Source organism: Mobula birostris, chromosome 12 (assembly GCF_030028105.1).
Source record: "Mobula birostris isolate sMobBir1 chromosome 12, sMobBir1.hap1, whole genome shotgun sequence".
NCBI lineage: Eukaryota > Metazoa > Chordata > Chondrichthyes > Myliobatiformes > Myliobatidae > Mobula > Mobula birostris.
The window spans coordinates 24170074-24242162 of NC_092381.1; the positions used below are offsets into that span (position 1 = coordinate 24170074).

A 72089-nucleotide genomic window follows, 5' to 3' on the forward strand; every position below is an offset into this window, starting at 1 on the left:
ACTGAGATTTCATGGCTCTGGAGACAAGGGGATTGGAGGTCGGTGCCTCTGCAAGAGCTCAGAGTGTCGTTGGAGACAGAAGATCTCTGGCTGAGGTCTTTGGGCACAGAGCTCAGGAAGAGCGACACAACGAACTTTTAACATCATAAACCAGTGAGTTGTTTGTTCTGTCTCCCCTCTCGCTGTGAAATGGAGACATCTCTTTCTCCCTTATAGGGAAAGAGAGAGCCTGTGGTATGTCGAGTACCGGGTGAACAAGAAATCTTTGGGGTACTGCAAGTCTGTGTCTTTGCTCACGCTTGAGTGCTCGGTGGTGGGTGCCGATGAGTTTTTTTGCTGGTGGGGCGAGGGGGATGTTGCTTGCTGCAGCTTATGAGCAGGAGGGAGCGTATCGGGGGGGGGACTTTGGGGTTCTAACATTTAATTCTTTGGGGGCACTCTGTTTTTCATGGATGTTTGTGAAGAAAAAGCATTTCAGGATGTACTTATGTATACATTTCTCTGACATTAAATGTACCTTTGAAACCTCTGAGATAACGGGTGCTTTGGTATGTAAGCCATCCAATCAGGGGAGTGGGTTTTTTTGTGTGCCTGCCACCGGTGTGACCTGGGGCCATTTCTGTGGGGAGAGGGATGAAAAGAGAAGACCGCTAGAGAGAACCAGTCATAGGATTTGACCCCGTGGGGGACCGTGATTTGATGGAGCAAGGTGCGGAGGTCTACTGAGGATCGGTGAATATGACTTTTAGAAGAGTTAAGCTCCAACTTGTGCACATTTGACTGTTTAATTATAACGGGCCCTTTTTGATTTGTGTTCTTTCTTTTCTTTACTAACCCTTCAGTTAAAATTCATAAATATAATTCCTTCAATCGTATGCAGTGTGCTGTCTGCTATTTCTTGGCACTGAGTTGTAACAGGGTAGCAAATTACGCAGCATCCACAGAAACCGCAGTTTGAGGTGGGAGAGCCAACCCAACCTCACGGATTTGGCGGGACTGAAGTGTGTATTCCCTAGAATTATGCAGCCCAAGGACACCGGGGTTTCATGTACCACTGATTAACCTGGTATATTTGTGAATTGTACAGTTAGTGGGGTGACTGTGGTGACACGGTAAACACTGGTAAATTATAATTAGCTGTGAACATAGCCCACGATGTCATGCAAACCTACCTTCCCGGGGGAAAAAAGTCTTCGACTGTCCACACGATCAATGCCTCTCATCATCTTATACACTTCTATCAGGTCACCTCTTGTCCTCCGTTGCTCCAAAGAAAAAAGGCCAAGTTCACTCAACCTATTCTCATAACGTATGCTCCCCAATCCAGGCAACATCCTTGTTCCTCTGCACCTTTTCTATGGTTTCCATGTCCTTCCAATAGTGAGGCAACCAGAACTGAGCACAGTACTCCAGGTGGGGTCTGACCAGGGTCCTATATAGCTGCAACATTACCTCTCGGCTCCGAAACTCAATCCCACAATTGATGAAGGCCAATGCACCGTATTAACCACAGAGTCAATCTGCACAGCAGCTTTGAGTGTCCTATGGACTCGGACCCCAAGATCCCTCTGATCTTCCACAGTGGCAAGAGACTTACCATTAATAATATATTCTGTCATCATATTTGACCCACCAAAATAAACCACCTCACACTTATGTGGATTGAACTCCATCTGCCACTTCTCAGCCCAGTTTTGCATCCTATCAATGTCCTGCGGTAACCTCTGACAGCCCTCCACACTATCCACAACACCTCCAACCTTTGTGCCATCAGCAAATTTACTAACCCATCCCTCCACTTCCTCATCCAGGTCATTTATGAAAACTATGAAGAGTAGGGGTCCCAGAACAGATCCCTGAGGCACCACTGGTAACCGACCTCCATGCAGAAGATGACCCATCTACAACACTCTTTGTCTTCTGTGGGCAAGCCAGTTCTGGATCCAGAAAGCAATGTCCCCTTGGATCCCATGCCTCCTTACTTTCTCAATAAGCCTTGCATGTGATATTGTCAAATGTCTTGCTGAAATCCATATACACTACATCTACTGCTCTACCTTCATCAATGTGTTTAGTCACATCCTCAAAAAATTCAATCATTTTACTTGGATTTTCAGAAGGCATTTGATAAGGTGCCAGACACGAGGTTGCTTAACAAGATAAAATTCAATGACGTTACAGGAAGGATACTGGCATGGATAGAGGAACGACTGACAGGCAGGAGGGTACTGAGTGGGAATAAAAGGGGCCTTTTCTGGCTGGCTGCCAGTGACTAGTGGTGTTCCTCAGGGGTCAGTATTGGGACCGCTACTTTTCACATTGCTTGTCAGTGACTTGTATAATGGAATTGATGGCTTTGTGGCAAAGTTTGTGGATGATATGAAGATAGATGGAGGGGTAGGTAGTGCTGAAGAAGCAATGTGATTGCAGCAGGACTTAGACAAATTGGAAAAATGAGCAAAAAAAGTAGCAGATGGAATAGAGTGCTGGGAAATGTACAATAATGTATTTTGCTAAAAGGAACAATAGTGCAGACTATTAAGTAAATAGAGAGAAAGTTCAAACATCAGAGGTGCAGAGGGACTTAGGAGTCTCGTGCAAGACTCCCAGAAGGTTAATTTATAGATTGAGTCTACAATGTAATGTTGGCATTTATTTCAAAGGGAATAGAATATAAAAGCAAGGAGATAATGCTGACCCTTTATAAGATACTAGTCAGCTGCACCTGGAGTATTGTCAGTTGTTTTGTGCCCCATATCTCAGAAAAGATGAGCTGTCATTCGAGAGAATCCAGAAGAGGTTCATGAGGATGATTCCAGGAATGAAGGGGTTAACATATGAGGAGCATTTGGCAGCTTTGGGCCTGTACTCCCTGGCAGTTAGAAGAATGTGAGGGGATCTCACTGAAACCTGACAAATGTTGAAAGGACTAGATGGGGTGGATGTGGAGAAGATGCTTCCTATGGTGGGGGCATCAGAAATAGTGGGCACAGCCTCAAAATTGAGGGGCGACCCTTTAGAACAGAAGTGAGGAGGAACCTTTTTAGCCAGTGAGTAGTGAATCTGTGGAATGCTCTGCCACAGACAGCGGTGGAGGCCAAGTCCGTGGGTGTATTTATAGTGGAAGTTCCCTAAAGATTAACTTGCAGATTCAATCAATGGTAAGGAAGGCAAATGAAATGTTAGAATTCACTTCAAGAGGACTAGAATACAAAAGCAGGAATGTAATGTTGAGGCTTTATAAGGTATTGGTCAGACCGCGCATGGAATATTGTGAGGAGTTTTGGGCCCCTTATCTAAGAAAAGAAATGTTGGCGATGGTGAGGGTCCAGAGGAGGTTCTTGGGAATGATCCCAGGAATGAAGGGTTAACCAATGAGGAGTGTTTGATGGCTCTGAGCCTTTACTCGCTGGAGTTTAGAAGAATGAGGGGGGAACTCATTGAAACCTATCAAATACTGGAAGGCTTAAATAGAGTCAGTATGGAGATGATGTTTCCTATAGTGGCAGAGTCTTGCACCAGAAACCACACCTTTAGAATTGGGGGACATCCAGTAAGAACAGAGATGAAGAAAAAAATTCTTCAGCCATGGAGTGGTGAATCTGTGGAATTCATTGCCACAGGCAGCCGTGCAAGCCAAGTCATTTTTTATATCTAAGGCAGAGGTTGATAGGTTTGTGATCAGTAATGGTGTCAAAGCTTCTAGGGAGAAGGCAGGAGAATTGGCCTGACAGGAATAATACGTCATCCATGACTGAATGGTGGAGCGGACTCGATGAGCCAAATGGCCTAACTCTGCTCCTATGTCTTAAGAACATCAACCACACAGAACTTACACTTTTAATCACGTCAAGAATGCTACACAGAATTTTCAAAATGACCACACCTACAACTGATTAACCCGGTATGTTTGTGAGTTGTACAGTTAGTGGGGTGACTGCGGTGACACGGGAAACACTGGTAAATTATAATTAGCTGTGAACATAGCCCACGATGTCATGCAAACCTACCTTCCTTCCATTGACTCCATCTGCCTCTGGAAAGCAGCCAACATAATCAAGGGCCCCTTCTACCCCGGTCACTCTCACTCCTCACCCTCCTCTTTCCATCCAGGAAAAGTTAGGAAAGTCTGAAAGCATGTACCACCAGATTCAAGGATGGTTTGTACCCCACTGTTAACAGATCATTGAATGAGCCTCTCGTATGCCAAGGATAAATTCCTGATCTTCCAGTTGACCTCAGCACAGCCTTATGCTCTTTATTTGTTTAGTTGTGTTCTACTTTCCCCATAGCTGTTGTGCTATATTCTGCATTCTGATTTCTGTTACTACCTCGATGTACTTATGCGTGGAATGACTGTACTTTGTACGCATGACAGCAATAATAATAAACCAAACTATCTTTGAACACTGATCTTTACAGATCTCAATTCAGTTGCGCTTGACAGTAACCACACTCCTTTTACCCATAAATGGAAAAAGATTTTCTCAAACACTTAACCGTAATAAAAAAGAAACTATTTTCCATAAAGTGGAACCAAAAAATAAGAGTTCTAGCCATTCTAATGAGTGAAGTTTTGCATTTTATTTTGTTGGGCATACACAGTATTTGGGTTTATTCTGAGCTTTGAAAGATTTTTCAAACATACCCACATGAATTAGAAGATCGCAAATCTACCCCAATTCCTGACACCCTCACTCCTGTCACACACCTGACCCACGCTCCAGATCTCTGCTCTGACCGCACACACAACTGACCCACGTTTACCAAATCCCACCAACACTGGTTATAGACCCAGCCCATTTTCCTGACCCTCAGTTCCAGCCACATACCTGACCAAATATCCTTCAGATTCACGGGCAGGAAAATTGAAGCAACGTCAGTGTCCTCTCTTGTTTCAACAACCCCAGAAGCAGTGCCCTAATTATTCTTTGTCCACTACGTCTGACTACTCCCTTGTTCCCAGACTCAATACAGACACTGCAGTCTGAACATTGTTGTGAAAGGAGATTACCAAACAGACAGAGAAAAGATGTGGTCAGAACCCCCTTGGAGAAGAGTAAATTCAGATTTATTTATAACATGTGCATTGAAACATACAGTGAAATGTGTCATTTGTGCTACAACCAACACACTCAATGATGTGCTGAGGGCTGCCCACAGGTGTCACCATACACCAACATGGAGTTCCCACAATAACAACATAAACAGCAACAACAACAAAATAAGACAACAGCATAACCGACCCCTTTTCCCACAAACTCACCCCTTCACATACAGATAGATCGCCAACCCCAGGACAGTCCACCTCTGGGCCTCCAGTCCTTGGCTCCGGACTCTGAGACTTGCAGACGTCAGGCCTCCAACTTCAGACTTCGCACTGGGACTTACCAATCACGGGTTTGTCCTTTGAGACTGGTAACTACAGGCCTGCTACATCAGTAGTAGGAATTTATTGGAAAATATTCTGAGAGATAGGACAGAAGGAGTGAATGGAGAATAGAAAAAAGAGAGAAGGAGACAGAGAGGGGAAGAAATTGATGTTCAATGGCCTTCACTGGTCACTGTAATGAACACAAGAAAAGGGAGGCTATGTTCCAATTTGTGAAACATTGTTCAGACACAATAGGAGTTTGATTGCAGTTCTAGTCTCTGCATTAGAGGGAAGATGTGATCAATACACTTTGTTACCTCTTCAAAAAAAATTCATTCAGATTGGTCAGACAAGATGGAAGCGAGAACATTTTTTCCCAGGAATGGAGATCAAGCAGGGATGTGACAGATAAAATGATGAAGGGTACAGATAAGGGATACTTCAGGAAACTATCCAACATATAATCGGTAGATAAAACTGGAAACGGCAAGAGATTTCGAGGGGATTCACCAACAGTGATAGTGGCATCAGCACCAGACTTCAAGGCGAATGGTCCTGAGTCCATATCCAGCTGGCTCCTTGCATGCTTTCCATCCATGTTGTCCTGAGCTAGCAAATGCTCCAGAAATGGCAAAAGTGAATTGCTTATGCATAGAAAGCTACCGGCCAAGTGCTGGAAGATGGATTAATATGGATGAGTCCCCACTGGACGTCATGGATGTGCTGGTCAAATAGTCTGTTCCATGCAGTGTGACACTATGGCACAAGGCCAAAACCAATCTACAATTATCCCCTCCCTATACGTAGAACTAAACAATAAATCCAGAACAGAGAGAAGCCAGAGATGTTTCAAGTTTTAGATTATGAAGACACATAGTCCCCTTTTATTGTCATTTAGTAATGCATGCATTAAGAAATGATACAATATTTCCTCCGGTGTGATATCACAAAACACAGGACAAACCAAGACTGAAAAAATTGACAAAACCACATAATTATACATATAGATACAACAGTGCACAATACCATAACTTGATGAAGAAAGTCCGTGAGCACAGTAAAGTTCAAAGCCTCTCAAATGTCCCACGTCTCACACAGACGGGAGAAGGAAGAAAAGCTCTCTCTGCCATGCTGACCACAATCCGACTCCGGGTCATCCGAAAACTTCGAGCTCTGATCAGCTCTCCGACACTGAGTGCCGAGCGGCATCTCTGCCAAAAGATTCGACCTCCTTCTCGGTCGCCAAAAGCAGGCAAGGCCGGGGATTTTGAGGCCTACCCTCCGAAAGATTCCCGACCACACAGTAACAACAACAGCGAACAGGCATTTCAGAAATTTCTCTAGATTTTCCTTTGTGATTTCATGTCCATTCTCCATCAGATCAGAATTGTCCTCGGCCCCTATTTAACAGATATGACATCATTTTTCACCGGAGAGCTGCGCATGCACGGTGCGCTGCCATCTTCTCCTCCCGCCGAATATTTTCTACATTGGGAAAAATCCAAAACCTGTGATGCAAAAGTTTGGGACTTATTTTGTAAACCCTTTAAGAAAACAAAACATAACCTTCACATATTGTGATTTCAGAAGATTCAGGCACCCCGCCCCCCCCAGATCATGCAACAAAGCTATGGTGCTCCGCAAACTCTCTGATTCACCTTGTGAAGATTGCATCTCCACACAGCCCACGTCATTAGTGATTAGATTGACTTTCTATAATATCCCGAGATTTCAACATGACGTTCTTCTGGGTTTACTTATGAGGCTCAGTTTCAGCAATCATCATGGTTTCATGTTGCCTTAAGAGCAAGTTAATCAGCACATAGAAAACATAGAAAATAGGTGCAGGAGTAGGCCATTCGGCCCTTCAAGCCTGCACCGCCATTCAGTATGATCATGGCTGATCATCCAACTCAGAACCCTGTATCAGCCTTCCCCCCATACCCCCTGATCCCTTTAGCAACAAGGGCCATATCTAACTCCCTCTTAAATATAGCCAATGAACTGGCCTCAACTGTTTCCTGTGGCAGAGAATTCCACAGATTCAATACTCTCTGTGTGAAGAAATTTTTCCTAATCTCGGTCCTAAAAGGCTTCCCCTTTATCCTCAAACTGTGACCCCTCATTCTGGACTTCCCCAACATCGGGAACAATCTTCCTGCATCTAGCTTGTCCAATCCCTTTAGGATTTTATACGTTTCAATCAGATCCCCCCTCATTCTTCTAAATTCCAATGAGTACAAGCCTAGCTCATCCAGTCTTTCATCATATGAAAGTCCTGCCATCCCAGGAATCAACCTGGTGAACCTTCTTTGTACTTCCTCTATGGCAAGAATGTCTTTCCTCAGATTAGGGGACCGAAACTGCACACAATACTCCAAGTGTGGTCTCACCAAGGCCTTGTACAACTGCAGTAGTACCTCCCTGCTCCTGTACTCGAATCCTCTTGCTATAAATACCAGCATACCATTCCCCTTTTTCACCGCCTGCTGTACCTGCATGCCCACTTTCAATGACTGGTGTATAATGACACCCAAGTCTCGTTGCACCTCCCCTTTTCCTAATCGGCCACCATTCAGATAATAATCTGTTTTCCTGTTTTTGCCTCCAAAGTGGATAAATTCACATTTATCCACATTAAATTGCATCTGCCATGAATTTGCCCGCTCACCTAACCTATCCAAGTCACCCTGCATCCTCTTAGCATTCTCCTCACAGCTAACACTGCTGCCCAGCTTCGTGTCATCTGCAAACTTGGAGATGCTGCATTTAATTCCCTCATCCAAGTCATTAATAAATATTGTAAACAACTGGGGTCCCAGCACTGAGCCTTGTGGTACCCACTAGTCACTGCCTGCCATTGTGAAAAGGTCCCATTTATTCCCACTCTTTGCTTCCTGTCTGCCAACCAATTCTCTATCCACATCAATACCTTACCCCCAATACAGTGTGCTTTAAGTTTGCACACTAATCTCCTGTGTGGGACCTTGTCAAAAGCCTTTTGAAAATCCAAATATACCACATCCACTGGTTCTCCCCTATCCACTCTACTAGTTACATACTCAAAAAATTCTATGTGATTCGTCAGACATGATTTTCCTTTCACAAATCCATGCTGACTTTGTCCGATGATTTCACCGCTTTCCAAATGTGCTGTTATCACATCTTTGATAACTGACTCTAGCAGTTTCCCCACCACCGATGTTAGGCTAACCGATCTATAATTCCCTGGTTTCTCTCTCCCTCCTTTTTTAGAAAGTGGGGTTACATTAGCCACCCTCCAATCCTCAGGAACTAGTCCAGAATCTAAAGAGTTTTGAAAAATTATCGCTAATGCATCCATTATGTCTTGGGCTACTTCCTTAAGCACTCTGGGATGCAGACCATCTGGCCCTGGGGATTTATTGCCTTTAATCCCTTCAATCTACCTAACACCACTTCCATGCTAACATGTATTTTCCTCAGTTCCTCCATCTCACTGGACCCTCTGTCCCGTACTATTTCCGGAACATTATTTATGTCCTCCTTAGTGAAGACAGAACCAAAGTAATTATTCAATTGGTCTGCCATGTCCTTGCTCCCCATAATTAATTCACCTGTTTCTGTCTGTAGGGGACCTACATTTGTCTTAACCAATCTTTTTCTTTTCACATATCTATAAAAGCTTTTACAGTTGTTTTTATGTTCCCTGCCAGTTTTCTCTCATAATCTTTTTTCCCCTTCCTAATTAAGCCCTTTGTCCTCCTCTGCTGAACTCTGAATTTCTCCCAGGCCTCAGGTGAGCCACTTTTTCTGGCTAATTTGTATGCTTCTTCTTTGGAGTTGATACTATCCCTAATTTCCCTTGTCAGCCACGGGTGCACTACCTTCCTTGATTTATTCTTTTACCAAACTGGGATGAACAATTGTTGTAGTTCATCCATGCGATCTTTAAATGCTTGCCATTGCATATCCACCGTCAACCCTTTAGGTGTCATTTGCCAGTCTATCTTAGCTAATTCACGTCTCATACCTTCAACGTTACCCTTCTTTAAGTTCAGAATCTTTGTTTCTGAATTAACTATGTCACTCTCCATCTTAGTGAAGAATTCCACAATATTATGGTCACTCTTACCCAAGGGGCCTCTCACGACAAGATTGCTAATTAACTCTTCCTCATTGCTCAATACCCAGTCCAGAATAGCCTGCTCTCTAGTTGGTTCCTCGACATGTTGGTTCAAAAAACCATCCCGCATACATTCCAAGCAATCCTCTTCCTCAGCACCCTTACCAATTTGGTTCACCCAATCTACATGTAGATTGAAGTCACCCATTATAACTGCTGTTCCTTTATTGCGCACATTTCTAATTTCCTGTTTAATACCATCCCCAACCTCACTACTACTGTTAGGTGGCCTGTACACAACTCCCACCAGCGTTTTCTGCCCCTTAGTTTTATGCAGCTCTACCCATATCGATTCCACATCCTCCCGGCTTATGTCCTTCCTTTCTATTGCGTTAATCTCCTCTCTAACCAGCAACGCCACCCCACCTCCTTTTCTTTCATGTCTATCCCTCCTGAGTATTGAATATCCCTGAATGTTGAGCTCCCATCCTTGGTCACCCTGGAGCCATGTCTCTGTGATCCCAACTATATCATATTCATTAATAACAATCTGCACTTTTAATTCACCCACCTTGTTACGAATGCTCCTTGCATTGACACACAAAGCCTTCAGGCGCACTTTTACAACTCTCTTAGCCCTTATACAATGGAATAATTATAAAAGGCGAAGAAACCTAAACAATTTAAAGCTCCGTATTGTTGACAGAAAACATCCTGTTGAATCTCCTCTGTGGCCTTTCTAACACTCTCACATTTCTCCTGCAGTGTGGTGAACAGATTCATACAAGTTACTCAGAACCATTCCCATTCCATACCACATCTTGTTGATTACATGCAGGAAATTGTGACCTTGAATTTACTGGAGTCACCTTGTGTGTACCATTGGAGGTTTTGGATCATCGTATAAGCTAAACAATAATTATTTTATTACGAATTATCTGTAACACACGAAGCACAATGTTCTAGCACAAGCACTCATGTTTTATCATCTGGGATAGAATAAGAACAAATTACTAATTCCTGAATCATACTCAAGCATTCAGTTTTATGGGTTTAACTCATTATTCAAGAGCAGTTTAGTCATTCTGGGGTGATTGCAAGATTGTGCTAAAGAGCAACACCACAAAACACTGGAGGAACTCAGCAGGCCACTCAGCATCTATGGAAATGAATAAACAGTCAATGTTTCGGGCCAAGGCGCATCATCAGGACCGGAAAGAAAGGGGGAAGATGCCAGAAGAAGAAGGAACAGGGTGGGGAAGAAGTACGAGCTAGAAGGTAACAAGTGAAGCTAGGTGGGTAGGAGTGAGGGGATGGAGTAAGAAACTGGGAGGTGCCAGGTGGAAAGGAAAAAGAGGCTGGAGAAGAAGGCATCTAATAGGAGAGGAGAGTGGACCATAGGACAAAGGGAAGGTGGAGGGGTACCAAGGGGAGGTGATAGGCAGGTGAGAAGGGGGGGCCAGAATGAGGAAATGAAGAACAGGAAATGGGGAAATAGGAAATACTGCCAACATTTTGAGAAATCAATGTCTATGCCATCAGTTGGACTCTTCTCAGAGAAAATATGAAGTGTTGCTCCTCCAACTTGAGAGTGGCCTCATCGTGAACCGAAATGTTGGGATGGGAATGGGGATTGGAACCAAAATTGGAACTTCGTTTGAAACAGTTGGCCACCAGGAAATGCTGCTTCTCGCAGATGGTCAAAGGTGCTCGATAAAGCGGTGCCCCTGTCTATGTTGGGTCTCACCAATGTAGAGGAGGCTGCACAGAGAGCACCAGATACTCCAGGATATTCAGAGATGAAGTATTGCCTCACCTGGAAGGACAGATTGGGACCCTGAATGGAGGTGAGGGAGGAGGTGTAGCACTTCTGCTGCTTGCAGGAATAAGTGCCAGGAGGGAGATCATTGGGAAGGGAAGAATGGACACAGGAATCATGGATGGAATAATCCCTGCAGAAAGCAAAGAGTCAGGGGAAAAGGTTAAGATGTGTTTGGCAGTAGGGTCCTGTTGAAGATGGCGGAAGTTGTGTTGGATAAAGCGCCTCATGGGTTTGTAGTTGAGGACAAGAGGAACTCTATCCCTGTCAAGGTGGCAGGAAGATGGGGAGAGCGCGGATATCTGGGAAATGGAGGAGATGCAGGTAAAGGCAGAAAAACCGATGGAGGAAGGAAAAGCCTATTCTTTGAAGAAGGAGGACTAAAGAGGTGCTTGTACCAAGATGAGGCCACCCACAGGATGAAGGAGGAGCACCTTATATTCCATCTGGTTAGCCTCCAACCTGGTGGCATGAATATTGATTTCTCTTTCCAGTGAATTTCCCCATGCCCTCCACCCTTCTTCCTAGATTCCCTCCTCTTTTCCTTTCTCCTATGGTCTACTCTCCTCTCCTATCAGATTCCTTCCTCTCCAGCCCTTGATCTTTCCCACCCAACTGGCTTCACCTGTCACCTCTTTCCCCCATTGCCCCCACACCTTTTCATTCTGGTACATTCCCCCTGCCTTCTCAGTCCTGAAGAAGCATCTTGGCCCAAAACGTTGATTCTGCCTGACCTGCTGAGTTCCTCCAGCATTTTGTGTGTGTCATTTTGGATTTCCAGCATCTGCAGACTTTCTCATGTTAATAAAAAGGCTTTGTTTGTGTTTGGGATGGAATAATAATGAAGAACGATTCCTTTTTCAAAATTATTGTTTACGATTGTGTTTGTTGACACAAGAGCCTGAAGATGCTGGAATCTGAAGAAGCAAGCAATCTGCTGGAGGAGCTCAGTGGGTTGAGCAGCACTTCTGGGAAGGAAAGGAATTGGATCAACACCCTGCATCAGGAGTGGGAGGTGTCACACTAAATCGCTGAACCATCCTGCAGCAGACAATTCCTTTCCTCCCACAGACGAGACACTGCTTAACTTACTGAGTTCCTCCAGAAGATTTTTTGAAACTCCTGCCTTTGTTCAAGAGTTTATGTTCAATTTGATCCTCTGTATTAACAACACTAAAACTGGAGACCTCAGGAATGTGCCTACCTGTTGTGAGGTGCCCCACTCGAATGAAATGTGGGCATTGTGGCAAAGCCTGCCCAGGGCTCAGAAAAATGAAAAAAAAATCCTTTTTTCCCCATCTGTAATGGTACAACAGTAAGTCAGTAAAGATGAAGTGAAAGAATGCATTACCTCTAAGATCAGGCACTCTCTGCCACACATTGCCCTCACTTCATTGTATCCCACAACGGGCACTCCTCCTCATTCTTCACTTCCACATCATTTTGACTTTGAAGTTGCTAACAGCATGTCCTGACTCCTTAGTGAGTGATGTACCAGCAGTGTCAACTTCCCAAACTATGATAGGCAAGTCAAAGCTGATGATGGCCAATGCTACCAAAGTGGAGAGTCAAACTATCTGCTGGATCACACCAGTCCTGATGCAAGGTTTTGACCAAAAGCATTGATAAAACATCCTTTCCCCCATAGATGGTGCTTGACCTGCTGAGTTCCTCCAGTAGATCGTGTGTTGCTCCAGATCCCAGCCACTGCAGTCCCTTGTGTCACCACAAAAGTGAAAACAGGCATCCTACAAACATACAGGTAAGGCACGGGGAAGGAGCAAGGCATTCTGGTCCTAGGGTCCGATCTGTTGTTCAATGAGATCATGGTTGATCTTCGGTCCTGACATCACTTCCTGCCAAATCCCTGTATCTCCCAGATCCTTTGATATGTGGAATATCAGAGAGAAGGTACAGGGCCTGAAGACTGAAGACCCACACAGAAGGTTTCAGGAGCTGCTTCTGTCCAATTGCCATCGGATTTCTGAATAGTCCATGAACTCATTGACACTACCTCACTATTCGTCTTTGGTACTACTTATTTCTTCTTCACTGTAACTTGTAGTATTGTTTATGTCTTGCACAGTACTGCTGCCACAAAACAACAAATTTCATATCTCAATGGTAATATACAGTGGTTCTGATTCTATCGACCTTGGTTCTGAACAACTCAATGATGGTGCCTCCACACCCCTCAGGGCAGAGGTTCATCACTTCTGAGTGAGCACACCTCTCTTCATCTCAGTTCCAAATTGTCTACTCCCTGTCTGAGTTCTGCAACCCCTCAGTTAAGGGAAGCTTTCTCTTGGTGTCTACTCTGTTGAGCCATCTGAGAACTTTGATTGTTTCAGAGATCAGCTCTTATCCAAACACTTAAGAAAGAGGCCTGAAATATTGTATACCATCCCAATAACCAGCCTGGTGAATCACCAGTGAGTATAGCTATTTTTTTAGGTAAGAAGACTAAGCATGCACAAAATACTCTCAATTGCTCTCACCAGATCCCTATTTTAGTAGAGTAGGATGTTGTTGCTGCCACACCCAAGTCACTTTTCAATAAACATACCTGCCTACTAATCTTACTAATGTTATCTTTTAATACTGTGTACAATTCCCATTGAACACAGTTCAAAGCACATTTATTGTTGAAGTACCTATACTATATGCAACACAGAGGTCTCCGTACAGACAGCCACAGAACAAAGAAATCCAAAAGAACCTATTAAGAAAGAAGACCATCAACCACCCAATATGCAGAAAAACAAACAAATCATGCAAACAATAAAAGCAAGCAATTAACATTCAGAACTGAAGTTCACAAAAGTGATTCCACAGCCAACAATCTCGTCATCACTGCAACTGCTCCAATGGGTCGTAGTTGCTGGCCACAGCCTCAATTTAGCACAGAGACGAGTAAACCTTGTGGGACAGTGGACTGAATTGGCCCATTCCTTGCCTCTGGCCCTGACATTCTGACCTTTTTAAGCTGGCCTGGTGCTTAAATTGGCCAAACCTCTGCTTTTCCCAGTTTTCACCCATTTAAAACTTATGTTTTTTTAAACAAAGAGAATAACCTCCCATTTTCCCACACTGTACTCTGTTATGTGTCGTAACTTCAAAGCATTAAATTAATTCAAAGGAAGATACGGAGTCTGAAGTGTGCGTGTAACTTTTTAACTTTAAGCAAGGAGCACATGTATCATGTGTGATGACGTATGCAATTAACATAGTTTTACATATAATCTGTCATTAATTATTTAAACAAACTAGAATGCTTAATCAAACAACATATAGACAAGATTACTCAAATGTTACTGAAATATTAAATACACAGCTCTCCTTCCTGCTTAGCTATAAACTCTAACTCAATACAGAATATATCTGAACTATATGCATAGTATATTATATAACACAATGACAAAATACAGATGACTACAAAGTAAATTTTAAACTGTCCCATTCAGGCTGAAAGATTTAATCACTGTGGAAGCTTTCTTTCCCTTGTGGGATAATCTCTTTCCTGATGGAGGGGATCACACTGCCTGCCAGGTGAGACTTGTGGCTGTGAAACAATCTCTGGTTCTGGGGCCTCCTCAGTGGTGGCTGTAGGAGTTGATTCTGAGGCTGTAGAAAGTGTATAGTTCTAACATTTCTGCAAACCTTTCCTCTCCTTTTCTCCCCCTCTGAATCTACTTCGATCCCTTTCTTTTTTTCCTTCCAAGATTCCATAAGACCATAAGACCATAAATATAGGAACAGAAATAGGCCATTCAGCCCATTGAGTCTGCTCCGCTATTTAATGGTGAGCTGATCCAATTCTTCCAGTCATCCCTACTCCCCTGCCTTCTCCCCACACCCTTTGATGCCCTATCTATCTCTGTCTTAAATACACCCAGTGACTTGTCCTCCACAGCCGCTCGTGGCAACAAATCCTACAGACTTACCACCCACTGACTAAAGTAATTTCACCACATCCTTGTTCTAAATGGACGTCCTGAAGTCACGCCCTCTTGTCCTAGAATCCCCTACCATGGGAAATAACTTTGTCATATCTAATCTGCTCAGGCCTTTTAACATTCGGAATGTTTCCATGAGATCCCCCCTCATTTGCCTGAACTCCAGAGAATACAGCCCAAGAGTTACCTGGTGTTCCTCATACCGTAACCCTTTCATTCCTGGAACCATTCTTGTGAATCTTCTCTGAACCCTCTCCAATGTCAGCATATCCTTTCTAAAATAAGAGCCTGCAGAGAAACTTGGATAGTTTAGGGGAATGGGCAAAGTGGCAAATAAAATACAGTGTTGGAACGTATATTGTCATGCACTTTGGTAGAAGAAATAAACGGGCAATATATTATTTAGATGGGAAGAGAATTCAAAGGGACTTGGGAGTCCTCATGCTGGCTTTAGCCTATCTTGTCATGTGCCTCCAAGTACTCCGTAATCTTATCCCTAACAATCGATTCCAACAACTTCCCAACCATTGATGTCAGGTTAACAGGTCTATAGTTTCCTTTCTGCTGCCTCCCACCCTTTTTAAATAGCAGAGTAACATTTGCAATTTTCCGGTCATCCAGTACAATGTCAGAACCTGTTGATTCTTGAAAGATCATTGTTAATGCCTCTGCAATCTCTCCAGCTACTTCCTTCGAATGTTAAAAGGCATGGACAGAGTGGATGTGGCAAAGTTGTTTCCCATGATGGGGGAGTCTAGTACGAGAGGGCATGACTTAAGGATTGAAGGGCACCCTTTCAGAACAGAAATGCGAAGAAATTTTTTTAGTCAGAGGGTGGTGAATCTATGGAATTTGTTGCCACAGGCAGCAGTGGAGGCCAAGTCATTGGGTGTATTTAAGGCAGAGATTGATAAGTATCTGAGTAGCCAGGGCATCAAAGGTTATGGTGAGAAGGCAGGGGAGTGGGAGTAAATAGGAGAAAATGGATCAGCTCATGATAAAATGGTGGAGCAGACTCAATGGGCCGAATGGCCTACTTCTGCTCCTTTGTCTTATGGTCTTATGGAACCTGAGGGTGTATTCCATCAGGTCCAGGAGATTTATCCACCCTCAGACCATTAAGCTTCCTGAGCACCTTCTCAGTCGTAATTTTCACTTTCCTGACACTCTTGAATATTCGGTATACAGCACATGTCTTTCAGTGTGAAGACTGATGTAAAATGCGCATTCAGTTCATCTGCCATCTCTGTGTCTCTCATTACAATATCTCCAGTGTCATTTTCTATTGGTTCTATATCTACCCTCAACTCTCTTTTACCCTTTATATACTTGAAAAAGCTTTTAGTATCTTCTTTGATATTAGTAGCCAGCTTCCTTTCATAATTCATCTTTTCCTTCTGAATGACCTTCTTAGTTTCCTTCTGCAAGTTTTTAAAAGCTTCCCAATCTTCTATCTTCCCACTAGCTTTGGCTTCCTTGTATGCCCTGTCTTTTGCTTTTACTTTGGCTCTGACTTCACTTGTCAGTCATGATAGTGTCCTTCTTCTATTTGAAAACTTCTTATTTGGAATATATCTGTCTTGCACGTCTGTCATTTTTTGCAGAAACTCCAGCCATTGCTGCTCTGCTGTCCTTCCCGCTAGTGTGTCTTTCCAGTCAACCTTGGCCAGTTACCCTCTCATGCCATTGTAATTTCCTTTATTCCACTGAAATACCGACACATTGGAATTTAGTTTCCCCTTCTCAAATTTCAAAGTGAACTCGATCATATTGCGCTCACTGTTCCCTAAGGGTTCCTTAACCTTAAACTCTCTTATCACCACCAGATAATTGCACAACACCCAATCCAGCACAGCCGATCCCCTAGTGGGCTCAACAACAAGCTGTTCTAAAAAGCCATCCCTTAGATAAATTCTCTCTCTTGAGGTCCAGTACTGGCCTGGTTTTCCCAATCCATTTTCATGTTTAAAATCTCCAATGATTATCATGATATTGCCCTTCTGACACGCCTTTTCTATATCTTGTCGCAGTTTGTAATCCCCATCCCAGCTGCTATTCGGAACCTGTATACAACTGCCATTAGGGTCCTTTTACCCTTGCCATTTCTTAACTCAACCCACAGAGACTCTACACCTTCCAATCCTATGTCATCCCTTTCTAATGATTTAATATTATTTCTTATACACAGGGTCACACCACCCCGTCTGCCTACTAACCTATTTTTCTGATACACCATATATCCTTGGACATTCAGCTCCCAATGGCAGCCATCCTTTAGCCAAGTTTCAGAGATGGCCACAATGTTATACTTGCCAATCTGTAGCTGAATTTCAAGATCATCCATTTTATTTCTTATGCAGCGTGCATTCAAATACAACACTTTCAGTCCAGTATTTGTTGCTTCCTGTTTCAACTGCACCATGCCATTATTGGCCTGTAAATCATCCCATTGGCTGTGATTATGCCTCATCTCCCGCCTGTCCTTTCTATCATCCCTGTTGCATGCTATCTTTGATTTATTTCTGTTTTCTCCTTCCTCAGCCCTATCATCCAGTTCCCATCCCCCTGCCAAATTAATTCCTTCTCTCTTTCACACCATTCTTTTTCACATTCACATTCTTTTTCTCCATCTCTTCCTTCCCTTTTTTTCTTCTAGTTCGTGCATCTTGATCTTTGGAAGGTCCATTTAGTTCACTGGAGTATTCTCTTATTAATCCTTCTATTGTTCCCCTTACGATCTGATCGGTCCTCTTGGTTTCCATATCTACAACACCATCTGACGAATCCTCTGTTTTCGTATCTCCATTGACTCCTTTCTTTTTGGCCTTCCATTCGTCCAGCTGCACTTTGGCCTTTGCATCTACTTTTACAAGCTTTACCCAGTTGAAGTTCATGCCTTAATACACACTGAGTAGATACTGGTTCCATATACTCACAAAAGCCGAATGCTTGCATCTTTCCTGAAGCTCCTTGAACTGAGCCATATTTCACAAGTGACTGCCTAATTAACATATCAGAAGCTTCCTCAGATATGTTGCCTACAAAAACAGTTGTAGTCACACCACTGCATTTATCATAGTCACGCCTTCTCTGAGCAGCATGGTCATTCTTTGGTCTAATATACTTTCCAACCAGAAGTAAAAAGGTTGTCACCAATGCCTGTTTGACCTCTGTTGAGCAATGGTTCATGGTGTTTGGCATGGAGACAATTGTGGCATCATCCAGTACCTTTCTTAATTCACTTTCAGTTTGCTCATTGCAAAGAATGTGGCATGCACGTGGAGGATGGATCACCAATCAAGTTGTAGTTGTCTCAGCCAGTCACGCTTCCACAATGCTGCTCCACCTGCTTTTATCACATAGAAGCTCAATGTGGCTTTTTGGTTTTTTATGAATGTCATTCCCACAGGAGTTATCCTTTCTCCAGTATAAGTTCTTAATGGGACATTTGCAGGCTTCAGTTTGGTATGTTTGAAATGCTGCTCAAACTCATTTTGTGGAATGAAAGAAACAGCTGAACCAGTATCCAATTCCATTTTAATGAATTTGCCATTCACTTCTGGCGTTAGCCAAATTTCTTACTTATAGTTAATTTTCACATTTTAAGTTTCAAGACTACTCTCCTCATTATCAAATTTTTCAAAAAACAGCACATACAGATTAGTGCTCTTTTTGAAACTGCAACTTGAACATTTATCTTTTTCTCTTCTCTGTGCATTCCATTTATTCTTGTCTGCTTGATGTGCTTTTTGAATGTGTCCTACTTTGTTGCATTTTCTGCAAGTTTTGCCCTTAAATCTGCATTTATTTTGTTTATGTGAGCCCCATCCTCAATGGTAACACAATTTGTTTGGCCAGGCCAGTTTCTTTTTGATCATGCAATTTTGTTCATGCTCACTTCCATTCCTGACTGCAACTCAATTGCATCTTTGTCTGCAGTTTCCATTGAAACAGCAATTGAACTGCTCTCTTAAATGTGAGCTGGGCTTCCATCAAGAGCTGTTTTGAATAGCTTCTTTTAAGATTATACAAACTAAATGATCTCTGATTGTATTATTTAACCCATTACCAATCTGATAATGCTCATACAACTTCTTCAATTGAGCCACATATGCTGAATGGACTCTCCTTCTTTTTGATTCTGCCAATGAAACCTAAAGTGTTCTGCAATCAAGAATGGCTTCAGTTCTAAGTGTTCCTGCATTACTTCAGCAGAGCTCATTTCTATAATTTGGTTGGACTTCAAAATCAAACTTTAAAGCAAATTGTATGACTTTATACCCAATACATTTAGCAAAATTAGCACTCACTTCTCATGGACTATTTCATTTGCTTCAAAATACTGTTCCAATAGCTCAGTATACATGAGCCAATTACCCATTGTGTAATCAAACTTGTCAATCTTTCAGATGCAGCCAACCATTTCTGATTTTTTTAATGATTATTATCACCCAGTATTCACTCTTTATGTTCCCTGAATTCTTCTGTTCGCACCCTTTTACTCGATGTCTCTCCACATGCTGGGCTGTTTCTTTAAGATTTCAATTGTTCCTCGCCAAGTTTTTTTTTAGTTCAAATGTCTTGCTCTCCTTAACAGGATGATAGCCATCTCAGGTCCGTTTTAAAAAGACCGCATTGCCAATGTTATATTTTGTACTTCAAAACATTTATTAGTTCAAAGGAAGGATTGAGGAGTCCAAAAGACGAGTGTAACTTTGTTTACTTTTAGCGAGGTGTGAACGTATCACATGGTAGTGGGATGATGTATGCAATTAACATATTTTTACATATAACCCATAATTAATTATTTAAATGAACAAGAATGCTTAATCAACAAGCGGAAACACACACACATATATATAAACAAGATTACTCAAATATTAGAGAAATAGTAAATACATAACAATAGTGTTGGGACCATTCAAGCAAATAAGAGTTTGCTGTAGAGTTATAGAAATGTATGTGGCAGAGAGAGGCCTGTTAGTACCACTAAGTCCATGCCAACCACCTTGCTTGCATTAGGCCTGTGTTTATTGGAGTACTGCACAGACACAACAGCGCATTCCCACGCAGGTCTGACAAAGAACTTTTAAAAACCCAGTCTCTATAAAAGAGAGCTAACACCTAGCGGAGCAGTCATTGTCAAAGTAGTCTTGAGTCAGAGTAGTAAGGCTTTGCCTCAACAGGGCTTCAGCGGGAATAGGTGGAAGCAAGTTAAGATCATTCCTTATATCTTATTTAACTCTATAGAGAATAGAGAGTGTGTCTACAGAGCCGGTGTTCTGTTCTGGGTGTCCGATGTTGGATTTCCAGGAAATTTCCAGCTTCCCCGATGGCCACATCTGCACCAGGTGCATCAAGATGCAGCTCCTTAGGGACCGTGTTAGTGAACTGGAGCTGCAGCTCGATGACCTTTGGCCTGTTGGGGAAAGTGAAGCAGTGATAGACAGGAGCGACAGGGAGGTAGTCACCCCAAGGCTATGGGAGACAGATAAACGGGTGACTGTCAGGAGAGGGAAGGGAGAACATCAAATAGTGGAGAGCAGTGGTGTGGTTCTGTTGGTAAGAGATGGAGTTACATCTTTAGAAAGAGGTGACAGAGGGTCAGAGAATGCTGAATCTTTGTGGGTGGAGTTAAGAAACTGCAAAGGTAAAAAAAAACATTATGGGAATCATTAGGGTTGAGATTGGAAAGGGAGCTGGAAAAGGCATGTAATAAGGGTAATGACACAATTGTAATGGGAGGCTTCGATATGTAAGGGGACTGGGAAAACCAGGTTGGTGTCATATCGAAAGAGATGCCTCGGAGATGGTTTTATAGAGCAGCTTGTGCTTGAGCCTACTCGGGGAAAGGCTATCTTAGATTGGGTGTTGTATAATAACCCAGATCTTATTACAGAGCTTAATATAAATGAATCCTTACGAGGTAGTGATCATTATATGACTGAATGTAATTTGAGGGGAACAAGTACAAGTCACATGTATCAGTATCGCGATGGAATAAAGCAAATTACAGAGGCATGAGAGAGGAGCTTGCCCAGGTAGATTGGAGGATACTGGCGGGGGATGATGGCAGAGCAGAGATGGCTGAAGTTTCTGGGAATAGATCACAAGGTGCAGGATAGATATTCCCCACAGAAGAAGTTGTTTTCAATTGGCAGCGGTAGGCAACCATGGCTAACAAGGGAAGTTAAGGACTGGATAAAAGCCAGAAAAAGGGCATATGATGTAGCAAAAGTGAGTGGGAAGTTGGATGATTGGGAACCTTTTAAAATGCAACAAAAGACAACTGAAAAAGCTATAAGAAAGGACAAGATGAAATATGAGGGCAGACTAGCCAATAATATAAAGCAGGATTCTAAAAGTTTTTTCAGTTATATAAAGAATAAAAGGGAGGTGAGAGTTGATATTGGACCACTTGAAAATGATGCTGGTGACGTAGTAAGGTGGGGACAAAGAAATGGCAGATGAACTTTGCATCTGTCTTCACTGTGGAAGGTATTAGCAGTGTGCCAGAGGTCTGTGAGTGTCAGAGAGCAGGAGTGAGTGCCATTGCTATTACAAAGGAAAGTGTGCTGGGGAAACTCAAAGGTCTTAAGGTGGATAAATCACTTGGACCAGATGGACTTCATCCCAGAGTCCCGAGAGAGGTTGCTGAAGAGATGACAGATGCATTAGCCATGATCTTTCAAGAATCACTTGATTCTGGCATGGTCCCAGAGGAATGGAAAATTGCAAATGTCACTTTAAGAAGGGAAGAGGCAAAAGAAAGGAAATTATAGACCAGTTAGCCTAATCTCAGTGGCTGGGGAAGTGTTGGAGACTATTATTAAGGATGAGGTTTCGAGGTACTTGGAGACTAATGATAAAATAAGTCAAGGTCAGCATGGTTTCTGTCAAGGGAAATCTTGTCTGACAAATCTGTTAGAGTTCTTCAAGGAATTAACAAGCAGGGTGGACAAAGGAGAGGCAGTAGATAGCATTCACTTGGATTCTCAGAAGACATTTTGATAAGGTGCCACACATGAGGCTGCTTAACAAGATAAAGTCTCATGACATTACAGGAAAGATACAGGCATGGACAGAGGAATGGCTGACAGGCAGGAGGCAATGAGTGGGAATAAAAGGGGTCTTTTCGTGTTGGCTGCCGGTGACTAGTGGTGTTCCTCAGGGGTCAGTATTGGGACCGCTACTTTTCACGATGTTTGTCAATGATTTGGATAATGGAATTGATAGTTTTGCGGCAAAGTTTGCGGATGATACGAGGATATGTGGAAGGGAAGGTAGTGCTGAAGAAGTAATGCGATTGCAGCAGGACTTAGACAAATTGGAAGAATGGGCAAAAAAGTGGCAGATGGAATACAGTGTTGGGAAATGTATGATAAAGCATTTTGGTAAAAGGAACAATAGTGCGGACTATTATCTAAATTGGGAGAAGGTTGAAACATCAGAGGTGCAGAGGGACTTAGGAGACCTCGTGCAAGACTCCCAGAAGGTTAATTTACAGTTTGAGTCTGTGGTAAAGACAGAAAATGTAATGTTGGCATTTATTTCAAGGGGAATAGAATATAAAAGCAAGGAGATAATTCTGAGCCTTTATAAAACACCAGTCAGGCTGTACTTGGAGTACAGTATTGTCAACAGTTTTGGTCCCCATGTCTCAGAAAGGATGTGTTGTCATTGGAGAGAGTTCAGAGAAGGTTCGCGAGGATGATTCTGGGAATGAACGGGTTAACATATGAGGAGCGCTTGGCAGCTTTGGGCCTGTACTCACTGGAACTTAGAAGAATGTGGGGGGGATCTCATTGAAAGATGTGGTATATGCTGCCTTTTGCTAACTCCCCACTAATTGGAGAAGAGATTCACAACCCTTCTCATGCTGAGCCAGGTGGAAATGGGGGGACTATCTGTGGACAGGCAGGTTAGCAGCTGGGCCACAAAGTGGGGGGCTGGGCCCCACGGAAACTAGGAATGAAGCTGAGCTCAGCCAATTGGCAGAGGGACCGTAATTGCTGGAAGGCACGAGTAATAGACAGGGGGAGTAATACACGAGTAATAGACAGGGGGAGTAATACACGAGTAATAGACAGGGGGAGTAATACACGAGTAATAGACGGGGGAGTAATACACGAGTAATAGACAGGGGGAGTAATACATGAGTAATAGATAGGGGGAGGCCTCACCATGTAGACCAGAAGTATCCCAAGGAATGCCTGAAACTGGAGAAATAGATGATAGGATAAGGAGGTCTCAAAGGGTCAGGAGGCCCCCAGATAGGCTGCCTATGTAGCTCCAGGGGAAGAGAGTGCTACGACTGTCCCTCGGTGAGATATGTCACTATCCTTTACAAATGGATTGGAGTTGCAGACATCACGAAATTCCTTTGAAAGCGGTGCTATTACAAATTATTTCAAAGTCATGAGGACATGACTATTTTGGTAGGGGAAGAGTGTAATGCCCTGGTTCATATTTTTACTGTTATGCTGTATGTATTTCATTTTGGCAGTTCTATAAGAGAAGTCTGTTCTGTTTTCATGCTTGTTTGGGTTATTGTTTAATATAAGAGATGACGAGAAATGTGTGCCATCCAATTGGGATGGTCGAATTAAGGGGAGGTTTCTCTGGTGAGGGACACTAAGGTTGGGCTTGGGGATTTTGTTCGAGAGTAGGTGAAGAGAGAAGATGCTGTGGAGAACCTGTCATAGCATACGATCCGGTGGGAGACCCGTTTGTTCGAGGTGGATTGAGAGTGACGTTTGGAAGGTGGTGTGTGTTTTCACGCTGACCGAGGGCCCAGCGCGTGAGTGACTGAGAAGTTCAAGATGAGCCCCAACTTGTGCACATTTGACTGTTTAATTAGAATGCCTGGTCATTCTGCATATTTAAAGCGGAGGTTGGTAGGTTCTTGATTGGTAAGGACGTCAAAGATTACTGGGAGAAGGTTAGAGAAAGTTCAAAGTTCAAAGTAAATTTATTATCAAAGTACATATACTGTATGTCACTATATAAAAAGCTGAGAATCATTTTCTAGTGAGTAATAAATCTATAAAATAATAACCACAACAGAATGAAGGAAGGACCGCCCAAGTTGGGAACTTAACCAGAGTGCAGAAGACAACAAAATGTGCACATCCAAAAAGTCAGAAATAATCATAATAAATAAATAAGCAATAACTATTGAGAATGTGCGATGAAGAATCCTTGAAAGTAATTTCATTGTGTGTGGGAACATTTCAGTGATGGGACTAGTGAAATTGAGTGAGGTTATCTCATTTGTTTCAAGATCTTGATGATTCAGGGGTAGTAACTGTTCCTGAACCTGGTGAACTTATCTACAGCTGTTCTCATAAAGTCTGTTACAACCAAGGTGTATTCATTCAGAATGACAGAACATGGTTCAGTCTACTGACTCAAAGCAATCCCATAGCTGCTCCATTGCCTCCTGCGACCACCTCTGCTTTGCCCTTTGGTCTCTGCCTGTCTGCTGGTAGCGGAAGGACAGCCAAGTGATCTGATTTACTGAAATGCAGATTGGCATGGGACGGTAGGCATTCTTTATCTTAGTTTAACAGTGGTCTAGTGTGTTGGGACTTCTGGTGCTATAGGCTATATGCTGATGGAGAACTGGGCAGGGTTTATTTCAAACATGCCTGGTTGAAGTCTCCGACTATGATTTGAAATGTGTCGGGATGGACTAATTCATGTTTGAAGATGGCATCAGGTAGTATCACAAGCGCTTGATTATAGTTGGCTGCTGCTGGTATATAAACTGTGGTCAGGATTATGGAGGAGAACTCCTTAGGTAAACTGAAAGGATGGCACTTGATTGTTAGGTGCTCAAGACTGGAGGAACAAGAGTTTGGCAAAAACGCCAATTTGGAGCACCACTGAGAGCTTTTCATGAAACACACACCTCCACCTTTTGCCTTTTCCAAATCAGCAGATCGCTTCCTATAGAAAATCGAGAAGCCTTCCTGTTTGACTGTTATATCTGCCATGCTGGGACAAAGCCAAATTTCACTCAGGCATAAGTGTACAACAGTTCTTCATTTCCCTCCGATATGGCAATTTTGTCCTCAGGTCCACAATTTTGTTTTCTGGCGACTGCACATTTGCCAACAGGATGCTGGGTAGAGTGGATCCCATTCCTCTGTGTTTCAGCTTGGCTTGGAGACACCCTTCCCGCCTCTCTTCCAGCCATGGCAATGAACCTTCATCCATTTAAAGGCGCCTGGTCCACCAAGAGCTTCAGACAATCGTGAAATCTGTAGGTGTCACCTCGATTGGTGACGAAACATTTGGAAGCTATTTGCCAAGCGCAGTGAACACTGCAACATCAAATACCTCAGTCCTACCAACATTCACCACCATCCTAATCTCTAGATCATTAAGTTGATTTAAAAGTACGAGGGGTGATTGATATGCTCGTGGCCTAAGGTAGAAGGAGTCAATTTTAGAAAACCTAGCACAGTTATTTTCAACATAGTCCCCTCCTACAGTTACACACTTAGTCCAGCGGTCGTAGAGCATACAATCCCTTCTTTGTAGAAGTTGGCATCTTGGAGCTCCAGAAGTGGTCGACAGCAGGGTTGATTGATAAGTTCGTGGCCTAAGGTAGAAGGAGATGAGTTATACAGCTCTTATTACGTGCACGTGCAGTTCAACTCTTTGAGTGATTATGCAGAAAGTTTGAAGTTAATAACTCATCTCACTTCTTTCTTTTCACTCCTTTCCTCCCTGCATCTTGAAAGTTCTTTTACTTCTAACTTCACGTGGGTCCGATGAAGGGTCACCAGCCTGAAACTTTGGCTCCCTCCACAGAAGCTGGGTGACCTGCTGAGTAATTCCAACACTTTCTTTTAGTCAGCCTTCCAGCTGGATAAATTAGAACATTCACAACTATGAAAATGAAGATTTGGAGGATGCAGTGCTCCAAAGCACTGTATGAAGGTTGTCCATTATCAGGACTAGGTGTCTGCATTGATTTTGCTCTTTTATAGTCAGTCAGAAAAAAAACATGGCAGTGTTCAACGGTTCAATGGTTCAATTAAATGTCAGAGAATGTATACAGTATATAACCTGAAATCCTTACTCTTTGCAGACATCCACGAACCAAAGAGAAAAAATCCCTGAAGTATGAATGACAGAAAAACATTAGAACTCCAAAGCCTCTCTCCTACCTCCCATGCACAAAGCATTAACCCTCCCACACCTGCTTCAGCATTAATCCCCACCATCCACCATGCAACAGCAAGTCCCCGGAAAACATGATCTAAACTCCTGTCATGGCGAGAGGGGAGGCCAACAGCTCACTGTTTCAATGTTACGGTCTGCAGAGTCGTTTATTCAATCTCCCCCGACTCGAGAATCAGCAAATTCTCTCTCACCGTCCAGAGAGGGAGATATCACTTCAGAGCAGAGGCCTCTGACAGCAGTCTTGATGTTTCAATCTCCTGCGATGCTTCAGTTGGTAACATGCACAAGGAATTGGGTTGTCCTCAGAACCGCACCCTGAAGATACACATCTTCCAAGCCGCTCCTGGAGATCCTGAAAATGCAGTCAGCTCAGTGAGCTCCAAAGAGCGAACTACGCTGGGTGCATTTCTCTATTGGTAACTATTAGGAGATAAGCAACACACACATAATGCTGGAGGAACTCAGCATCTACAGAAGAGAGTAAACAGTTAAAGCTTTGGGCTGAGACCATCCCCCACCTTTGTACTCGAACCCCTCATCTTTTTGTTTCTCCAGTCCTGATGAAGGGTCTGGGACCGCAACGTTGACTGTGTTCTTTCCTATCGATGCTGCCTGGCCTGCTGAGTTCCTCCAGCATTTTGTGTGTGTTGTTTGGAGTTCCAGCATCTGTAGGTTTTCTCTTGTTTGTATAATAGTCATAGTCATACTTTATTGATCCCAGGGGAAATTGGTTTTCATTACAGTTGCACCATAAGTAATAAATAGTAATAAAACCATAAATAGTTAAATAGTAATATGTAATTTATGCCAGTAAATTATGAAATAAGTCCAGGACCAGCCTATTGGCTCAGGGTGTCTGACCCTCCAAGGGAGGAGTTGCAAAGTTTGATGGCCACAGGCAGGAATGACTTCCTATGACGCTCTGTGCTGCATCTCAGTAGAATGAGTCTCTGGCTGAGTGTACTCCTGTGCCCAACCAGTACATTATGTAGTGGATGGGAGACATTGACCAAGATGGCATGCAACTTAGACAGCATCCTCTTTTCAGACACCACTGTGAGAGAGTCCAGTTCCATTCCCACAACATCACTGGCCTTACAAATGAGTTTGTTGATTCTTTTGGTGTCTGCTACCCTCAGCCTGCTGCCCCAGCACACAACAGCAAACATAAGGAACTAATTCCAGTTTTATAGTACTATAGTAGCATTGGTAGTGTTCTAATTTGTTCTGTATTTCATTTACCTACATAATTTGTTCTTTCATCTAAAAGATAGTTTGTCTTTTTTTTTATACCTTTTTAACTATTTCCATGAAACTTTGGTTAATTGGGCCAAAATGCACTGGTCCCGATGTGTCTCAATTAACCAGAGCCACTGTGTTTACCATTGTAATTTATAGTTTTTTATGTATTGCCACAAACAACAAACTTCACAACATTCACTTATTTAGAGATGGAGCACTGAACAGGCCCTTCTGACTCAATGAGTTACTCCGCCCAGCAACCCACCTGTTTAACACTAACTAACTTACACCGACCAATTAATTAATCTGCTAACCGGTTTGTCTTTAGACTATGGGGGGGGTGGGTGTGGAGCATCTACAGAAAACCTACATGGTCACAGGGAGAATGTACAGACAGCATCGGAATTGATCTGCGAAGTCTGATGCCTTGAGCTGAATTGGCATTCCTCCAGTAGTGACATTACTGTGGTGCCCTACGTCAGTGATATTAAAAGTGATTCTGATTCTGATCTCCCTACCAGAGATGTGGCAACCTGATTCTTGGCGGATCGTAATGGTTTTTGTAGAGTCAATCAAGTGATGCAAGAGACAAAGTGAAGCAAAGCTGTCCGTCCATTCATAAATTTTGGATCCTGCTGCGTCATGCTGTACAAAAGTACATGATAAAATCTTCTCTTTAGACAAAACATATAAAATGTTTGTACTGAGGTGAGTGATTCTTACTTTGATCACAGGATCTTCCTGTACAGTGTTTTGTTTCCATCCGCAGGTATGTCCCACTCCTCATCTTTCCCCACGCCCCATCTTCAGGTGCAGACTATACTCCTTCAGTAGACAGGAAAAAACTAAAGTGGGGGTGGTATGTGGTGTATTAATTGTATGAAGCCTTGTCAATTCCTAGAAATATTCCGACTTCAATTTTCAGATACTGAAGAATTTACTTTTAACATCTGGATGTCATTGTGTCTGGCTATTCTTTCCCCTGCCAGTCCCAAATTGAGCAATGACTGAGAAACCTTGCATTAAGGAACAAAGTTCACAGACCAGTTTGTTGTTTCAAGGTGTGGAATGCAAGAAATATAATCTCATGAACATTGATCTCTTTCTGTTTGTTGAAATCATTTCCATATTAAACACACATCAAATATTGTCTTAATGCTTAAGACCAAGGCACACCTTACACAATTTCAGTTTCATATTTGTCTCCATTTTTCTGACTTTTCAAAGGACATTTTCATCTCTCATGTCACCTAACTTATCCACTACCTCAGTTCATCTGTTACTGAAATACTTAACTAGGACTTTGTTACACTTGACCTTGACAAGAACATAGAACATAGAAACCTACAGGACGTTACAGTCACTTCGGTCCTCAGTGTTGTGCCAACCATGTAACCTACTCTAGAAAATGCCTAGAATTAGCCTACCTCATAACCTTTTATTTCTCTAAGCTCCATGTACCTATCTAAGAGTCTCTTAAAATACCCTATTATATCCATGTCTACCACCCTCGGTGGTAGTGAATTCCACGCACCCACCACTCTCTGACATCCCCTCTGTTCCTGCTTCCAAACACCTTAAAACTATGCCCCCTCATGCTAGCCATTTCAGCCCTGGGAAAAAACCTTTGGCTATCCACACAATCGATGCCTCTCATCATCTTATACACCTCTATCAGGTCACCTCTCATCCTCCATCACTCCAAGGAGAAAAGTCAAGTTCACTGAACCTATTCTCATAAGGTACGCTCTCCAATCTGGGCAACATTCTTGTAAATCTTCTCTGCACTCTCTCTATAATATCTACATCCTTACTGTAGTGAGGTGACCAGAACTGAACACAGTACTCCAAGTGGGGTCTGACCAAGGTCTTATATTGTTGTAACATCACCTCATGACTCTTGAACTCAATCCCACGGTTGGTGAACGAAACACACCATATGCCTTCTCAACAACATTGCCAACCTGCACAGCAGCTTTTGAGTGTCCTATGGACATGGACTCCAAGATCTTGGTGATCCTCCACACTGCCAAAAGTCTTACCATTTATACTATATTCTGTCTTCAAATTGGACCTACCAAAATGAACCACTTCACACTAATCTGGGTTGAAGTCTACCTGCCACTTCTCAGCCCAGTTTTGCAACCTATCAATGTCCGGCTGTAACCTCTGACGACCTTCCAGACTATCCACAACACCTTCAACCTTTGTGTCATCATCAAACTTACTAACCTATCCTTCTACTTCTTCATCCAGCTCATTTATAAAAAACACAAAGAAGAGTAAGGGTCCCAGAACAGATCCCTGCGGAACACCACTGCTCACTGACCTCCATGCAGAATACAAACCATCTACAACCACCCTTTGCCTTCTGTGTGCAAGCCAATTCTGGATCCACAAAGCTAGGTCTCCTTGGATCCCATGCCTCATTACTTTCTGAAGGAGCCTGGCATGGGGAACCTTATCAAATGCCTTACTGAAATCTATATACACTACATCCACTGCTCTACTTTCATCAATGTGTTTTGTTACATCCTCAAAGAATTCAATCAGGCCCATAATGCATGACATGTCCTTGACAAACACATGCTGACAATCTTTAATTAGATTATGGCTCTCCAAATGTTCATAAATCCTGCCTCTCAGGATCTTCACCAAAAACTTGCCCACCACTGAAGTAAGACTCATTGGTCTATAATTTCCTAGGTTATCTCTACTCCCTTTCTTGAACAAAGAGACTTTCAAACCTCTGATACTTCTTGCAGACGCAAAGATTATCACTAGAGGTTCAGTAATCTCCTCCCTCGCCTCTCACAGTAGCCTGGGGTATACCTCGTCCGGTCCTGGTGACTTATTTAACTTAATGCTTTTCAGAAGCTCCAGCACATCCTCTTTCTTAATGTCTATATACTCAAGCATTTCAGTCCCCTGTAAGTCATCTCCACAATGGCCAAGGTCCTTTTCCCTGGTGAATACTGAAGCAAAGTGTTCATTAAGTACCTCCTCTGACTCCATGCACACGTTTCCACTATTGCACCTGATTGTTCCTATTCTCACTCGGGTCATCCTCTTGCTCTTCACATATTTGTAGAATGCCTTGGGGTTTTCTATAACTCTGCTTACTAAGGCCTTCTCATGGCTCCTTCTAGCTCTCCTAATTTCATTCTTAAGCTCCTTCCTGGCAACCTTGTAATTTCCTAGAGCTCTAACAGTATCTAGTTTCTTAAAGCTTTTTGTAGGCTTTCTTTTCTTAACTAAATTTTCTACATCCTTTTTACACCATGGTTCTTTTACCCTACCATCCTTTCCCTGACTCAGTGGAACACGCCTATGCAGAACGCTATGCAAGGCGGAGCTTAGGAGGGTTAATGGCAACTAATGACTAATGACTAATAGTTATGGCCCCCTTCTTACTTCCACCCACATTGACTCAGTAGCCCATCCCTCGATGGCTTCCTCCTTTTCTGCAGCCAGGACACTATCTCTGATCAGCAGTGCCACGCTCCCACCTCTTTTGCCTCCCTCCCTGTCCTTTTTGAAACGTGAAGCCTGGCACACTCAGCAACCATTCCTGCCCCTGAGATATCTAAGTCTCTGTAATGGCCACAACGTCACAGTTCCACATATTGATCCATGCTCTCAGTTCATCCGTCTTGTTCATGATACTCCTTGCTTGAAAATAGACACATCTCGAATCATTATGCTGAGTGCTTCTTTGCTCTAACATCTGCCTGTCCTTCCTCACAAACTCCCTACAAGCTGTCTCTACTTGTGCCCCAACCTCCCTATCCTCTGCCTCTTCACTTTGGTTCCCACTCTCCTGCAAATCTAGTTTAAACCCTCCCCTGTAACATTAGCAAACCTCCCCACCAGAATATCCATCCCCCTCCATTTCAAGTGCAACCCATCCTTTTTGTACAGGTCACACCTGCCCCTGAAGAAGTCCCAATGATCCAGAAATCTGAATCCTTGCCCCCTGCTCCAATCCCTCAGCCATGCATTTATCCTCCACCTCACTGCCGCGTGGCACAGGCAGTAATCCCGAGATTACTACCCTTGAGGTCCTGCTTCTCAGCTTCCTTCTTGATTCCCTATGTTCTGCTTTCCGGACCTCCACCCTTTTTCTACCTATGTCATTGGCACCAGTATGTACCACGACCTCTGGCTGCTCACCCTCCCATTTCAGGATATTGTGGACGTGCTCAGAAACATCACAAACCCTGGCACCTGGGAGGCAAACTACCATCCCGGTTTTTTTTTTTGCATCCACAGAATCGCCTATCTGTCCCCTAACTATAGAGTCCCCTATTACCGCTGCCCTCCTCTTCCATTCCCCTACCCTTCTGAGCCACAGGGCCAGACTCAGTGCCAGAGGCACAGTCACTGTTGCTTCCCCCAGGTAAGTCGCTCCCCCCAACAGTACTCAAAATGGAGTACGTATTGTTAAGGGGGATGGCCACAGGGGTGCTCCCCACTACCCCACGCTCTTCCCTTCTCTCTCCTAACAGTCACTCACTTATCTGTCTCCTGTGGCTCTGGTGTGTCTACCCACCGGTAGCTCCCATCGATCACCTCCTCACAAGCCAAAGGTCATTGAGCTTCAGCTCCAGTTCTCTAACTCGGTCTCTGAGGAGCTGCACCTTGATGCACCTACTGCAGATGTGGCCATCGGGGAAGCCGGGAGTCTCCTGGAAATCCCACATCTGACACCAAGAGCAGAAAACTGACTCTGTCCACTGATTATCTGGATAACCTCCTTGTGTAAACCTGAGATAATTTGAAATTGACACCAAGTTCCCTTCACCCAATTTTTGGCTGTGTTTTAAAAGATTAGCTTTATTTGTCACACATGTAACAAAACATATGTGAAAAATGTGTTGTTTTGGGTCAATGATCAACCAACTCCGAGGATGGGCTGGGGGCAGCCCACAAGAGGCGCCATGCTTCCAGCGTTAATATCGCATGCCCACAACTTATTAACCCTAACTTGTCACAAACAAAAGAAAATCAGCAGATGCTGGAAGTCCAAGCAATGCGCACAAAATGCTAGAAGAACTCAGCAGTTCAGGCAGCATCTATGCAAAAAGAGTACAGTCGACATTTCAGGCTGAGACCCTTCATCAGGATTGGAGAAGAAAAGATAAGAAGTATGGCGGGAAGGGAGGAAGAAACAAGGTGATAGGTGAAACTGGGAGGGGGAAGAGAAGAGCTGGGAAATTGATTGGTGAAAGAGATACAGAGCTGGAGAAGGGGAGATCTGATAAGGGAGGACAGAAGGCCATGGACGAAAGAAAATGGAGAGGAGCACCAGAGAGAGGTGATGGGTAGGTAAGGAGATAAGGTGGTGGGGGGCGATGGTATTATCAGAAGTTTGAGAAATCGATGTTCATGCCAACCTATACATCTTTAAGAATGTGGGAGGAAACTCACATGGCTACAGACAGTGGTGGGAATTGAACCCTGATCTTATAGCTGGTGCAGTAAAGTTTTGCACTGACCACTACGCTAACCGTGCCATCTATTTCTTTTATTGAGATACAGTGTGGAATCGGCCCTTCTGGCACTTTGAGCCACGCCACCCAGCCATCCCCTGCTTCAATCCTCGCCTGATCACAGGACAATTTACAATGACCAATAAACCTACCAACTGGTACATCGTGGGACTGTGGGAGGAGACCCACGTGGTCATGGGGAGAAAGTCCAGGGGAAACTTCTTACCAGGCAGTGACAGGAATTGAACCCAGGTCGATGATACTGTAAAGTGCTGTGCTAACCACTACACCACTGTGCCACCATATTTTTGTAAAAGATTTTTTTTTTAAAGATTGCTTGGTTCTTAATAACGCAACACCCGTGTTTTATAACTCTCATCCTTGTTTTGTAGTCTGTGAATGGAATTGATTCTTCCAATCTCTGTGATCTCCTCCAGCTCTTTAACCCTTGAAGAAATCTGTGCTCAACTAAATTCTTGCCAAATTTACCATCCCATTAGCAATCATGCCTTAGGTTTAAAAGACATTTAATTACAAAACTCACACCCCAAATCCTGCTACTTCTCATCTTGTTTTGTTCTACTAATCTGCATCTTAAAGCCATCTTTATTAACTTGCTTGACTGCCCTGTTGTCAGTGATTTGCTAATGTCAATTAATTTGTTCTATTGAGATGCATCTTAAAGCCATCTTTATTAACTTACTTGACTGCCCTGATGTTGTTCTTCATGGTTCTACATTCTTAATAATGATCTCCTATAAAGGGCTTCTGGATGAAATTACTGCTTTAGATGGCCTTTCAGTGGAAGCGATGGTAGTCAATCTTAACGTAATTCAAGATAATCAAAGACAGCATGTCACCACTCGTGTCACGTTCGTTGGAAATCTCCTCTCACTGCCGTATTTCCCCACAGTGTTTTTCTGCATGGGTGCTTCAGGAGGACTTGCACAGGCGGGTGCTGCAGGAGGATTTGCACAGGCAGGGACTGCGGTTTGGATGATAAGGACTACAGCATAGCTGAACAAATGAGCAATGGCAAGCAGTGGTGTCACACCCTTCCAGCAGGCCCAGCCCTGAAGCAACTCATTTATCAAACTTGTGATATGTGGCATTTTGATATACTTACAGAGGCAAAACAACATTTGCATTTTACTCAATTCCAGGTCCAACTTGCAGCAGCCACTCCAGTGGTGGTGCCTGTTATTTGTCACGTAGGGTGCCGTAAACAATCCTGATTTGATGGAGACGGATGTGAGAGCACAGAGAAATGCCTGTTTCGCTGCTGCCGCTACTGTGTGGTCCGAAATCTCCGGAGGGGAAGGCCCCGGGTCCTCAGCTTTGCTTGTTGCTTGGCCGCCGGGGCGGGGTCGAAGCACTCGGCAGAGGATGGCGCTCGGTGCTCAGTGTGGAAGGGCTGGTCGGAGGCTCGAAGTTTTCGGACGGACTCAGAGTCTGCTGTGGTCGGGTGCTTCCAATGGTGCTGCATCGGCAAGTTTGCGGCACTTAGAGGCTCATGGCAGGGAGAGTTTCTCCCTTCTACCGTCTGCGTGAGATGATGAGGCTATCGGGACTTTGAGACTTTTTTTTACCGTGCCCATGGTCTGCTCTTTATCAAATTACAGTATTGCTTTGCACTGTTGTAACTATATGTTATAATTATGTGGTTTTGTCAGTTTTAGTCTTGGTTTGTCCTGTGTATCTTGTGATATCATTCTGGAGGAACATTGTATCATTTTTTAATGCATGCGTTCCTAAATGACAATAAACGAGGACATAATCTAATCTAATCTAATCTATTCTAAATCACTGTACAGTAGTGTATTTCCTAAGAAATAGATGATGAAGACACGTTATTTATTGTCATTTTATTGTCATTTAGTAATGCATGCATTAAGAAATGATACATTATTTCCTCCAGTGTGATATCACAAAAACATAGGGCAAAGCAAGACTGAAAAAACTGACAAAACCACATAATTATACATATAGTTACAACAGTGCACAATACCATTACTTGATGAAGAAAGTCCGTGAGCACAGTAAAGTTCAAAGTTTCTCAAATGTCCCACATCTCACGCAGATGGGAGAAGGAAGAAAAACTCTCCCTGCCGTGCCAACCACAACCCGACTCTGAGTCATCCAAAAACTTCGAGCTCTGATCAGCTCTCTGACACCCAGTACTGAGCGTCATCTCTGTCCAAATGATTCGACCTCCTTCTCGTTCGCCAAAAGCAGGCAAAGCCGGGGACTTTGAGGCCTACCCTGCGAAAGATTCCCGACCACACAGTAACGACAGCAGCGGACGGGCATTTCAGAAATTTCTCCAGATGTTCCTTTGTGATTTCATGTCCATTCTCCATCAAATCAGAATTGTTCACGGCCCCTATTTAACAGATACAACATCATTTTTCACCGGAGAGCTGTACATGCTCGGTGCACTGCCATCTTCTCCTCCCGCCTATAAATAGGAGGTTCTTTTAGCTTATTGAATATTTGCCAACTCACAGAGTAATGCTTTTCCAAACTAATTTTCCTTGTAATGTATCATTGTCACATTCCTATCAATTCCCCCCTCCCCATTATCCTCCACCACCCCACTTCGGATTCTCCAACTTGCCTACACACTAGTAGGCAACCTGCACATCTCTGGGATATGTGACAAAATTGAAGCACTCATGGGGAATTGGTGCAGTCATAGGGAGAATGTGCAAGCTCTGTTTGCGTAATGGCTAAATGTGAGGGGCAAAATTTTAAGGTGATTGGAGGATATTGGAGGTAAGGTTTGTACACAAAATGTGGTGAGTGTGTGGAATACACTGTCGGGGTGATGGCAGAGACAAATACATTAGGGACATTTGAGAAGCTCATGGATGTTAGAGAAATGGAGGCCTATGTAGGAGGGAAGAGTTAGGTCAATCAGAGTAAGTTAAAAGGTTGGCACACCATATTCCGAAGGGTATATACTGTGCTGTAATGTTCTCTATTCTATGTTCTCTATCCAGGTGGGGATTGAACCAAAGTTGCAGAAGATGCAACGCGGCAGTTCTATTAACTGTGCATACACTCTGCATTTCACACCAGTTGATTAAACTGAGAAAAGTTGGCTCACACAGAACAAAAGCAGGGGAAGGTGTGAATGCAGCCAATGCTCTTCTTTTGTACCAAATAGAATCTCAGAGGTCTCTCTGAAAGTGGTACGTGATCACTACAAGCACCTGCTTCCAAATGACCTTAATATTTCTGTAATATTTGAGTAATATTGTAAATACATTGTTTGATTAAATATTCTTTGTTTACATAATTCATTATAGGTTATACATAAGATGGACTGGCAAATGTCATTACAACTCCACGTCATATCTGAGTGCCTTACTAAAGAAAAGAAACCAAGCACATGCATACTGCCTCCTGTGTTTTTCTTTCAATTAGTTTTTGGAGCTACAAAACATAACATCAACCAACACACATCAAAGTTGCTGGTGAACGCAGCAGGCCAGGCAGCATCTGTAGGAAGAGGTGCAGTCGACGTTTCAGGCCGAGACCCTTCGTCAGGACTAACTGAAGGAAGAGTGAGTAAGGGATTTGAAAGTTGGAGGGGGAGGGGGAGATCCAAAATGATAGGAGAAGACAGGAGGGGGAGGGATGGAGCCAAGAGCTGGACAGGTGATAGGCAAGAGGGGATACGAGAGGATAAGCATAACATCACCATTTTACGAACTGTAGGGATATATTACCTATTGCATGTCCTTAAATCCATGCTATGGAAAGCTACAAAGCATCGGACCGCAAGATGCTACAGAGGATAGTGAAAAACAATGAAGGGATTACTGAGGACTCCCTGACCTCTATTTGTGACATTTACTGGAAGCGTTGTAGACGAAGGGCATTGTTGATGATCCCCGCCACCCATCCCACAATCTCTTTGACCCACTACCGTCAGGAAGGAGGTACAGGAGAATCAGGACAAGGACTACCAGACGGTAACAGCTTCTTCCCTCAGGCTGTGAGACTAATGTCACCACCCAGGTCTTGTCACTAGGACAGTGAGCTGTTTTCTGCTTATTGTTAACTCTCTCTGTATTGGTCGCGGCATGCATACTGAATTATATTTATTAAGTTATTTGTAGTGATATTTTGGTTTATGATTTGTGTGTGATTTTTTTTTTATGGGTGCACCGTGGTCCGGAGGAACGTTGTTTCATTTGTTTGTATATATGTACAGTCAGATGAAAATAAACTTGAATCTGAAATCCTGCACTACTTTCAGCCTAATCTCTTAAGCTAGCTCAAATAATATTTTGGTATTGATGTTGCTTTATTCTTGTTGCATGTACCAAGATAAAGTGAAGAGCATGTCTTGCATTCTGTTTATACAGTCAAATCATTTTGCAGTGCATTGAGGAAGAATAAGGCAAAACAATAACAATGCAGAATAAAATATAAAGGCTACCGAAAAAGTACAGGGGAGGTCAATTCAATTATAAATTCTAAGTTATAACAAGGTGAACTGTAGGGCATAGGGCACTACGTTAGTGTAGTGGTTAGCATGACAGTATCACAACTGGGGGTGCTCAGGAGTTTGCAATTCAAATCCAGTGTCATCTGTAGGTAGTGTCTATATGTCCTCCCTATGGAATGTGTGGGCTTTCCCTTAATGCACCTCAACTTAAATATCCAATATATTGCTGTCCAGTCATCATGTACTGTATATATAAGACCATAAGATATAGGAGCAGAATTAGGCCATTTGGCCCATCGAGTCTGCTCCACCATTTCATCATGGCTGATCCAATTTCTCCCTCAGACCCGATTTCCTGCCTTCTCCCCGTATCCCTTCATGCCCTGACCAAACAAGAATTTAGCAACCTCTGCTTTAAATATACATAAAGACGTGGCCTCTACAGCTAACTGTGGCAACAAATTCCACAGATTCACCATTCTCCTGCTAAAGAAATTCTCCTCATTTCCGTTTTAAGAGCCTCTATTCTGAGGCTGTTCCCTCTGGTCTTAGACTCTCCCAACATAGGAAACATCCTCTCCACATCCACTCCATCAAGACATTCTACCATTTGCTAGTTTTCAATGAGGTCACCCTCAGTCTTCTGAATTCCAGTGAATACAGGCCCAGAGCCGTCAAATGCTCTTCATAATACAAGTCGTTTAATCCTGGAATCATTTTCGTGAACCTCCTTTGTACCCTTTATTTACACAGTAGACAATATAACCACATTCCAAAGACGTATCAGGTTGGTTAGTTGGTCATTGGAAATTGTTCTCTGATTAGATAAGGGTTATTGGGTTTGTCGGAGTTGCTGCAGTGGCCAGGCTCAATGGGCTGCAAGGACCTGCTCTACTCTGCATCGCTAAATAAGTAAATGAATAAATAAACAGGAAAAAACTAATAAATAAATAGATTGTGATGCTAAGAGTCCATTTTATCACACAGGAGGTCTGTTCAAGAATCTGATAACAATTGGATAGAGACTGTCCTTGAGCCTGGTGGTAAGTGCTTTCCGGCTTTTAAATCTTCCACCCAATGGGAGGGAGGGGGAGAAGAAAATATCTGAGGTGGGTAGGGTCTCGTCATGGCTATCCCTCGAGGTCGAGGATGATGGTCTTCGTTCTGTTGATCTACTTACGGGCCCTCAAGGGCTTATGAGTCCAACCTTGGCTTTGAAAGTTCTTCCACATTCAGGACAGGTAGTTCCAGATGGCAGATCGGGCTTTGGTTGTTGCGGCCTCTCTTTCCATTTTCTTCTCTTTTCTTCTAATTCTGCACATCTGTTGGCTTTGAAGGTTGTTGTTCCTTCTCGGATGATGGCTAGCCAGAGTTTCCTGTCCTTGGCATTGGTTCGTGTCGATGTCACATTTCTCTATGATTATGCTGGCTGCTTTACTGAGACGCTGAAATGTATCGAACGGGTCCATGGAGCAAAAAGCATATACAGTATTTTTTCCATAGTGTTAGTTTTGATTTATGGTCTCACACAAGTTATTCTTAAGCACAAAGGAAATGAAAAATAAAAACAGATAAGAACAAAAGATAATTAAAATATCTGAGTAAATTGGGATGCCAGTTTGTGGAATTTGGTGAAAGTGAAGCCCAGAGAATAGCCCATCCTTTCTAAGAGAAGGGCCCTAACCCTGCTCACAATACTTCAAGTGAGGCCTTACCAGTGCTTTATAAAGTTTAAACATTACATCCTTGCTTTTATATCCTATTCCTCAAAATGAGTGCTAAAGCTAACATTGAATCTGCCTTCCTCACCACAGACTCAACCTGCAAATTAACCTTTACAGAATCCTGAACAAGGACTCCCAAGTCCCTTTGCATCTCAGTTTTTTTTTGTATTTTCTCTCTATTTAAAAAAATTCAGCCCTTTCATTTCTCCAATCAAAGTGCATGACCATACACTTCCTGACACTGTATTGCATTTGATGCTTCTTTGCCCATTCTCCTAATCTGTCTAAGTCCTTTTGTAGCCTCTCTACTTCCTTAAAACTACACGATACTCCATCTATCTTTATATCATCTGCAAACTTTGCAATAAAGCCATCAATTCTGTCATCCAAATCACTGACGTAAAAAGTAAAACGAATCAGTCCCAACACAGACCCCAGTAGAACACCATTCGTCACTGGCAGCCAGTCAGTAAAGGCTCCCTTCATTTCCCCTCTTTGCCTCCTGACAATCAGCCATTGTTTCATCCATGCTAGAATCTTTCCTGTAATACCATGGGTTCAGCAGCATGTTAAGCAGCCTCATGTGTGGCATCTTGCTAAAGGCCTTCTAAAAATCCAAGTACACAGCATCAACTGACTCTCCTTTGTATGTCCTGCTTGTTACTTCTTCAAAGAATTCCAACAGATTTATCGGGCAAGATTTTCCCTTGAGGAAACCTTGCTGACTACGGCCTATTTTATCATGTGCCTCCAAGTACCTTGAGCCCTCATCCTTAATAATCAACTCCAATATCTTCCCAACCACAAAAGTCAGAATAACTGGCCGAGAGTTTCCTTTAATCTGCCTCTTTTCCTTCTTGAAGAGTGGAGTGACATTTGCAATTTTTCATTCTCCCAGAACCACTCCAGAAACTAGTGATTCTTGAAAGATCATTACTAATGTCTCCATGATCTCTTCAACCACCTATTTCAGAACCTAAGAGTGTACACCATCTGGTCCAGGTGACTTATCTATCTTCAGACCTTTCAGTTTCCCAAGAACCTTCTCTCTAGATATGGTATCATTGACATTGACTACAGCTCTGCCTTTAATACCATGATTCCAAATAAACTGATTCCTAAGTTCTGGAACCTGGGCCTTAGCACTCAGATCTGCAGCTGGATCTTCAACTTCCTCACAGACAGGACCCAGGCTGTAAAAATAGGGGACAAGATCTCCTCTACAATCACTCTGAGCACCGGTGCCCCACAAGGCTGTGCACTCAGCCCCCTGCTGGACTCACTGTACACCCATGATTGTATAGCCAAGTTTCCATCGAACTCAATATATAAGTTTGCTGATGACACCACAATTGTAGGCCATATCTCGGGTAATGATGAGCTTGAGCTCAGAGAGGAAATTAAGAACCTGGTGGCATGGTGCGAAGACAATAACCTATCCCTCAACGTCAGCAAGACGAAGGAATTGGTTGTTGACTTCAGAAGGAGTAGCGGACCGCAAGATCCCATTTACATCGGTGGTGCACAAGTGGAACAGGTCAAAAACTTTAAGTTCCTCGGGGTCAATATCACAAATGACCTGACTTGGTCCAACCAAGCAGAGTCCACTGCCAAGAAGGCCCACCAGCGCCTTTACTTCCTGAGAAAGCTAAAGAAATTTGGCCTGTCCCCCAAAACCCTCACTAATTTTTATAGGTGCACTGTAGAAAGCATTCTTCTAGGGTGCATCACAACCTGGCATGGAAGTTGTCCTGTCCAAGACTGGAAGAAGCTGCAGAAGATCATGAACATGGTGCAGCACATCACACAAACCAATCTTCTGTCCTTGGACTCACTTTACACTGCACGCTGTCGGAGCAGTGCTGCTAAGATAATCAAGGACCAACCCACCCAGCCAACACACTTTTCGTCCCTCTTCCCTCCGGGAGAAGGCTCAGGAGCTTGAAAACTCATATGGCCAGATTTGGGAACAGCTTCTTTCCAACTGTGATAAGACTGCTGAACGGATCCTGACCCGGATCTGGGCCACACCCTCCAAATATTCGGACCTGCCTCTCAGTTTTTTTGCACTACCTTACTTTCCCTTTTCTATTTTCTGTTTATGATGAATAATTTAAATTTTTAATGTTTACTATTGATATGTACTCCAGAGAGCTCAAAGCGCAGAATCAAATATGGCTGTGATGATTGTACACTCTAGTATCAATTGTTTGGCGACAATAAAGTAAAGTATAAAGTAACTTCACACACTTCATGCTTCTTGACACCTGGAACATCCACAATACTGCTACTGTCTTTCACAGAGAAGGCTGCTCCAAAATACCTATTCAGTTCATATGCTATTTCATTGTTCCCCATTACTACCTCTTCAAAGTTGTTTTCCAGTGGTCCAATATCCACTCTTGCTTCTCTTTTACACTTTATGCTTCTAAATCTTTTGGAGTCCTTAGAGTAATGTACTTCTGGAACAACACAATCGAACACTTTCTGAAATAATCTTGAAGGTAAATAAAAGCAATGACTATGTTTAGAATACAGCCCAGCCCAGATGGTGAAGAATACCATGCACAACGTACATTACTATAGCCTGTACCAACTTGTGTTTGGCCAGAATCCAAACCTTTCCTCTGTACTGGTTGTCAAGCCAGCTGCTCTAGAGCGCATTACAAGAAGTGAAAGGGTTGGGAAACATATTCCAGCACTGTGGGCATTACCGAAGGCTTTCTTTGAAGCAGAGTGTTCAGAGAGAGTTCGAAGAGCACAGAGGGCACAGCTCTGTCCTACAGATGAGAAAAATGAGGCAGGGGGAAAAGTGTATCAAACAAGAGCAGACTACAGAATGGAAAGGCTCCAGAGTTGTTATTGGTCAGCACGGAGTTGTGGTATTCGTGAGACATGAAGGTACATACGTGAGAGTGCATCATTCCAGACTACTTACGGTAAAGCACCAACTGAAGATGATCAGAACTCCTTGGAGAGTGACGCAAAAAAATGGAAAGTACTTATCTGATACAGTGACACATAGCACAGATGTGCTGGAGAGAGTGTAGCTGAGGACCCAACAGAGTGGCTTAACAGTGGCATGAACAGTGGTGAAGGGAGTGCAGCTGGGTACTCAGCAGACTGGCCTGAGCAGAAATGATCACAAGAGCAAAGACAACACAGAAATTTCAGTCTTACAACAGGACGAACTGTGAGATTTGTAGACAAAGACTCTGGTATCTCAACAAAGCTGAAGTCTTAGGATGAGCAGGTAAAGCCACTGGGAGAAACAAAAGTTGGTACAACTTGAGTTACCTAGAACCAACCACGGTCACTGGCATTGCAGGGTGAGTCGACATGTCACGCATAGACAGACTTCAAACTGAAACAAGTATAGTTCAGGCTGGACCATCTGAGAAATGTCAAGATGAAGATTTCCGAGTAACTAAGGAGGTGTCATATGAATCTTCAAAGCAGGGTAAAATCAGTAGCTGGAGAAATAATAGAGAGTTTGAGGAAGTCAGAAACATTGGTCAAAAGTCAGTGTCTACCAGATGGCTGTGCATTCTGAAAGAAGCGCCAACAGGAATTATACAGTGTCTTGAGGTTTTGAGGAACTGAACATAGGTGAGCACCAAAAAGACTCACCAATATATGCATCAGAGTCTCTCTGACTAGTTTACTCAGTGACATGTCAAAAGCATTGGCAACCCCATTGCTTGGACAGAAAATCCGCATTCTTACAGGGAAACCAGAGAAAATCTGCAGATGCTGGAAACCCAAGCAACACACACAAAATGCTGGGGGAACTCAGCAGGCCAGGCAGTATCTACAGAAAAGAGAAAGCAGTCGGCGTTTCAGGCCAAGACCCTTCACCCATCCTGAGGAAGGGTCAAGAAAATAATGTTGAAAACAGGTGGAAAGATGTTCACAAGTTGATCCAGCTGTTTTTACTGGCAAGATTCAGAGCGTCATGTAATTCAAGTCAAGTCACTTTATATTGTCATTTCGACCATAACTGCTGGTACAGTACACAGTAAAAATGAGACAACATTTTTCAGGACCATGGTGCTACATGAACAATACAAAAACTACACTAGACTATAGACCTACCCAGGACTGCATAAAGTGCTCAAAACAGTGCAAACATTACAATAAAAAAGAAGACAATAGGCACAGTAGAGGGCAATAGGTTGGTGTCAGTCCAGGCTCTGGGTATTGAGGAGTCTGACGGCTTGGGAGAAAAAACTGTTACATAGTCTGGTCATGAGAGCCCGAACTGGAGTACTTGCCTCTCAAGTAAATGATTTCATATGGGGAGGCTCACAAAACTTTGCCACAACAGTCATCCCTCAGCTAAAATCAGTGAGGAACATGACAGATTCTGCTATGTAGGGATAGACATCCTTGCCATTGGTGGAACAGTACAATTGCACCAAGAGAGCTACATAAGAAATCTTCAGACAATCGGCATGGAATCCTCACATGCCATACAGCAGGATGTACCCCTCACTGAAGCTGAAGCTGAGGGAATGGATGAAACTAATATGTAAAGATCAGAGAGTTTTCTGTAACCTGACTGCATTTTGAAGGTTTCAAAGTCAGATTTAATGTCAGAGAAATGTATACAATCTTCATCCTGAAATGCTTTCTCTTCACAACCATTCATGGAAACAGAGGAGTGCCCCAAAGAATGAACAACAGTTAAATGTTAGAACCCCAAAGTCCCCCCCCAGCTCCACTCCCTCCTACACATATGCGGCAGCAAGCAACAATCCCCCCTACCCCCCCACCGGCAAAAAAAAGCATCGGCACCCGCCACCAAGCACTCAAGCTTAAGCAAAGCAACAGTAAAGACACAGACTTGCAGTACTCCAAAGACTACTTGTTCACCCGGTATTCCATATACCCCAGGCTTTCTCTCTCCCTAATAAGGAAGAAAGAGATGTCTCCATTTCACAGCGAGAGGGGAGACATAACAAACAACTCGCTGGTTTATGTTGTTAAAAGTCCGTTACATTACTTTTTTCGGGCTCTGTGAAAAGCTTGTCTTGCACCTTGATCATACGGATCAAATCATTGCACAGAACATTGAAGAAGAACAAGCTAAAGCAATAACAGAATGCAAAATTAACTGTAACCGAGTAACAGCTACAGAAAAAATTCACTATTAGAACATAAGAAGTAGAAGGGGTAGACCATTTAGCCGTTCAGGCCTGTCCTGCCATTCAGCAATATCAGCATCATTTTCCTGCCATTTCTCCGAATCCCTGACTTCCCTCATTAATAAATGTTTAAAGTGATCCAGACAGCTTCTCCAGACCTTGGGATAGAGATTTCAAGGAAATCTATTTTTGTCTTAGTCTGCTGCTAATTTCAAGGAAATGACCTTCTCAATTAGGGGAAAAGTTCACCCATATTGACCTAACAGGTCCACTGTGGGTTTTGTATATTTCAGTGCATTCCATTGTTAAGCTTCTAAACTCTAGTTGTTAGAGGCCCGACATATTCACATTCCCCTCAAATAACCCTCTTTCATTCCCACCATTAATAGACTCTTGAATGGACCTTGCATAACTTGGCCTGGACCTACACTGGCATCATAGAGAGTATCCTCACATCAGCCATGACTGTCTGGTTTGGTGCGGCATTCTCTCACAATACACAAAAACTGCAGCGAACTGTCAGGACTGCGGGAAAGGTCATTGGCTGCAGTCTACCTTTACTGCGGGATTTGTATGTGTCCAGGACCAAGGGAAGTCACTGCAGACTCTACCCTTTCCAAAAGCTTCCCTGTGGAAAGCTTCTCAAAGCCCAACCTTAAGTGTCCGTTGTGAGATGGATAAGGCCGGCCAACATGACTCTGGTGAAACTGTACAGACCGTTCCCCTGTACAACAGATGTAAAGGATTGCAGAAGTATTGATAAACTCCACAATACTATTGACTTCAGAAGATAACGGAGATAGGAGGTCATCGACAACCCATACTCCTCTTGGGTGCTAAAGGCCCAAGCCAGCCCTTGTGGAAAGGGCTACAGGGCTTTCTAACAAAAACTTCATATCTCCTTAAAAGTATCTTCCTCTAGGCAGTTAATCTGACCAATTGTTCAAGCAGCTCCCCTCCCCACTGCCCTGTACTGTAAATGCGTTAAGCCATTGAAATGAAAGAGAAGATAGGTCACTCGGATTGTAGCTTGTTTGTAGGATTGTTCAACGAGCCTGGAGGTTAGGTCGCAAACACTTCATCACCAGTCGAGGTGCTATCATCAGAACAATGAGTCAGACCAATATAAACGTGAGCACTCCACAGAAACAACACACAATTGTGCACTGATGGTGTCTCCTTGACTGGTGACAAAATGTTTGCAATCTAATCTCCAGGTTTGGTGAATAAGGGAGCTAGGGCTTTACTCTTTGGAGAGAAGGAGGATGAGAGGAGACATGATAGAGGTGTACAAGATAATAAGAGGAATAGATAGAGTGGATAGCCAGCGCCTCTTCCCCAGGGCACCACTGCTCAATACAAGAGGACATGGCTTTAAGGTAAGGGGTGGAAAATTCAAGGGGGATATTAGAGGAAGGTTTTTTTACTCAGAGAGTGGTTGGTGCGTGGAATGCACTGCCTGAGTCAGTGGTGGAGGCAGATACACTAGTGAAGTTTAAGAGATTACTAGACAGGTATATGGAGGTATATGGGGGTTTATATGGGAGGCAGGGTTTGAGGGTTGGCACAACATTGTGGGCCGAAGGGCCTGTACTGTGCTGTACTATTCTATGTTCTATATTCTATAACCCTACAAACAAACTTTAAACCACTTTTTATAATGCTGTTTACTGTGTAAATGCATGCCGGCATTTATGTATTTACACACATTTTAATCCATATCCATCCTTTAACCTCTAATTTATCTTTTATATCATTCATTACTCTTTATAATTATTGAATGTTGTTTTTAGTTGCATGTTGCACCAACACATATCAATGGTGAATAAAGTTGATCTGTGATCCTTGATATAGTAAAAATGATCTCCCAATTTACCCCGTTGTGACCCTTGCACTTTATTGGTCTACCTGCACCGCATTTTCTCTCAAACTGCATTCTACAGTATTTTCCTTTTACCATGTCAACAGACTTGTATATGCAAACACGAGGAATTCTGCCTCTTTCTTGAGATGCTGCCTGGCCTGCTGCGTTCACCAGCAACTTTGATGTGTGAGGCTTGTCCATGGCATGATCCGTTTGGATAGCACACAAAACAAAAGCCTTTCACTGTATCTCGATACATGACAATAATAAACCAATTACTATACTGACCAGACTGACAAGATTTCACGTCTCTCACAAATTCATTTGTTGAAGTTAAAGCGGTGAAAAGCTGTACAGTAATTGCTATGATGTCGTGCATGTTTGCTATTAAGATCAATTGATTTCAATAAGCTGTTTATTAAGTTCCTTCTAATTCGACCACCTATCAGCCTGAAGAAAGAGTAAGCAGATCAGCATTTTTGTTAAAACTTGCAAAGTTACTTTTTTTTGCCCACACCACTTTCAGTGACAGGCAGGGATTTATGCAAACTTCCAAGGCCTCTTTTCAGTCTTGTCTGAGAGTTTGTACTCCATCCTCCAGCACTTTGTGAAGGAATCATTTGTTGGAACTGCTGTGTCATCTTGCCTGCTGGGAATATTATTCCCTAGTTAGTTGGCAGGAAGTGCAGTTTAATCATGAAACAGCTGGAACAATGAATTTCTCAGAATCTTGGAGCAGTTTTGCATTTCTCGACCCAGTGACTTGTCTGTGACTTCCCACCACATGTCTGGATCAATCCACCAATCAAGGTCTCTGAGACTTAGGCGCCAAACCATGATGGCCAGTGAATACATGATGATGTTTGTGTGCTACTGATCCATATTGAAAACCTCCAGTTTCCATTCTTTTCACTTGGCCACTGCAAGAGAGGCGTAGTGAGTGTCCATTGGAATTCGACCTGTCTGGGATTAAATAAACAGACAGGTTCTTGTCAGCTCGATTCTGGGGGCAGTCGATGAGAATGTGGGAGGAGTAAAAAGTGGGCTTAATGTAGGACTGGTGTCAATGGGTAAACAATGGTCATTGTGGATTGGATGGGATAAAGGGCCAGATTCTTGTAGTATCTTTCTTTTGACCGAATCAGTTTCCTGATCTCTGACCCCTCTACCCCCAGTACTGACCTGAGTGCTACAAGATGACAGATTAACTCTAGTTCCCTCTGTGCTATTGGGTCTGGAGATGATTTGATCCAGAAAGTTCTTCGGAAGTCAGGAAAGAGGCACAAATCTTGCAGTTAGAGCAGTTTTATTAGGTGATTATAACAAAGAAATAGTAGCGTAGAGGTTAGCACAATGCTTTACAGCAGGGGTCCCCAACTTTTTTTGCACCGTGGACCGGTTTTAATATTGACAATATTCTTGCCGACCGGCCGACCCAGGGTGGGCGGGGTGTAGGGGGGTTCAAGTAGGGTTAAACTCACCTCAACATGCCTTTTACAGTTAGGGTTGCCAACTTTCTCACTCCCAAATAAGGAACAAAAGTAGCAGTCAAATATGGGACACTTGTGTTTACCCCGAGAAAGACTACCATGACCATGAAGTTTTGCACGGGCATCTGTGTGCGCATGCGCGTACGTGCCGATTTTTTCCACAAGTCGGTTTTGGGCGCTTCTGTTCAGTGAAACTACACTGTACATATAGGCTGTATATTTATCATATTATTCCTGCTTTTACTGTATGTTAGTGTTATTTTAGGTTTTATGTATTACTTGGTAGGTTTTTTTTGGGTCTGGTAATGCTCAAAAAGTTTTCCCATATAAATTAATGGTAATTGCTTCTTCACTTTACGCCATTTCGGCACAAAATGTTTCATAGGAACGCTCTACCTTAGCGGGGGAAATATGGGACAAGGGTGGTCCCATATGGGACAAACCAATTTAGCCCAATGTACAGGATGTCCCGGCAAATATGGGACAGCTGGCAACCCTATGTTCAAGTTCAACAGTACATGGCAGGGAGTGAGGAAAGGTGCAGCTGACTCAAATCGTTCCCCCGCGGCCCGGTAGCACATGCTTTGTGGCCCGGTGGTTGGGGACCACTGAGTTACAGTACCAACGATTTGGGTTCAATTCCTGTCACTGCCTGTGAAGGAGTTTGTACGTTCTCCCTGTGATGGCATGGGGTTCCTCCGGGTGCTCCGGTTTCCTCCCACAGTCCAAAGATTAATTATTAATTGGTCATTGTAAATTGTCCCGAGATTATGCTAGGGTTTAATCAGGAGTCACTGGGCACTGTGGCTCAAAGGGCCAGAAGGGCTTATTCCACACTGTATCTCAATAGAATAAACAAATACGATGAAAAAACAACAAACTCATTCTACTGTAAGGAAGGGAGAGAACAAAGGAAGAACAAAGAAGAGCAAATGAAGTCATAGTCACTGTATACGAAAGATTAACTCAGACTTGATAGATAAAGACACACTCCATTGATAAGGGACTACCTATGAGACAGTCATTCAATGGCGTGACACAGGCTGCAGTGAAACTACCAGAAAAATACTGAACTGATTCCACAACCTATGGACTGAAATTCAATAACTTTGCAAATAATATTCTCAGTAGTAATTAGTTGAAAATCTATGTATGTATGTAGGTACTTACTTACTTACTTACTTACTTACTTACTTATTTATTTATTAGCATGTGCCTGCGTGAGTGCAAGTCTCTGCATGTGCGTCTGCGTGCCGTGCATCCATCCGTGATGATGTAATTTTCATGGCTTTTACAAGGCGCGGAGCAAGGAAGAGAGACTCTCCACTCGTCACACAGCTGTTTTCGCAGTATTTTCCCTTTATTTTACGAGGTCCAGTTGCGTTCTCGACACTCAAACCGGCATGGATGGAAAGCGTACTCGGGAGTGGACCCGACTAGTTTCGAACCTGGGAACTTCTGCTCCCAGGTCCGGCGCTGATGTCGTTGCGCCACCAGCTGGCCCTTATTTATTTATTTATTTATTTTGTTGCCGCTGTTGTTGTTGTTGTGGTTATTACTATTTGTTTTCTTTTGTATTTGCATATTTCGTCTTCCTTTGCACATTGGTTGTTTGCCGGTATTTGACTGTGTGTCGTTTTTCATTGATTCCATGTCACTTCTTTGTTCTACTGTGAAAGCCTGCAAGACAATGGTGACATGTACACGCTTTGATAATAAAGTTACTTTGAACTTAGAACTTTGAACTAGCTATACTACAAATATTGAAACATTACTAAACACACAAAAAGCACAAAAAAATTTTCAAGATTTCAAGATTTCTAAGCACATTTATTATCAAAGAATGTATAAATTATACAGCTTGAAATTTGTCTGCTTACAGCAAGCTACAAAGCAAGAAACCCAAACACTCCAATTTTAAAAAAAGACCAAAACCCACTGTGCAGAGAAAGAGAGGGGAAGAAGCATATACACATCATACAAACAACAGAAGCAAGCCAACAGCGTCTGGAACCAGACTGAGGCACAATCAGGGGTCACTGGGCACTGTGGCTCAAAGGGCTGGAAGGGCTTATTCCACACTGTATCTCAATAAAATGATGTGATGATAATGATAACAAGCCTCAGGTCTTCAGCTCATCGCACCAGTGGGGCAGAAACGCACAGCAGCCGGCTCAGTTCACAGCCTTGGCAGCCAGAGAAAGGAATAAATATTTGCGGAAGAGCGAGCGAAATCAGTCTGATCCCCGCACCTGTACCTGACACTCGGGCTTTCAGTCTGTCTGGACCGGCGTTTAAATCATCCAAGCATCGAGTAGTGACACGCACCGGCACCTGAGTCCGGGCGCGGTGACACACCCAGACCACCCAGCCCGAAGCCCTTCTCGATCTCACCCAATCAGCTCAGAGCTTGGAGCGACCCAACCTTGCACCCGGGTTAGGCGGACGGACAGCAGGAGTCTTCCGCATCGACTGCTCTTCAAGTAGCTCACTCCATCTCTGGTAGCGACACGTACTCCGTCTGTGACCCCGGCACAAAACACGCGGACAGGTGATAATATGAAAATATAAATAAGCATAAAGCAAGTTAAACTACAAAAAGAAGCAATTTAGTCTCTAATTCAACAGTGTCTAGAATCTGTCACTAAGAGCTACGCGCATGAGAAGTCGTCATGTGACTGAAGCTCTGGAGACACTCCTCTCAAAAAGTCCTACTGAGCTGAGGCTACTATAAATATTCATAGGACTGGGCAGGAAGGGAAAAAGATTGTATTTATTATTGTCTGTTTACATGAGCTCATTCTGAAGTTATGAAGTGATGTGATAATAATGAGACAATCTGAGCGTTATACCGACACTCAGGTTTAACATCACCAGGAGATACAGTGAGAGAACTCTCTGCTCTTCATCTAAACTGGGGCAAAGGACGTCCACTTGACAGTGCAAGCAGTTCATTGTCTCATCTGCAAATGAGGTAGATGTGTCAGCCTGCCTTTTGTGAAGTGAATCTTCAACCGATAATCCTCTGATGCACAGCTTGACCTGGCGGCCAAGGCCGTATTGTTGGGATTGTGGAGAGTACAAATTTCAAGGCAAATTTATTATCATGTGCATCACCAAACACAACTCTGAGATTCATTTTCTTGAGAGAATGGTCAATAAATCCATAATAAACATAAGAAAATTGCTAAAAGACTGCACCAATTTGGAACGGGAAGTATAGAGTAAGGATCACTAGTGAACTCAAGTGCAGGAATCACGGAGACTTAAGCAATTCAAACAAAACTAAACATTTATTACAGAAATTAACCAGCAAAACTAACAAGGGCTCATGCAAACTGTACAGAATCTTGTATTCGCTCAGAATACACAGAACACCGCCTGAGTTTCACCAGACAAGGAACCACAATGACCGAGCAAAAAGGGGTTGGCCTGCTCCCCTGAAAGTAGGAATATAAGACATTGACAAAACTGTGCTAATTAAATTATCCCAAATTGAATAAAAGTGATAAATACAAAGGGAGCTTAACAATCTCCGTAATCCCAAATGATACATTGCAACACAAAGTGAAAGACCAGAGTTAGCGCAAAGGCAAACAATTAAATATAAAAGGTGAACAATCCAAGGACAATGCAGACCTACGAGGTGACACTGAGAAAATACAGTCCACACAATAACTGACAAAAAAAACACTATTTTCTAAATGACCCCTGTCTGTGACATACAGTTTAGACAGAGCCCATGGGTGGGGAGGCTTGTTTCTACAACTCTGTAGTTTTTTTGTGGTCATGTGCAGAGAAATTGCCACATTAAACTGTCATGCATCCAAATAGAATGCTTTCTATGGTGTATCAATGAAATTGGTGAGAGTCAAATGGGACTCAAAAGCTCACCATCTCTTTCCTGTACTCTGACTCATCATTAATTGAGATGCAGCCTACTACTGGGTGTCATCTGTAAACTTGAGGATGAGATAGAGCAGAATCTGACTATGCAGTCACGAGTGTGCAATGATTAGCATAGGGAGTGGGGGAGTGCCAGTATTTAGAATAATTGTAGTGGAGGTATTGTTATATTTTGTAACCTCAAAACATAAAACTAATTGAAAGAAATACAAGGGAGCTCAGGGTTAGCATGTCTACTTCATTTTTACCTTCAGCGAGGCACTTATGATGTTTTGACATAATAACGTATGCCATGCACATACTTCTACATACAACCCGTAATGAATTATTTAGACAAAGAATACTTAATCAAACAATATATTTACAATATTACTCAAATATTACTGTAATACTAAATAAACAATACTCCTCCCTGCTGAGCTATAAACTCCAACTCAATATAGAATGCATAGCACTTTATACTTATAACCAGAATCCTTGGATGAATTATGAGATCAAGTCCCTTTTCAAGGCTAGAGCTGCGGCTTTTAGGTCTGGGGATACCAGTCACTACACGGAATCCAGGCATGAATTCCGGAAAGCCATTAAGGGTGCCAAGAGGCAATATTGAGCCAAGTTGGAAGCCCAGGCTAACCAGAGGGATGCCAGTAGACTATGGCAGGGTCTAAATGAGATCACTGGGCGCAAAGAAAAGACTGGGAATATCAATAACTGTGGCGCTTCTCTTCCTGATGAATTTAACGTATTCTACGCATGATTCAAACAGAAGAGGATCGTCCTGCTCCCTCCGGATGAACCGGACCTGGTGGCATCGAGATTCATCGTCACCGAAGAGGATGTTAGAAGGGCCTTCCTGAAGATAAATCCAAGGAAGGCGACGGGCCCAGATGGCGTCCCGGGACGGGTTCTCCAGGCCTGAGCAAGCAAGCTAGCTGGAGTGTTTGCTGACATCTTCAAATGCTTCTTGCTTCAGTCTAAGATCCCCTCATGTTTTAAGAAGGCAACGATAATCCCAGTGCTGAAGAAGAGCAAGGTGGCATGCCTGAATGATTATTGACCTGTGGCTCTGACATCAATTGCTATGAAGTGCTTCGAGTGATTGGTTATGGCACACATCAACTACAGCCTACCGGTCAACCTTGACGCTTTGCAATTCGCCTACCGGAGCAACAGGTCAACGGCAGGTGCCATCCCTCTGGCCCTACATTCCTCCTTAGAACAGCTGGAGAACAAAGACGCATACGTAAGGCTCCTTTTCATTGACTACAGCTCTGCCTTTAATACCATCATTCCAAATAAACTGATTCCTAAGCTCCGAAACCTGGGCCTTAGCACTCAGATCTGCAGCTGGATCTTCAACTTCCTCACAGACAGGACCCAGACTGTAAAAATAGGGGACAAGCTCTCCTCTGCAATCACTCTGAGCACCGGTGCCCCACAAGGCTGTGCGCTCAGCTCCCTGCTGTACTCACTGTACACCCACGATTGTGTAGCCAAGTTTCCACCAAACTCAATATACAAGTTTGCTGATGACAGAACAATTGTAGGCCGTATCTCGGGTAATGATGAGTTTGAGTACAGAGAGGAAATTAGGAACCTGGTGGCATGGTGCAAAGACAATAACCTATCCCTCAATGTCAGCAAGACGAAGGAATTGGTTGTTGACTTCAGAAGGAGTAGTGGACAGCACAACCCCATTTACATCAGTGGTGCGCAAGTGGAACAGGTCAAAAGCTTTAAGTTCCTCGGGGTCAATATCACAAATGACCTGACTTAGTCCAACCAAGAAGAGTCCACTGACAAGAAACAAGAAGGCCCACCAGCGCCTTTACTTCCTGAGAAAACTAAAGAAATTTGGCCTGTCCCCTAAAACCCTCACTAATTTTTATAGATGCACCATAAAAAGCATTCTTCTAGGGTGCATCACAACCTGGTATGGAAGTTGTCCTGTCCAAGACCAGAAGAAGCTGCAGAAGATCATGAACATAGCGCAGCACATCACACAAACCAATCTTCTGTCCTTGGACTCACTTTACACCGCACGCTGTCGGAGCAGTGCTGCCAGGATAATCAAGGGCACGACCCACCCAGCCAACACACTTTTCATCCCTCTTCCCTCTGGGAGAAGGCTCAGGAGCTTGAAGACTTGTATGGCTAGATTTGGGAACAGCTTCTTTCCAACTTTGATAAGACTGCTGAATGGATCCTGACCCGGATCTGGGCCGTACCCTCCAAATATCCAGACCTGCCTCTTGGTTTTTTAGCACTACCTTACTTTCCATTTTTCTATTTTCTATTTATGACTTATAATTTAAATTTTTAATTTTTACTATCGATTTGTAATCCAGGGAGTGGGAAGCGCAGAATCAAATATCGCTGTGATGATTGTACGTTCTAATACCAATTGTTTGGCGACAATAAAGTATGAAGTATACAGTATCTTGCAAATGTCTCAAGAATATATATATATATACACACACACACACACACACATATATATATACACACACACCTAGTACACACACACACACACACACATATATATATACACACACACCTAGTTAGGGTGCTAAGATGTTTGCACAGTACTGTAGTAAATTTGTACTGCACTGTTGCAAAAAAAACACAGATTACATGACATATGTGACTGATTCTAATATAGGTCTCTATTGTGAACTGAAAGTGGGAAGTGGACAGGGAGAGGGGAATCATGATTGGGAAAAGGGGATGGGAGTATACAGTATGTAGTATTCTATCTAATGGTCATTCACAGCATAGTGAATTTTAAGTTGTTCCATTCAGGCCTAAAAATTTGATCACTATGGAGGATTCCTTATTCTTGTGGGATAACATCTTTCCTGACAAGTTGTGGGGGGGAGGGGGTCACTCTGCTTGGCAGGTGAGACTTGTGGCCGCCAAACAATCTCAGGTTCTGGGGTCTCCTTCATGCTGGTTGTAGAAGTTGACTCTAGGACAGCAGGGGAAATGGTTTTGACAGCTCCGGACCCTTTTCTTCAGGATGTGTTGGCATCCCGAACGGTGCATGGAAAGCTGCTCGATCTGCTGATCTACACCAGGCCACCAGACAAAGCCTCAAGCCAATGCTTTCATTTTGACCATGCCTAGATGACCAGCGTGTAGCTCATACAATGCTTTAACTCTCAGCTTGGATGCTCTCAATCCCCACATAAGGCAACCCCCGTCAAGGACAAGTTCATCCCAGTGCTGGTAAAAATGGGGAAACTGAAATTCCTGCTGCATTTTTCAGCCATTTTGGGTTTCCATGTGGAACTGTCTTTACTGGTTTCCCTTTGGATCATCTCTGCTGTAATAGAGAGACATCCAATTTGTGTTAAGGGAGAATACACCAGAAAGAGAATTGTCTTAGAAACATAGAAAACCAAAGTTGTGTCGAACATGTCCCTACCTTAGAAATTACTAGGGTTACCCATAACCCTCTACTTTTCTAAGCTCCATGTACCTATCCAAAAGTCTCTTAAAAGACCCTATCGTATCCACCTCCACCACTGTTGCTGGCAGCCCATTCCATGCACTCACCACTCTCTGCATAAAAAACTTACCCCTGACATCTCCTCTGTACCTACTCCCCAGCACCTTAAACCTGTGCCTCTTGTGGCAGCCATTTCAGCCCTGGGAAAAAGCCTCTGACTATCCACACGATCAATGCCTCTCATCATCTTACACACCTCTGTCAGGTCACTTCTCATCCTCAGTCGCTCCAAGCAGAAAAGGCCGAGTTCACTCAACCTGTTTTCATAAGGCATGCTCCCCAATCCAGGCAACACCCTTGTAAATCTCCTCTGCACCCTTTCTATGGTTTCCACATCCTTCCTGTAGTGAGGCGACCAGAACTGAGCACAGTACTCCAAGTGGGGTCTGACCAGAGTCCTATATAGCTGCAACATTACCTCTCGGTTCTTAAGCTCAATCCCACGATTGATGAAGGCCAATACACCATATGCCTTAACCACAGCGTCAACCTGCGCAGCTGTTTTGAGCATCCTATGGACTCGGATCTCTGATCCTCCACACTGCCAAGAGTCTTACCATTAATACTATATTCTGCCATCATATTTGACCTACCAAAATGAACCACTTCACACTTCTCTGGGTTGAACCCCATCTGCCACTTCTCAGCCCAGTTTTGCATCCTATCAATGTCCCGCTGTAACCTCTGACAGCTCTCCAGACTATTCACAACACCCCCAACCTTTGTGTTATCAGCAAACTTACTAACCCCATCCCTCCACTTCCACATCCAGGTCATTTATAAACATCACAAAGAGTAAGGGTCCCAGAACAGATTCCTGAGGCACTCCACTGGTGACCGATCTCCATGCAGAATATGAGCCGTCTACAACCACTCTTTGCCTTCTGTGGGCAAGCCAGTTCTGGATCCACAAAGCAATGTCCCCTTAGATCCCATGCCTCCTTACTTTCTCAATAAGCCTGGTATGGGGTACCTTATCAAGTGCCTTGCTGAAATCCATTTTTTGTAAATTTTTGTGAATTATCTTTTGTAAATTTTTCAGGTATTTCCTTGTCCAAGGGTAAATGGGACAATTTACCAGCATTTCCATGATGAGTTGTCCTCTTCAGTTTGATCTTGTAATTGTGTCCTCCAGGAAACAGAGGCCATTTCTACTTTTGTGCTGCTGCTGTTGGCAGAACAGCTGCTATGTATTGAAAATTGGCACTAGTAGTTCGTGATCAGTAATCAGGGTAAACTTGCTCCAATACAAGCACTGTTTGAAACATTTTACATCCCAAACCAGGCTCAAGGCCTCTCTGTCAATCTGTGCATAATTTTTCTCTGCAGCAGTAAGGAAACGTGACACAAAGGCTACAGGGCATTCACTTCCATCACTCATAACATGTGACGTGACCATACCTATACCATAAAACCAGATGTCACAGGTAAGATTCACTGGATGATGTGGATCATAATGTGTGAAGACAATGTCTACTGTCACCATTTCCTGTACCTTTTGGAAAGCCACCTCACACTGGTTTGTCCATTGCTATTTTTTCCTAATGTGTGGTAATGAGTTCAAGGGGTGGAGCACAGTAGCCAGGTTTGGCAGGAACCTGTTATAGTAATTGACAAATCCTAAAAAGGACTGGAACTGTGACAGGTCCTTTGACCTTGGGCCATCCACCACTGCTTGAATTTTCCCAGCACACTTGTGTAATGCTTGTGTGTCAATAGTGTGACCACAACAAGTGATGCTTGTTTTAAAGAACTGGCACTTGCTGAGTCGTGCTCTGAGCCCATAACCTTCTAATGTTTTTATCACTGCCTTGAGATTTTGGAGATGTTGTTTGTCATCCTCACTGGTGACAATGATGCCATCCAGGTAACACCGAGTGCCTGGGCAGCCTTGCAGCCCCTGATCCATCGCTTTCGGCCAGAGCGCTGAGAAGCACCTTGAACTCTTCTTCCATCTCCACGTGTCGTTAACCCTCAGCTAAGTCAACTTTGCTGAAGTGTTTCCCTCCAAAAAGGTTTGCAAAGTTATCTTCCATCCTGGGCAGAGGGTATTATCTACTTTCAGTGCTGGGTTGATGATGACATTAAAAGCACCACAGATCCTGACAGATACATTCTTCAGGGCTACTGGTACCACAGGCATTGCCCATGGGCTCCACTCAACCTTGGAAAGAATTCCTTCAGCATCCGTGCACTCTAGCTCACTGGCTACTTTGTCAAGGATGGTACAAGGAACTGGGTGGGCTTTGTATAACATGGGTGTGGCATTTTTATTTAACACTTTTTATCCTTGATATGTTTGAGTTCTCCAGTGCTATCCTTGAACACCGCATTATCCAGTACCTTTGTTAATTCACATTCAGTTGACTTTGTTGTAAGGGAAGTGGCGTGCAAATGGTGGATGGATCCCCAGTGAAGCTCTCTCAGCTAATCACAGCCCCATATTACCACATGCAAGCCCAATGTGGCTTGTTGGTTGTTTTATTTCACAGTTACAAGTGTCATTTCCACAGGAGTTATCTTTTCTCTAGTATTAGATAGCTGCAGCCTTCAGTTCAGCATCTTTGAAATACCTTCAAACTCATTTTGTGAAATGACTGAAACAGCTGAGCCAGTGTCTAATTCCATTTTAGTTAATTTGCTGTTCACTTCTGGTTCAATGGCTCTAATTAATATCAGAGAATGTATCCAATATACAACCTGAAATTGTTACTCTTCGCAGACATCCACGAAACAGAAGTAAAAAACCTAGAGAATGAAGGACAGAAAAATGTTAGAAGCCTAAAGACCTCTCCCCCACCCACACACAGGCAGCCACATAGCATCAATCTTCCCCCTCCCCCTCCCTCCACCTGCCTCAGTGAAAGCTTCAGACCCCCTCCCCATCACCTACCATACAAGCAATAGCAAAGACCCCAAAGAGGCCACAATTCAGAGCCCATCGAAAAAAACGCTGTTCATCCCAAAACTTCAACGTGCCACCGGTTTTCTCTCTCTCTCTCACTGACGAGGGAGGTGTTACCGTCTGCTGCGCCACTTATTTTGACAGCAGTGAACACCGCTGTCTCGATGTTCTGATCTGCCACAACACTTCAGTCAGCAACACCAGCAAGGAATCGGTTCATCCACAGTGCTCTGGTGTAAGCTATATTGGTTGTATCTTGTTAGTTTTCACATTATAAATTTCAAGGCTACCCAGTCCTTGTCATTATCAGATTTTTCATCAACTGCATGCAGACTGGTTCTCTTCCCTGTGCAGTACATCTATTTTTGTCTGCCTGACGTGCTTTTTGTATTTGTCATACTTCGTTGCATTTCCTGCAAGTTTTGCGTATAAATGTGCATTGGTCTGGTGTATATAAGCCCCTGCCACAGGTTTCAGTTTAGACATTGCAATTCTGTTCATAGTCACTTTCATTCTTGACTGCAACTCAATTGAATTTCTGGCTGCCACTTCCATTGAAACAGTGATTTCAACTGCTCCTTTAAATGTGAATTGTGTTTCAGTTGTAAGCCATTTTTAATGCTTTCTTGCAAAATTCCACAAATTATATTATCTCTCAGTGCAACATTAAGCCCCATCACTGAACTGATAATGCTCAGACAGCTTCTTCAATTCAGCCACGTAAGCTGAAATGGATTCCCTTTCCATTGATTCCGCTTATGAAACCTAGAATGTTCCTGCATTACTTTCAGGATAGCAACAAAGCTCATTTTGGCTGATTTGGTTAGAGCAATCAACCTTCTAAGTATACCGTACGCTCTTCCACTTATTGCACCCAGCAAAACTGGCACTCCTTTCTCAGTGGCTATTTAATTGCTTCAGAATGCTACTTAATACGCTCAATATACACTAGCCAGTTATTGGTTGCTCAATTAAATGTGTTCATCTTTCTGAAGTAGCCAACCATTTCTGCTCTTTTTTAAACATGTATGATTATTATCAACTGGTACTTGCTGTTCATGAACCTGTGAATTTGTCAGCTTTCTGCCTTTTTTAACTTGAACGTCTCTGTCCCCTCGTGAAGAAAAAGGAGTGTTGCACTTTTTTTACCCAACCGTTTCTCTTATCTTGCAAAGAAAGCATGTTGTGCTTTTTTTAAAAACTCAAAATGTCTGGCTGCGCCTTAACAGGTAGATAGTCATCTCGGGTTCATTTTAAAACCTCCTTGTCTCCACTGTTATGTTTTGTAGCTCCAAATCGTCAAAGTAATCAAAAGAAATACATGGGTGGCCAGGGATAATGTGTCTACTTCATTTTTATTTTTAGTGAGGTACGCTCTTATGACATAGTGACGTATTGACAAATACCATTCATGTACTTTTACATATAACCCATAATGAATTACTTAAACAAAGAATGCTTAATCAAGCAATCTATTTACAATATTACTCAAATATTACTGGAATATTAAATACGCAACAGGTGTTGCTGCCTATCCTTGCTCCGTGTGCTGTAGGACCTGCTTCTGCACTGTATTTCTCTCCGACTCCATGAATGAACAATGCATTCCTTTCTGGGCTTCAAACCGGCCCTCCACAATCATCAAAAATAATTCCATTCCGTGATGAGGGCAGTCTGTGGAACAATACAATCTACTCAAGTCCAGTGTCTATCATTCCATTTGAACAATGCTATACTTGGCTTTAACGGGATTGGGAAGTGTGCACACTTCACTTTAATGGGATTGGGAAGTGTGCACACTTGGCTTTAACGGGATTGGGAAGTGTGCTCACTTGGCTTTAACGGGATTGGGAAGTGTGCACACTTGGGTTTAACGGGATTGGGAAGTGTGCACACTTGGCTTTAATGGGATTGGGAAGTGTGCACTGAAGCATGAATAATAACTCTGACATTTCTTCACAAAGACCCCAGGTAGATATTCCGATCAACTATTCTAGTTAGTCACTCGCCCCTCTTCTCTCGACACCCTCTATCCTAGGTGGAAGCAAGCTGCTCTTCCATCTCTGTGGAATAGTTTACATCACAAGTTGAGGGCATGCAGTTGTTAACCTCCCACCAGGCATACCAGCTTTCCTACTTTTATATATATAGTGTAGGTGGGTACTGCTGGGGAGTCAGCTGCCAGAGGCTCACTCCACAGTAAAACATTACAGAAGCATTAGGGAAATATAACACCAAGCCATAAAAGATAAGACCATGAGACATAAGAGCAGAATTCGACCATTCATCCCATCAAGTCTGACCATGGCAGATCTCAGTCACTTCACTGCACTGTAAACATGTTAAACCACTTTTTATAATGCTGCTTGCTGGTATTTATGTATTTATGTACATTTTATTCCATATCTGTACTTTAACCTCTGGCTTTACTTTCTACGCAATTCTTTATAAATAAAAAATAAAGTTGATCCTTAATCAATACTTCCCAATTCAATACGTGATCTCTCGAAGTTTCCACAACATTGCAAAATCCTGGAAGAAAGCTGGACTGAAAACCTGTATACAAGAAAGCAGCTCGTACTTCACCTAACAACTCAATAATCAGCTTCGACCTGCCACAAGGAACATAATCAATTGAATTTTGAAAGGAGACGACCAAAGCATTCACTGTTTCAAAGGTTACCTCTTTCAATTCTTTACAATGCATGTTGTTGTCCCTGGGGATTTATTGGATTTCAGCTCCATAAATTCTTTCACCACTAATTTTTCACAAATTTCATTTAATTAGGCTCTTGCTTCCAAAATTTCTGGACAGGTATTTCTGTTATCTTCTATGAACAAATCAAGACATGTATACAGAATATGTCTGTATATAATTCAAGTTCAAGATCAATTTATTTGTCATTGAAGTCCGCCATCAAGGACATATGTTGAAAGGTGCCAGAAGAGGGTCAGTAACATCATGAAGGATCCTACCCGTCCTGCTCATGGACTGATAGCCCCACTCCCACCAGAGTCTAAAACAATTACATTCCCCAAGCAGTAAGGCTGATCAACACCTCCACCCACTAACCCACCACACCATATCCCACAACACCACTACCTCATCGTTTCCTGTCTGCGTCACTTTACATACAGACACCCCCGTGCCTAGCATCACTTTATGGACATATGTACATAAGCTATCTCATGTCTTTATATTTATGAACTTTTTATTATTGTGTCCTTTGTCTTATTGTTTTTTTGTTGGATTGGACCACTTTTTATAATCCAGGCAGCATCAATTATTTTGTTCTACTTTACACTTGTGTACTGGAACTGACATGAAACCATTTTGATTTTTGATTCTTGATTGAAAACAAAACACGAACTTTGTTTACTTCCTCAGCCATTTCTTGTTCTCCATTTTAAATTTAAACGATCATTCCTGATAGGTCGTACTTACTCTCTGTTAGGGTATTTGTCAGGTCTGGGCATTTGAAATCAGCGATGATACCTCTGTTCTGAAAGTCATTCAAGAAGAATCTTTTTGTTCAAGCCTGGAAATTTTCCATTTCCCAGGTGTTGGCATCAAGTTTTAATTCTGGAAGGATTTCTTAAATGACATGATTATGATTTATCAGTAGTTTACAAACATTGCCCAAGTACTCCTATAAGTCAGAACTGCCTTTAATCTATGGAATTTGTTTCTTTTTTGGTCTTCACACAGCCTTGTCAGTCAGTGCTTTGATGCATTGTGTGTGCATTGACAACACCAATGAAGCAAGTGAACACATTTGCTGGGAATATGCTTGTGCTTGCTTCTCTCCTTCAGTTCTGGATTTCTGCCTGTGCTCTCCCCTTGTACATTCACAAGAAGCCGGTCCTGTCATGATTATGCTACCTCTTTCTAACCTTGCCCTCAAGCCTTTTCAAACTTCTCATCTCTTTCTCTTCTTACAATGAATTGTTTACTCACTATGCTCATTGCATCAGACCATAAGTCACAGGAGCAGAATTAGGTCATTCGGCACTTCAAGTCTGCTTTGACATTCGATCATGGCTGATTTATTTTCCCTCTCAACCCCATTCTCTCTGTTACCTTTGACGTCCCTTAGTTCTTTCATTCCTCTTAATCTTTTCCATCTCTCACACAGATTAAACAAAAGGTTGAGTTACACCAGTTCATTAAGTTTTGTCATACAAATGTGGCTGCTTGCTGGTGCAGGGAGTACAAGTTCTCACTCGAAGTAGGTCACCTTTCATCAGTTTTTATGAAAATCATAAATCTCTAAATTAATGAGCAGCTCTCTTTATCCAGAAACATGTTGGTTCATGTGGTTATAGAGGTGAAACGAAGAAACAATCGAGGAAGTACTTCCAATTTGATACTGGAATGTTAACACACGCATTTCAGTTTGCTGCTGAATTGACCTGACCTCAAACTATATAGGTATGGTAGTGGTGGTATATGTTTCCTTTTCAAGGACCGTTTTTCAGAAGCCTGATTTTATTTATTATTGATATACAGTGCGGAATAAGCCCCTCCAGCCCTTCAAGCTGTGCCACCCAGTTTAATCCCAGCCTAACACAGGACAATTCACCATGACCGGTTAACCCACCAACTAGTAGGTCTTTGGACTGTGGGAGAAAACTAAAGCTTCTGCAGCTAAAGCTTCTGCAGGAAACCCACACGGTCACAGGGAGAACATACAAACTCCTTACAGGCAGCAATGGGAATTGAACCCAGATCACCTGTACCGTACAGCATTTTGCTAACCACTATGCTACCGTGCTTCCTTCAATACAGAAACCTGAGTTCAAATCTCAATAAAGAAGATGTGAAAATTAAATTCATTTTATAATCTGAAATTATGATTAAAACTATTAATTAATAGTGAAAAACACAAAACTACTGGTTCAGTAATGTTCTTCAGAGAACATTATCTGCTGTCCTGTATGGGTTCCAGAAACACAAATGTTAATTTGGAAATTCCCTCACAATCCAATTGGTCAAAGGGAAATTAGAGATAGGAAATAAATAATGGCCTTCCTAGTGAAATACAGGTCAAGAAATATAAATAAAAATTTGCCACAACTCACAGATTTCACATTATGGATTACAGATGTTTAAAGTCATAGAGCATGGAAACCAACCCCTCGGCCCAGCTCACCCTTGCTATCCATGGTGCCCACTAAGCTCGTCTCATTTGCCTGTGTTTGACCCAGACCCCTCTAAACTGCTCCTTTCCATGTACTAACCTAAGTGCCTTTTTAATGTTATGGTTGTACCTGCCTCAGCCACTTCTTTCGGCAGTTCATTCCATACACACACCACCCTCTGAGTGAATAACAGGAATTCTGCAGTTGCTGGAAATTCAAGCAACACACATCAAAGTTGCTGGTGAATGTAGCAGGCCAGGCAGCATCTGTAGGAAGAGGTGCAGTCGACGTTTCAGGCCGAGAACCTTCGTCAGGACACGCTCTGAGTGAAGAAGTTTCCCCTCAAGCTCCTTCTAAATCTTTCTCACCTCACCTTTAATCTATGGCCTCTCCGCTTTACTTTCCCTATCCTGGGAAACTATGTACATTCACCATATTTATCTCCTTCAAAATTTTATACACCTCTGTGAGGTCATCCTTACTTCTCCTGCATTCAAAGGGCAGTATGGTAGGGTAGCAGTTAGCGTAACGCTTTGCAGTGCCAGAGATTGGAAGCTCAGGGTTCAATTTCTGCTGCTGTCCAAGTTGTATGCCATCTTGGACAATGTCTCCCATCCACTACATAATGTACTGGGTGGGCACAGGAGTACATTCAGCCAGAGACTCATTCTACCGAGATACAACACAGAGCGTCATAGGAAGTCATTCCTGCCTGTGGCCATCAAACTTTACAACTCCTCCCTTGGAGGGTCAGACACCCTGAGCCAATAGGCTGGTCCTGGACTTATTTCCTGGCTTAATTTAGATATTACTATTTAACTGTTTATGGTTTTATTACTATTTAATTATTTATGGTGCAACTGTAACGAAAACCAATTTCCCCCGGGATCAATAAAGTATGACTATGACTATGACTATGACTATGACTAACAGTAGGAGTTTGTATATTCTTCCTGTGACTGTATGGGCTTCCAATGGATGCTCTGGTTTCTTTCTATATTATAAAGACTTATGGGTTAGGGTTAATAAGTAGAGAACATCCTCTGTAGGCACTGGAAGCATGGCGACACTTGCGGGCTGCCTCAGCGCATCCTCAGATTGCATTGGTTGTTGGCGCAGTACTAGCTTGTCCTTCTTCCCCTCCCTCAACCTGCTTATTTTGGCATCGTTCCCTTTCCAGTCTTGATGAAGCACCTCGGCTGAAACGTTGACTGTTTATTCATTTCCATAGATGCTGCCTGACCTGCTGAGTAGTGTAGGAGTAGTATGTTGTGTAGGGAAGAAGGTTTAGATTGATTGTGGAGTATGTTTATATAGATTGACATGGCCCCATGCACTGAAGAGCCTATACTGTGCTATAATTTTCTATGTTCTATGCTCTAGTTAGTGCTTGGTTATATGATCTCTCCCTGCCTTCCCAAACTCAGAGACATAAGATTGAACTGTTCTATCTTCTGTTTAAGGTTGCTGGTTCTTTCAGAATACCAGCAGTTTTTAACTTCATATTAAATCCTTTATTCATTTGTTTTGGTATGAAATCTCATGCAAGGTTATTCTAGTAACTGCAAAGGACGTTGAACATATTAGTTTAGTCTGCAAGTCTAAATTCTTTCCCATTGGCTCTTGACCGCAGTAGCTTATAAATCTAATGTTATTTTTGGCTTGAAATGATCCTTGTGAAGAAACTGTATGAAAATAGCCCAATCAGGTCAAGTCAAGTCAATTTTATTGTAATTTAACTGTATACACCATACTGTATATAATCATATAATGTATATAATATAATCAACGATTCTCTGAACCTGGGTGTAAAGCACAGCAGCACATGAAACACACATAACTCACAATAACTTATGAAGGTAAGGATAAAATCTACAGATGAATCATGCACAAATAACAAACTGAAGTGCAAAAATTAAAAACTGTAAGGTATGGAACAGATTAGCCAGTGACAGTTCGAATACAGTGCGACAGGGAGTTCAGATGCCTAACGGCAACTGTTTCCCATCCTGACCGTTCTCGTTTTCATGCACCAGACTCTCCTGCCTGATGGTAGGAAGTCAAAGATGATGCTGGGTAAATGGGTGGGATCCGTAATGATACTGAGGACCAGAATTCTATTACCCAGAAAAAGCAATTGTTACCCAATTAATTATCATCATGTAAGCTGTTGGTTCCAAGGTCTTTAAACTTGTCTCTTGCTCTAATCTGTAGCAACTGGTCACATTATACAAGCCTCATGTCCAAACAACTTTGAGATCAGTATCCAGACTCAGATTCAGATTCAGGATTATTTATTTTTTACACGTACATTGAAACATTTAGTGAAATGCGTCGTTTGCATTAACAACCAACACAACTAAGGGAGGCGATTGTGGCAGCCCACAAGCGTCACTATGCATTCCGGTGCCATCATAACGTGCCCACAATGCGAACAATAGCTTGGCACTACAGCTGTGTCTGATTTCTCTGCGTCAACGTTGTGGTTTACTGTTCTATTTCTTGGAATATTAGACCCAATGGACTGTTCTGCCTCAAACCAGCTCTTAAGCAACTACTAATTAGAATTTGCACATAACTGGGTAAATGATAAATATGGAAAAAAGTAAGCCAGATTTTTGTTGTGAAAAACAACTATTCTATTATCTCAAAATCTCAGAAGTAGCCATTCTTGAGAATTACTCATAAATAGTGGACAGAAATAGCCAATATAATGGATAATAGATTGCAGAATAAGCTCAGTTATGCCATTTTAATTAATTAACTATTTAATCATTTAAAGCTTGCAATCTGAGACTGATTTAAGTTCGAGAGATGTGAATCTTTATAGAACTGAGAATTTAAAAGCACTAGATTACCTTACATGGAGGGAGGACTTTAAGTGCACAGTGGTAACACTCAGCTCTATCTCTCAAAGGACAATCTGTAACACTCCATTGACGTGGCTTCATCATATAGTCGAGTAAACATCCAATAGTGAATTCATAGAAACCTCTTATAACCAGGTTTGGGACAGATTGAAGTCACTTTTTGGTTTATGCAACATAGTCGTCTCCTTGTTCCCTACTCCCATCTCAGGAATGGAACCGAACACAGAATTGTTGTTGTGTTTGACACAGAGCAATCTATTTTCCATTTGCCAGTTCCGTCACTAAAATTGCCTATTTCCATCTCTGAAGCTTTGCCCAATTTTTCTCCTGATGCAAACATTTATCGCCTCTGGACAATTAAAATGTTTACCTGGCTGCACTACCCCAAACAAAGCTACGTTTGGTAGCCTATACAATCCATTTTAAAATCCTCAGCTTTCATCTCTACATGTTTTTTTTCCCTTTTCCAATATCCCAACCCGCAGTCCCTTCCCACAATAACATCTTATTTCAGTAATAGAAGCATCAGGATCTCTGTGCTCTTCCAATTGTAGTCTCTTGTGTATGGTTGATTTTAATTCCTTTACCATTGGTGGCCATGCTTTCAGCTGCCAAGGTTGTAAAGTCTGTATTTTTTTAAATCCCTAAAATTTCCATTTTCTTTCTCTGATGTCACAGACTTTCTTGATGCACAAGAGGTACTGGAATCTGGAGCAACAAACAATCTGCTGGAGGAACTCAGGGAGTCGAGCATCATCAAAAGGTAGAAGGGAATAAACAGTCGATGTTTGGGGTAGAGATGCTTCTTCATGAGTCCTGACGAAGAGTCTCAGCCCAAAAGTTGTCTATTGATTCCCCTTCAGAGATGCTGCCTGACTTGTTGAGTTCCTCCAGCATTTTGTGCGTGGTTCTCTAGATTTCCAGCATCTGCAGAATATCTTGTGTTGGTGGAATGGACTTGTCAGCGTTTCAGGCCAAAGCCCTGTATCAGTCCTAATCAGCCTTATTCTTATGAGCAATGTGGATGAATATCGGCAGTCATAGAATGTAAAATTCAAGTGTTACATCCTGGTTCACATTTTTACTGCTACGCTTCGATCTTTGGTATCGTACCTCGGACTAACTGATGATGGGACTCCAAACTTCAGGCTTGAACTCCGGGTGCATTATTCTCTTGCCCTTGGGCCTCCTCGTGCCTCCTGCTCCACATACATCCGATCCCATGAACCAATGACCTGGATCAGCCCAACTTCCACAGCTAACGTTTTAGGTCAAAAATCCTTTTTCAAGGTAGTTTAAAATTGCTGAGGGGAGAAGGAGATGGGGCCAGTCTAATACCAGAGGGAATGCATTAAAGATGAGAGGGGATGTTTAAAGAGTGTGTGGGATGGGGCAAGTTTTACTGCACAGAGGCTGGCGGGTTCCTGGATTGGACTATCAGCTGTGATAGTCGAGGAAAATATGATAGAAGTGTTCAAGATGTGCTTGCATAGGCACATGAATGTGCAGAGAATGGAAGGATTATGGATCTTGTTTGAGCAAAGGTGATTAGTTATGCATGTAAGTACAAGTTTGAACAATATGGGCTGAAATGTCTGTTACTATGTTGCACTGTTTTATGCTTTATGTTCCATGACAAAGGGATTGTCTCTGATAGAGTAGAACCAGAGTTGCCATGGTGATAAGTTGTAGAGGTCATCTGATTGATAGCTTAAAAGAGCAGTTAGAAAGAGTGAGAAAATGATCTATAGATGTGTGCTGGAGAGTGCACTGCATTGACTGGCTGCATCACGGCCTAGTATGGAAACACCAATGCCTTGAACTGGAAATCCTACAAAAAGTAGTGGATATGGTCCAGTCCATCACAGGTAAAGCCCTCCCCACCATTGAGCACATATCTACATGGAACATTGTCGCAGAAAATTAGCATCTATCATCAGGGATCCCCACTACTCAGATCATGCTCTCTACTCGCTGCTGCTGATAGGAAGAATGTACAAGAGCTTCAGACTCACACCGCCAGGTTCAGGGAACAGTTATTACCCCTCAACCATCAGGTCTTGAACCAAAGGGGTTAAGTTCAAAATGGCGCCCATCACTTTGTCCCCACAGATGCTGCCTGACACGCACTGAGTTCCCCAGCTGTTTATTTTCAGTAAAGACCAAAGAATTGGAATCTTTCAAATTGGCAAAATGCAGAAGAAATGTTAAGGATTAAAGTTGGAACTGACTAAGATCCAGTCAGGATAAGAAGAAATAGGTTTGGTGGGAAAGGAGCCAGATAAAACAATGAAGAGTAGTGCCCGTGGATCTTGTACAAAAGGAAGATTGTTTTTGTGTGGGAAAGGGGGACAATAAGGCTGGAGGCTATGGAGAAAAGATCTTCTCAGGAAATGAAAATGATGATTGTCTGAGAGAAAGGATTATGTACGGCCATCATTACAAGTGTTATTTGTAGGGTTACCTTTGTGAGGATTCGCAGACATTTAACTGCAGATGGCTAATAATAAATTTGGCTGATGGTTTGTTTTTTTTTTCGATTTGGCCACCCCTTGTGATTTGCTTTGTATGAAATCAGGCAACACAGAAATGTATGCTATTGGGGTAAGAATAATACTCAGAATTCTTCACAGCCAGTAGAATGTTTGTGCATTCGACTTTCTGTGTGCTCATAAGGATACTACATTTTGAGTAGATTGTGAGGGGAGTAAAGATCAGTGTAGATCTTCACTTTCATGTGTTTGGATAAAATATATTGTAAAATAGAAACTGGATTTTGGGTGAGTTGCAGTAAATTCTTCTGTGATGTTATATATTTATTGACTGAATGTGTGTTTCATGACATTATCTTCTACAATACTTAATGTCTGAGCTGCAAGTCTCAGAATTAATTAATCCAATGGTACAGAAATTCCCCTGTTATCCCCAGAAAATACTTTGCTCTTCATGTTGAAGAAACTCCATAAATGAATTAGTCTGTAAATTTTCCACAGCATATTCCAATTATCAAATTCTTGCCTATTCACTGACCGTGTCTATATCACCTTGAGGGCCTTCTGCATCCGCCTTAGATCCACACTGTCACCTGCCTGCTGCTGTCATCAGGAGGAGGTACAGGAGCCTTAGGTCCCACACCACAAAGTTCAGGAATAGTTATTACCTTTCAATGACCAGGCTCCTGAACCGATGTGGATAATTTCACTCACGTCAACACTAAACTGATTTACAACCTATGGACTCATTTTCAAGGACTCTAACACATGTTCTCAAAATTATTCATTTATGTATTTAACTATTATTATGACCATTCGTATTTGCACAGTTTGCCTTCTTTTCACATTGGTTGTTTGTCAGTCTTTGTTTTTGTATATATTTTAATTGATTATATTGTATTTCTTTGTTCTACTATGAATGCCAGTAAGAGCATGTATGTCAGGGTAGTATATGGTACATATATCTACTTTGGTAATAAATTTACTTTGAGCTTTTGCATCATCATCAAACCTGGATACATTATCCATGATCCATTCCTCGAAATTATTGTAAACAGCTGTGGTCCCTGTGTGAGCCCTCCAGGTCATCACTCGTCATAACCTCCCAACCTGCAAATAACTCATTTCTTTTCCCTACCCTCTATTTTCTGTCCATTAATTCACCTTCAAAACATGCACCATGTTACTCCCAATGCCTTGCATTGATTCGGTTTAACACTCTCTTATTCTGCACTTTCTGAACATCTAAATATACCATATCAGATAGTTCACCCTTATCTATTCTGCCACAGCTACAAAACAATCAATAGATTTGCTTTAATGATTTCTCCCTAAATCCATGTTAACTCTGCCTTAACTCTGCCCAATCGTATTATTATCTAAGTGTGTCAGAACCAGTTATTTGAGAATGGAATCCAGCATTTCCCCTTCCGCTGATATAAAACCCCATAAGACATAGGAGCAGAATTAGGCCATCTGGCCCATCGAGTCTACTCCTCCATTCAATCATGGCTGATCGTTTTTTTTCCCATCTGCTCCTCAACCCCAGTTCCCAGCCTTCTACTCTGTAACCTTTGATGCCATGTTGAATCAAGAACCTATCAATCTCTGCCTTAAATACACCCAATGACCCAGCCTCCACAGCTGCATGTGGCAACAAATTCCACAAATTCACCACCCTCTGGCTAAAGAAATTTCTCTGTATCTCTGTTTTGAAAGGATACCCTTCCATCCTGAGGCTGTGCCCTCTTGTCCTAGACTCCCCCCCCCCCACCATGGGAAACCTCTTTTCCACATCTACTCTGTCCAGGCCTTTCAACATTCGAAGGGTTTCAATCAGATCCCCTCTCATCCTTCTGAATTCTAGTGAGTACAGACCCAGAACTATCAAACATTCCTTGTATGATAAGCCCTCTCATTCCTGGAATCATCCTTGTGAACCTCCTCTGGATCCTCTCCAATACCAGCACATATTTTCTAAGATGAGGGGCCCAAAATTATGTTCAAGGTGAGGCCTCACCAGTGCCTTATAAAGCCTCAGTATCACATCCTTGCTCTTATATTCTAGACTTCTTGCCTTCCTCACCACCGAGTCAACCTGCAGGTTAACCTTCAGGGTGTTCTGCACAAGGAATCCCAAGTCCATCTGCATCTCCGATTTCTGGATTTTCTCCCCATTTAGAAAATAATATGCATGTTTATTTCTACTACCAAAGTGCATGACAATGCATTTTCCAACATTGTATTTCATTTGCCACTTTCTTGCCCATTCTCCTAATCTGTCTAATTCCTTCTGCATCCTACTTGTTTCCTCAACACTACCTGCCCCTCCACCAATCCTCATACCATCTGCAAACTTGGCAACAAAGCCATCTATTCCATCATCTAAATTATTTATATACACCATAAAAAGAAATGATCCCAACACCGACCCCTGCAAAACACCACTAGTCAATGGCAGCCAACCAGAAAAGGTTCCTTTCATTCCCACTCATTGCCTCCTACCAATCAGCCAATGCTCTAACTATGCTAGTAACTTTCCTGTAATACCATGGGCTTTTAACTTGGTAAGTAGCTTCATGTGAAGGCAGTCTATCTTGTCCTGTGTCACCAAGTACTCCATCGCCTTATCCTTAACAATTGACTCTAACATCTTCCCAACCACTGAGGTCAGGCTAATTGGTCTATAATTTCCTTTCTGTTGCCTTTCTCCTTTCTTAAAGAGTGGAGTAATATTTGCATTTTTCCAGTCCTCCTTCACCATGCCAGAATCCAATGATTTTTGAAAGATCATTTCTAATGCCACCACAATCTCTAACACTACCTCTTTCAGAACCCTAGGGTGCAGTTCCTCTAGTCCGGGTGACTTATGTACCTTTAGGTCTTTCAGCTTTTTGAGCAACTTCTCTCTTGTAATAGTAACTGTACCCACTTCTCTTCCTTCACACACTACAACATCAGGCATTCTGCTAGTGTCTTCCACAGTGAAGACTGATGCAAAATACTCATTTAGTTAATCAGCCATCTCCTTGTCCCCCGTTATTATTTCTACTTCCTCATTTTCTAACGGTCCTATATTGACTCTCATTGCTCTTTTATTTTTTAACATACTTGAAAGAACTTTTACTACCTACTTTGATATAATTTCCTAGCTTGCTTTCATATTGCATCTTTTCCCTTCTAATGATTTTTTTAGTTGCTCTCTGTATGTTTTTAAAAATTTCCCAATCCTCTATCTTCCCACTGATTTTTGCTTTGTTGTATGCCATTTCTTTTGCTTTTACAATAGCTTTGACTTCCCTTGTCAGCCACAGTTCTACTATTTTACCATCTGAGCATTTTTGGAATACACATGACCTGCACCTTCCTCACTTTCCCTGGAAACTCAAGCCATT

General features: G+C 42.7%; 1 long non-coding RNA gene across 2 annotated transcripts; it reads right to left on the reverse strand.

Annotated features, from left to right (window-relative positions):
- Positions 1-6272: 6272 nt before the first annotated feature.
- On the reverse strand, positions 6273-50459 carry LOC140206273 (uncharacterized). 2 transcript variants are annotated; one of them, XR_011888105.1, is made up of 3 exons: positions 50127-50459; positions 49063-49548; positions 6273-6859 (listed from the first exon to the last, which is right to left on the reverse strand). It is a non-coding gene; the product is annotated as an uncharacterized lncRNA (long non-coding RNA). The 2 variants fall into 2 exon arrangements; XR_011888104.1 differs by having other exon boundaries at positions 6273-6882.
- Between the last annotated feature and the right edge of the window lie 21630 nt (positions 50460-72089).